At 44.4% G+C, this 72,089-nt stretch overlaps 1 protein-coding gene and 1 pseudogene across 1 annotated transcript; one reads left to right on the top strand and one right to left on the bottom strand.

The window, feature by feature from the left end:
* Nucleotides 1-14,980: 14,980 nt before the first annotated feature.
* LOC115152863 (delta-like protein D) lies at nt 14,981-23,068 on the bottom strand. The gene is made up of 11 exons (XM_029697748.1): nt 22,538-23,068; nt 22,123-22,413; nt 20,631-20,691; nt 20,276-20,533; nt 18,087-18,147; nt 17,837-17,967; nt 17,423-17,592; nt 17,004-17,220; nt 16,053-16,884; nt 15,816-15,942; nt 14,981-15,688 (listed from the first exon to the last, which is right to left on the bottom strand). The coding sequence occupies exons 1-11, from the start codon at nt 22,589-22,591 to the stop codon at nt 15,683-15,685; spliced, it is 2,208 nt and encodes a 735-aa protein (XP_029553608.1). The 5' UTR covers nt 22,592-23,068; the 3' UTR covers nt 14,981-15,682.
* A 4,575-nt stretch (nt 23,069-27,643) lies between these two features.
* LOC115153639 (constitutive coactivator of peroxisome proliferator-activated receptor gamma-like) lies at nt 27,644-53,970 on the top strand (annotated as a pseudogene).
* The last annotated feature ends 18,119 nt before the right edge of the window (nt 53,971-72,089 follow it).

The following is a 72,089-nucleotide window of genomic DNA, read 5'->3' on the forward strand; positions in this document are numbered from 1 at the left end:
GGTCAGAATATAAAAACTATATACCCCTGCCCCTTCTGGTCAGAATATAAAACCTATATACCCCTGCCCCTTCTGGTCAGAATATAAAACCTATATACCCCTGCCCCTTCTGGTCAGAATATAAAACCTATATACCCCTGCCCCTTCAGGTCAGAATATAAAACCTATATACCCCTGTCCCTTCAGGTCAGAATATAAAACCTATATACCCCTGCCCCTTCAGGTCAGAATATAAAACCTATATACCCCTGTCCCTTCAGGTCAGAATATAAAACCTATATACCCCTGCCCCTTCTGGTCAGAATATAAAACCTATATACCCCTGCCCCTTCTGGTCAGAATATAAAACCTATATACCCCTGCCCCTTCTGGTCAGAATATAAAACCTATATACCCCTGCCCCTTCTGGTCAGAATATAAAACCTATATACCCCTGCCCCTTCTGGTCAGAATATAAAACCTATATACCCCTGTCCCTTCTGGTCAGAATATAAAACCTATATACCCCTGCCCCTTCTGGTCAGAATATAAAACCTATACCTATATACCCCTGCCACTTAGGTCAGAATATAAAACCTATATACCCCTGCCCCTTCAGGTCAGAATATAAAACCTATATACCCCTGCCCCTTCAGGTCAGAATATAAACCTATATACCCCTGCCCCTTCTGGTCAGAATATAAAACCTATATACCCCTGCCCCTTCTGGTCAGAATATAAAACCTATATACCCCTGCCCCTTCTGGTCAGAATATAAAACCTATATACCCCTGCCCCTTCTGGTCAGAATATAAAACCTATATACCCCTGCCCCTTCTGGTCAGAATATAAAACCTATATACCCCTGCCCCTTCTGGTCAGAATATAAAACCTATATACCCCTGTCCCTTCAGGTCAGAATATAAAACCTATATACCCCTGCCCCTTCAGGTCAGAATATAAAACCTTTATACCCCTGTCCCTTCAGGTCAGAATATAAAACCTATATACCCCTGCCCCTTCAGGTCAGAATATAAAAACTATATACCCCTGCCACTTCTGGTCAGAATATAAAACCTATATACCCCTGCCCCTTCTGGTCAGAATATAAAACCTATATACCCCTGCCCCTTCAGGTCAGAATATAAAACCTATATACCCCTGCCCCTTCAGGTCAGAATATAAAACCTATATACCCCTGCCCCTTCTGGTCAGAATATATAACCTATATACCCCTGCCCCTTCAGGTCAGAATAGAAAACCTATATACCCCTGCCCCTTCTGGTCAGAATAGAAAACCTATATACCCCTGCCCCTTCTGGTCAGAATATAAAACCTATATACCCCTGCCCCTTCAGGTCAGAATATAAAACCTATATACCCCTGCCCCTTCTGGTCAGAATATAAAACCTATATACCCCTGCCCCTTCTGGTCAGAATATAAAACCTATATACCCCTGCCCCTTCTGGTCAGAATATAAAACCTATATACCCCTGCCCCTTCTGGTCAGAATATAAAACCTATATACCCCTGCCCCTTCAGGTCAGAATATAAAACCTATATACCCCTGCCCCTTCTGGTCAGAATATAAAACCTATATACCCCTGCCCCTTCAGGTCAGAATATAAAACCTATATAACCCTGCCCCTTCTGGTCAGAATATAAAACCTACATACCCCTGCCCCTTCTGGTCAGAATATAAAACCTATATACCCCTGCCCCTTCTGGTCAGAATATAAAACCTATATACCCCTGCCCCTTCTGGTCAGAATATAAAACCTATATACCCCTGTCCCTTCTGGTCAGAATATAAAACCTATATACCCCTAACCCTTCTGGTCAGAATATAAAACCTATATACCCCTGCCCCTTCTGGTCAGAATATAAAACCTATATACCCCTGCCCCTTCAGGTCAGAATATAAAACCTATATACCCCTGCCCCTTCTGGTCAGAATATAAAACCTATATACCCCTGTCCCTTCTGGTCAGAATATAAAACCTATATACCCCTGCCCCTTCAGGTCAGAATATAAAACCTATATACCCCTGCCCCTTCTGGTCAGAATATAAAACCTATATACCCCTGCCCCTTCTGGTCAGAATATAAAACCTATATACCCCTGCCCCTTCTGGTCAGAATATAAAACCTATATACCCCTGCCCCTTCTGGTCAGAATATAAAACCTATATACCCCTGTCCCTTCAGGTCAGAATATAAAACCTATATACCCCTGCCCCTTCTGGTCAGAATATAAAACCTATATACCCCTGTCCCTTCAGGTCAGAATATAAAACCTATATACCCCTGCCCCTTCAGGTCAGAATATAAAACCTATATACCCCTGTCCCTTCTGGTCAGAATATAAAACCTATATACCCCTGCCCCTTCTGGTCAGAATATAAAACCTAAATACCCCTGCCCCTTCAGGTCAGAATATAAAACCTATATACCCCTGCCCCTTCAGGTCAGAATATAAAACCAATATACCCCTGCCCCTTCTTGTCAGAATATAAAACCTATATACCCCTGCCCCTTCAGGTCAGAATATAAAACCTATATACCCCTGCCACTTCAGGTCAGAATATAAAACCTATATACCCCTGCCCCTTCTTGTCAGAATATAAAACCTATATACCCCTGCCCCTTCTGGTCAGAATATAAAACCTATATACCCCTGCCCCTTCTGGTCAGAATATAAAACCTATATACCCCTGTCCCTTCAGGTCAGAATATAAAACCTATATACCCCTGCCCCTTCTGGTCAGAATATAAAACCTATATACCCCTGCCCCTTCTGGTCAGAATATAAAACCTATTTACCCCTGCCCCTTCTGGTCAGAATATAAAACCTATATACCCCTGTCCCTTCTGGTCAGAATATAAAACCTATATACCCCTGCCCCTTCAGGTCAGAATATAAAACCTATATACCCCTGTCCCTTCAGGTCAGAATATAAAACCTATATACCCCTGCCCCTTCAGGTCAGAATATAAAACCTATATACCCCTGTCCCTTCTGGTCAGAATATAAAACCTATATACCCCTGCCCCTTCTGGTCAGAATATAAAACCTATATACCCCTGCCCCTTCAGGTCAGAATATAAAACCTATATACCCCTGTCCCTTCTGGTCAGAATATAAAACCTATATACCCCTGCCCCTTCAGGTCAGAATATAAAACCTATATACCCCTGCCCCTTCAGGTCAGAATATAAACCTATATACCCCTGCCCCTTCAGGTCAGAATATAAAACCTATATACCCCTGTCCCTTCTGGTCAGAATATAAAAACTATATACCCCTGCCCCTTCTTGTCAGAATATAAAACCTATATACCCCTGCCCCTTCTGGTCAGAATATAAAACCTAAATACCCCTGCCCCTTCTGGTCAGAATATAAAACCTATATACCCCTGTCCCTTCAGGTCAGAATATAAAACCTATATACCCCTGCCCCTTCTGGTTAGAATATAAAACCTATATACCCCTGCCCCTTCAGGTCAGAATATAAAACCTATATACCCCTGCCTCTTCTGGTCAGAATATAAAACCTATATACCCCTGCCCCTTCTGGTCAGAATATAAAACCTATATACCCCTGCCCCTTCTGGTCAGAATATAAAACCTATATACCCCTGTCCCTTCAGGTCAGAATATAAAACCTATATACCCCTGCCCCTTCAGTTCAGAATATAAAACCTATATACCCCTGCCCCTTCTGGTCAGAATATAAAACCTATATACCCCTGCCCCTTCTGGTCAGAATATAAAACCTATATACCCTGTCCCTTCTGGTCAGAATATAAAACCTATATACCCCTGCCCCTTCAGGTCAGAATATAAAACCTATATACCCCTGCCCCTTCTGGTCAGAATATAAAACCTATATACCCCTGCCCCTTCTGGTCAGAATATAAAACCTATATACCCCTGCCCCTTCAGGTCAGAATATAAAACCTATATACCCCTGCCCCTTCTGGTCAGAATATAAAACCTATATACTCCTGCCCCTTCTGGTCAGAATATAAAACCTATATACCCCTGCCCCTTCTGGTCAGAATATAAAACCTATATACCCCTGTCCCTTCAGGTCAGAATATAAAACCTATATACCCCTGCCCCTTCTGGTCAGAATATAAAACCTATATACCCCTGCCCCTTCTGGTCAGAATATAAAACCTATATACCCCTGCCCCTTCAGGTCAGAATATAAAACCTATATACCCCTGCCCCTTCAGGTCAGAATATAAAACCTATATACCCCTGCCCCTTCTGGTCAGAATATAAAACCTATATACCCCTGTCCCTTCTGGTCAGAATATAAAACCTATATACCCCTGTCCCTTCTGGTCAGAATATAAAACCTACATACCCCTGCCCCTTCAGGTCAGAATATAAAACCTATATACCCCTGCCCCTTCAGGTCAGAATATAAAACCTATATACCCCTGTCCCTTCTGGTCAGAATATAAAACCTATATACCCCTGCCCCTTCAGGTCAGAATATAAAACCTATATACCCCTGCCCCTTCAGGTCAGAATATAAAACCTATATACCCCTGCCCCTTCAGGTCAGAATATAAAACCTATATACCCCTGCCCCTTCTGGTCAGAATATAAAACCTATATACCCCTGCCCCTTCAGGTCAGAATATAAAACCTATATACCCCTGCCCCTTCAGGTCAGAATATAAAACCTATATACCCCTGCCCCTTCTGGTCAGAATATAAAACCTATATACCCCTGCCCTTTCAGGTCAGAATATAAAACCTATATACCCCTGCCCCTTCTGGTCAGAATATAAAACCTATATACCCCTGCCCCTTCTGGTCAGAATATAAAACCTATATACCCCTGTCCCTTCAGGTCAGAATATAAAACCTATATACCCCTGCCCCTTCAGTTCAGAATATAAAACCTATATACCCCTGCCCCTTCTGGTCAGAATATAAAACCTATATACCCCTGCCCCTTCTGGTCAGAATATAAAACCTATATACCCCTGTCCCTTCTGGTCAGAATATAAAACCTATATACCCCTGCCCCTTCTGGTCAGAATATAAAACCTATATACCCCTGCCCCTTCTGGTCAGAATATAAAACCTATATACCCCTGCCCCTTCAGGTCAGAATATAAAACCTATATACCCCTGCCCCTTCTGGTCAGAATATAAAACCTATATACTCCTGCCCCTTCTGGTCAGAATATAAAACCTATATACCCCTGTCCCTTCAGGTCAGAATATAAAACCTATATACCCCTGCCCCTTCAGGTCAGAATATAAAACCTATATACCCCTGCCCCTTCTGGTCAGAATATAAAACCTATATACCCCTGCCCCTTCAGGTCAGAATATAAAACCTATATACCCCTGCCCCTTCTGGTCAGAATATAAAACCTATATACCCCTGCCCCTTCTGGTCAGAATATAAAACCTATATACCCCTGCCCCTTCTGGTCAGAATATAAAACCTATATACCCCTGCCCCTTCTGGTCAGAATATAAAACCTATATACCCCTGTCCCTTCTGGTCAGAATATAAAACCTATATACCTCTACCCCTTCTGGTCAGAATATAAAACCTATATAGCCCTGCCCCTTCTGGTCAGAATATAAAACCTATATACCCCTGCCCCTTCTGGTCAGAATATAAAACCTATATACCCCTGCCCCTTCAGGTCAGAATATAAAACCTATATACCCCTGCCCCTTCTTGTCAGAATATAAAACCTATAAACCCCTGCCCCTTCTGGTCAGAATATAAAACCTATATACCCCTGCCCCTTCTGGTCAGAATATAAAACCTATATACCCCTGTCCCTTCAGGTCAGAATATAAAACCTATATACCCCTGCCCCTTCTGGTCAGAATATAAAACCTATATACCCCTGCCCCTTCAGGTCAGAATATAAAACCTATATACCCCTGTCCCTTCTGGTCAGAATATAAAACCTATATACCCCTGCCCCTTCAGGTCAGAATATAAAACCTATATACCCCTGCCCCTTCAGGTCAGAATATAAAACCTATATTCCCCTGCCCCTTCTGGTCAGAATATAAAACCTATATACCCCTGCCCCTTCTGGTCAGAATATAAAACCTATATACCCCTGCCCCTTCAGGTCAGAATATAAAACAAGTATACCCCTGCCCCTTCTGGTCAGAATATAAAACCTATTTACCCCTGTCCCTTCAGGTCAGAATATAAAACCTATATACCCCTGCCCCTTCAGGTCAGAATATAAAACCTATATACCCCTGCCCCTTCTGGTCAGAATATAAAACCTATATACCCCTGCCCCTTCAGGTCAGAATATAAAACCTATATACCCCTGCCCCTTCAGGTCAGAATATAAAACCTATATTCCCCTGCCCCTTCTGGTCAGAATATAAAACCTATATACCCCTGCCCCTTCTGGTCAGAATATAAAACCTATATACCCCTGCCCCTTCAGGTCAGAATATAAAACAAGTATACCCCTGCCCCTTCTGGTCAGAATATAAAACCTATATACCCCTGTCCCTTCAGGTCAGAATATAAAACCTATATACCCCTGCCCCTTCAGGTCAGAATATAAAACCTATATACCCCTGCCCCTTCTGGTCAGAATATAAAACCTATATACCCCTGCCCCTTCAGGTCAGAATATAAAACCTATATACCCCTGCCCCTTCTGGTCAGAATATAAAACCTATATACCCCTGCCCCTTCTGGTCAGAATATAAAACCTATATACCCCTGCCCCTTCTGGTCAGAATATAAAACCTATATACCCCTGTCCCTTCTGGTCAGAATATAAAACCTATATACCCCTGCCCCTTCAGGTCAGAATATAAAACCTATATACCCCTGCCCCTTCTGGTCAGAATATAAAACCTATATACCCCTGCCCCTTCTGGTCAGAATATAAAACCTATATACCCCTGCCCCTTCTGGTCAGAATATAAAACCTATATACCCCTGCCCCTTCAGGTCAGAATATAAAACAAGTATACCCCTGCCCCTTCTGGTCAGAATATAAAACCTATATACCCCTGTCCCTTCAGGTCAGAATATAAAACCTATATACCCCTGCCCCTTCAGGTCAGAATATAAAACCTATATACCCCTGCCCCTTCTGGTCAGAATATAAACCTATATACCCCTGCCCCTTCAGGTCAGAATATAAAACCTATATACCCCTGCCCCTTCTGGTCAGAATATAAAACCTATATACCCCTGCCCCTTCTGGTCAGAATATAAAACCTATATGCCCCTGCCCCTTCTGGTCAGAATATAAAACCTATATACCCCTGCCCCTTCTGGTCAGAATATAAAACCTATATACCCCTGCCCCTTCAGGTCAGAATATAAAACCTATATACCCCTGCCCCTTCTGGTCAGAATATAAAACCTATATACCCCTGCCCCTTCTGGTCAGAATATAAAACCTATATACCCCTGCCCCTTCTGGTCAGAATATAAAACCTATATACCCCTGCCCCTTCAGGTCAGAATATAAAACCTATATACCCCTGCCCCTTCAGGTCAGAATATAAAACCTATATACCCCTGCCCCTTCTGGTCAGAATATAAAACCTATATACCCCTGCCCCTTCTGGTCAGAATATAAAACCTATATACCCCTGCCCCTTCTGGTCAGAATATAAAACCTATATACCCCTGTCCCTTCAGGTCAGAATATAAAACCTATATACCCCTGCCCCTTCTGGTCAGAATATAAAACCTATATACCCCTGCCCCTTCAGGTCAGAATATAAAACCTATATACCCCTGTCCCTTCTGGTCAGAATATAAAACCTATATACCCCTGCCCCTTCAGGTCAGAATATAAAACCTATATACCCCTGCCCCTTCAGGTCAGAATATAAAACCTATATTCCCCTGCCCCTTCTGGTCAGAATATAAAACCTATATACCCCTGCCCCTTCTGGTCAGAATATAAAACCTATATACCCCTGCCCCTTCAGGTCAGAATATAAAACAAGTATACCCCTGCCCCTTCTGGTCAGAATATAAAACCTATTTACCCCTGTCCCTTCAGGTCAGAATATAAAACCTATATACCCCTGCCCCTTCAGGTCAGAATATAAAACCTATATACCCCTGCCCCTTCTGGTCAGAATATAAAACCTATATACCCCTGCCCCTTCAGGTCAGAATATAAAACCTATATACCCCTGCCCCTTCAGGTCAGAATATAAAACCTATATTCCCCTGCCCCTTCTGGTCAGAATATAAAACCTATATACCCCTGCCCCTTCTGGTCAGAATATAAAACCTATATACCCCTGCCCCTTCAGGTCAGAATATAAAACAAGTATACCCCTGCCCCTTCTGGTCAGAATATAAAACCTATATACCCCTGTCCCTTCAGGTCAGAATATAAAACCTATATACCCCTGCCCCTTCAGGTCAGAATATAAAACCTATATACCCCTGCCCCTTCTGGTCAGAATATAAAACCTATATACCCCTGCCCCTTCAGGTCAGAATATAAACCTATATACCCCTGCCCCTTCTGGTCAGAATATAAAACCTATATACCCCTGCCCCTTCAGGTCAGAATATTAAACCTATATACCCCTGCCCCTTCTGGTCAGAATATAAAACCTATATACCCCTGTCCCTTCTGGTCAGAATATAAAACCTATATACCCCTGCCCCTTCTGGTCAGAATATAAAACCTATATACCCCTGCCCCTTCTGGTCAGAATATAAAACCTATATGCCCCTGCCCCTTCTGGTCAGAATATAAAACCTATATACCCCTGCCCCTTCTGGTCAGAATATAAAACCTATATACCCCTGCCCCTTCAGGTCAGAATATAAAACCTATATACCCCTGCCCCTTCTGGTCAGAATATAAAACCTATATACCCCTGCCCCTTCTGGTCAGAATATAAAACCTATATACCCCTGCCCCTTCTGGTCAGAATATAAAACCTATATACCCCTGCCCCTTCAGGTCAGAATATAAAACCTATATACCCCTGCCCCTTCAGGTCAGAATATAAAACCTATATACCCCTGCCCCTTCTGGTCAGAATATAAAACCTATATACCCCTGCCCCTTCTGGTCAGAATATAAAACCTATATACCCCTGCCCCTTCTGGTCAGAATATAAAACCTATATACCCCTGCCCCTTCTGGTCAGAATATAAAACCTATATACCCCTGCCCCTTCTGGTCAGAATATAAAACCTATATACCCCTGCCCCTTCAGGTCAGAATATAAAACAAGTATACCCCTGCCCCTTCTGGTCAGAATATAAAACCTATATACCCCTGTCCCTTCAGGTCAGAATATAAAACCTATATACCCCTGCCCCTTCAGGTCAGAATATAAAACAAGTATACCCCTGCCCCTTCTGGTCAGAATATAAAACCTATATACCCCTGCCCCTTCAGGTCAGAATATAAAACCTATATTCCCCTGCCCCTTCTGGTCAGAATATAAAACCTATATACCCCTGCCCCTTCTGGTCAGAATATAAAACCTATATACCCCTGCCCCTTCAGGTCAGAATATAAAACAAGTATACCCCTGCCCCTTCTGGTCAGAATATAAAACCTATATACCCCTGTCCCTTCAGGTCAGAATATAAAACCTATATACCCCTGCCCCTTCAGGTCAGAATATAAAACCTATATACCCCTGCCCCTTCTGGTCAGAATATAAAACCTATATACCCCTGCCCCTTCAGGTCAGAATATAAAACCTATATACCCCTGCCCCTTCTGGTCAGAATATAAAACCTATATACCCCTGCCCCTTCAGGTCAGAATATTAAACCTATATACCCCTGCCCCTTCAGGTCAGAATATAAAACCTATATACCCCTGCCCCTTCAGGTCAGAATATAAAACCTATATACCCCTGTCCCTTCTGGTCAGAATATAAAACCTATATACCCCTGCCCCTTCTGGTCAGAATATAAAACCTATATACCCCTGCCCCTTCTGGTCAGAATATAAAACCTATATGCCCCTGCCCCTTCTGGTCAGAATATAAAACCTATATACCCCTGCCCCTTCTGGTCAGAATATAAAACCTATATACCCCTGCCCCTTCAGGTCAGAATATAAAACCTATATACCCCTGCCCCTTCTGGTCAGAATATAAAACCTATATACCCCTGCCCCTTCTGGTCAGAATATAAAACCTATATACCCCTGCCCCTTCTGGTCAGAATATAAAACCTATATACCCCTGCCCCTTCAGGTCAGAATATAAAACCTATATACCCCTGCCCCTTCAGGTCAGAATATAAAACCTATATACCCCTGCCCCTTCTGGTCAGAATATAAAACCTATATACCCCTGCCCCTTCTGGTCAGAATATAAAACCTATATACCCCTGCCCCTTCTGGTCAGAATATAAAACCTATATACCCCTGCCCCTTCTGGTCAGAATATAAAACCTATATACCCCTGCCCCTTCAGGTCAGAATATAAAACAAGTATACCCCTGCCCCTTCTGGTCAGAATATAAAACCTATATACCCCTGTCCCTTCAGGTCAGAATATAAAACCTATATACCCCTGCCCCTTCAGGTCAGAATATAAAACCTATATACCCCTGCCCCTTCTGGTCAGAATATAAAACCTATATACCCCTGTCCCTTCAGGTCAGAATATAAAACCTATATACCCCTGCCCCTTCTGGTCAGAATATAAAACCTATATACCCCTGCCCCTTCTGGTCAGAATATAAATCCTATATACCCCTGCCCCTTCTGGTCAGAATATAAAACCTATATACCCCTGCCCCTTCTGGTCAGAATATAAAACCTATATACCCCTGTCCCTTCTGGTCAGAATATAAAACCTATATACCCCTGCCCCTTCTGGTCAGAATATAAAACCTATATACCCCTGCCCCTTCAGGTCAGAATATAAAACCTATATACCCCTGCCCCTTCTGGTCAGAATATAAAACCTATATACCCCTGCCCCTTCAGGTCAGAATATTAAACCTATATACCCCTGCCCCTTCAGGTCAGAATATAAAACCTATATACCCCTGCCCCTTCAGGTCAGAATATAAAACCTATATACCCCTGTCCCTTCTGGTCAGAATATAAAACCTATATACCCCTGCCCCTTCTGGTCAGAATATAAAACCTATATACCCCTGCCCCTTCTGGTCAGAATATAAAACCTATATACCCCTGCCCCTTCTGGTCAGAATATAAAACCTATATACCCCTGCCCCTTCTGGTCAGAATATAAAACCTATATACCCCTGCCCCTTCAGGTCAGAATATAAAACCTATATACCCCTGCCCCTTCTGGTCAGAATATAAAACCTATATACCCCTGCCCCTTCTGGTCAGAATATAAAACCTATATACCCCTGCCCCTTCTGGTCAGAATATAAAACCTATATACCCCTGCCCCTTCAGGTCAGAATATAAAACCTATATACCCCTGCCCCTTCAGGTCAGAATATAAAACCTATATACCCCTGCCCCTTCTGGTCAGAATATAAAACCTATATACCCCTGCCCCTTCTGGTCAGAATATAAAACTTATATACCCCTGCCCCTTCTGGTCAGAATATAAAACCTATATACCCCTGCCCCTTCTGGTCAGAATATAAAACCTATATACCCCTGCCCCTTCTGGTCAGAATATAAAACCTATATACCCCTGCCCCTTCTGGTCAGAATATAAAACCTATATACCCCTGCCCCTTCTGGTCAGAATATAAAACCTATATACCCCTGCCCCTTCTGGTCAGAATATAAAACCTATATACCCCTGTCCCTTCTGGTCAGAATATAAAACCTATATACCCCTGCCCCTTCAGGTCAGAATATAAAACCTATATACCCCTGTCCCTTCTGGTCAGAATATAAAACCTATATACCCCTGCCCCTTCTGGTCAGAATATAAAACCTATATACCCCTGCCCCTTCAGGTCAGAATATAAAACCTATATACCCCTGTCCCTTCAGGTCAGAATATAAAACCTATATACCCCTGCCCCTTCTGGTCAGAATATAAAACCTATATACCCCTGCCCCTTCAGGTCAGAATATAAAACCTATATACCCCTGCCCCTTCAGGTCAGAATATAAAACCTATATACCCCTGCCCCTTCTGGTCAGAATATAAAACCTATATACCCCTGCCCCTTCTGGTCAGAATATAAAACCTATATACCCCTGCCCCTTCAGGTCAGAATATAAAACCTATATACCCCTGCCCCTTCAGGTCAGAATATAAAACCTATATACCCCTGCCCCTTCTGGTCAGAATATAAAACCTATATACCCCTGCCCCTTCTGGTCAGAATATAAAACCTATATACCCCTGCTGCAGTCAAATCTTTGTTCAGATGGCGAACTAGAGGAGCAAATGTTTTTCTAAAATAATTCATCTTTATAGTAAACACGGATAAATAGTTGTGTAAATAAGAACATAAAAAAGTTTTAACAATATATCAGCTAACTGATACATTTCTAAGGTATCATACTGTATCATTTTTACAGATGGATGCTATTTATTAAATAGAAAACGGAGCAAACATAAACATGATCTGCCTCAGTATTCTATGAACATAAACATGGCTACTCAGGATCAGCATTCTAAACTCAGCAAAAAAAGAAACGTCATTTCACTGTCAACTGCATTGATTTTCAGCAAACTTAACATGTGTAAATATTTGTATGAACATAACAAGATTCAACAACTGAGACATAAACTGAACAAGTTCCACAGACATGTGACTAACAGAAATGGAATAATGTTTCCCTGAACAAAGGGGGGGTCAAAATCAAAAGTAACAGTCTTAATCTGGTGTGGCCACCAGCTGCATTAAGTACTTCAGTGCATCTCCTCCTCATGGACTGCACCAGATTTGCCAGTTCTTGCTGTGAGATGTTACCCCACTCTAGCACCAAGGCACCTGCAAGTTCCCGGACATTTCTGGGGGGAATGGCCCTAGCCCTCACCCTCCGATCCAACAGGTCTCAGACGTGCTCAATGCTATTGAGATCCGGGCTCTTCGCTGGCCATGGCAGAACACTGACATTCCTGTCTTGCAGGAAATCACGCACAGAACGAGCAGTATGGCTGGTGGAATTGTCATGCTGAAGGGTCATGTCAGGATGAGCCTGCAGGAAGGGTACCACATGAGGGAAGAGGATGTCTTCCCTGTAACGCACAGCGTTGAAATTGCCTGCAATGACAACAAGCTCAGTCCGATGATGCTGTGACACACCGCCCCAGACCATGACGGACCCTCAACCTCCAAATCGATCCTGCTCCAGAGTACAGGCCTCGGTGTAAGCTCATTCCTTCAAAGATAAACGCGATTCCGACCATCTTCCCTGGTGAGACAAAACCACGACTCGTCAGTGAAGAGCACTTTTTGCCAGTCCTGTCTGGTCCAGTGACAGTGGGTTTGTGCCCATAGGCGACGTTGTTGCCGGTGATGTCTGGTGAGGACCTGCCTTACAACAGGCCTACAAGCCCTCAGTCCAGCCTCTCGCAGCCTATTGCGGACAGTCTGAGCACTGATGGAGGGATTGTGCATTCCTGGTGTAACTCGAGCAGTTGTTGTTGCCATCCTGTACCTGTCCTACAGGTGTGATGTTCGGATGTACCGATCCTGTGGAGGTGTTGTTACATGTGGTCTGCCACTGCGAGGACGATCAGCTGTCCGTCCTGTCTCCCTGTAGTGCTGTCTTAGGCGTCTCACAGTACGGACATTGCAATTTATTGCCCTGGCCACATTTGCAGTCCTCATGCCTCCTTGCAGCATGCCTAAGGCACGTTCACGCAGACGAGCAGGGACCCTGGGCATCTTTCTTTTGGTGTTTTTCAGAGTCAGTAGAAAGGCCTCTTTAGTGTCCTATGTTTTCATACCTTTGACCTTAATTACCTACCGTCTGTAAGCTGTTAGTATCTTAACGACTGTTCCGCAGGTGCATGTTCATTAATTGTTTATGCTTCATTGAACAAGTATGGGAAATGGTGTTTAAACCCTTTACAATGAAGATCTGTGAAGTGAATTTGATTTTTAAGAATTATCTTTGAAAAACAGGGTCCTGAAAAAGGGATGTTTCTTTTTTTGCTGAGTTTATGAACATAAACATGACAACTCTGGATCAGCATTCTATGAACATAAATATAACAACTCTGGATGCTTGGCTCTGTTGTGCTTCTACAGTGGTACAGTATAATGCATTTGCCTCATGCACCCCAACTCGAATGGGGTGTCTCTCCATCTGGACAGCTGCAGGTCAATATGTTATTCAGTGTAGTTTTCAGCTGTCCACTTCTTACTCAATGCTTCAAAGAGTGATTATGAATGAAGACAGTCATACAGTACATATGGTAATGATGTGTTTCCTGCTTTCATATATGTTTCTAACCATTTGTCGTGCTGGTTTTGGATTCTCATTGAGTTAGAACCAAATCAGTCTTTGATGAGTACGAAGTGCAAGTTGCTTGTAGGCTACGGCATTGTAGGCTATGACATTGTAGGCTATGACATTGTAGGCTATGACATTGTAGGCTACGACATTGTAGGCTACGACATTGTAGGCTATGACATTGTAGGCTACGACATTGTAGGCTACGACATTGTAGGCTACGACATTGTAGGCTACGACATTGTAGGCTACGACATTGTAGGCTATGACATTGACTAAGGTTTCAAAAAAGTTGGAAAACACTGACCAGATCATTTCCCAGGGGTGGTTTCTTTTTTTGTCAGAAGGCTCTTTCTTCCTAAAAATAAATTGCCATCAAGATGAGGGTAGTAATTTGTGATTACCGGTTGTGCCTTTGTGTCAGTTAGTGAGGTCCCTCAGGGAGACAGTTGCATCAGGCCAAGAATACTCACAGTTTACATTAAGACTACGTATAGAACTTAGGGTGAAACGTTGCATGCATTTATGTCAAAGAGAAATCACTCTAATATTCAATGTTTTGCGTGACATGTTATGTAGGTGGATAATCACAAAGACACTTATATGCTATTATTTCATACATTATTTATTTTTGAAAAATATTTAGTTGATTTTCTTAACGGGCAACAATTCCAATAGCTTCTGTACAATGCTTCTTAAATACATTTTTGTTGGAAAACAAAGTCACATTGACCTGAACTGCCTTATATACATTAGACATAAATTATATCAACAACAACAAAAATCTACAAATTCACAAACAAATGGAACACATAACACAATTAAATTAAAAGAATACATCTTTGAAAAAAACACAACAGTATGTTTACAAATTTAAAGGCAGTATTTTCCCATCTTAAAACTAATTCAGAAGACTGCCTCAAAGGCTTTACAAATATACACTGCAGTCAGTGCATACTCATTATACACAGTAATTAACTCAAATGTGTATGTTTAAATACATATTAAAAAGTAACCCTCCATAGTGCAATGAGGTACAACTGTCCTCACAGGCAGTGCAACAAGTCCATATTACGCACGTTCCTGGGAAACATAAGTTGTGAGAGCACGGACCAGTGTGGTCCAACATCCTTTATCTGCAGCCACTGTGCTTACTTCAGTTGAGAACCAGCTCATTCTGAATATCACTGTCAATGTCTTAGTCTCACAGCAGCAGTCACACGAAGGGAAACCTTCCCCCTGGGTTTGAGCAGCATTCACCGGAGTAAAACCTCCAGTAGAAGACGAGCTACAGCTCAGCTTGGTGTTAAACCTGGGGAAGACAAGAGGCAAAGATGCTTTAGTTTCAGAGTGTTTGGCTATACGCCAACCAGTGAAAACTAAATATGCAAACCGTAAAGCGATACATTCAGCAGTGAAAAAGAGGAAAATCAACTCACCTCAGTTGCAATGATACATTCATCTTTCTCGTCTGATATGACGTAGACTGACTGGTACTTTGTGTTGTTGCAAATCGATGCTTCGTTGCACATTGACTCCACTGGACGTTTATCTTCTGAGGCGTCACTGAGAACACAAGAAAAATAAATACATTAACATCAACATTCACTCTTCAGACAAGCATCACTACTCCCATATGTGGCACATCATTTATATCTAAATGTGTAGATATTCACCTCTTTAAACATTTTCTGTGTTTCTCTTCAAACTCACTGTCGGAACAAAAAGATTCAGAACAATCTGATTCGGAACACTTTGCTTCACTCTTTTCTTGGTCCTCTTTCGACACATCTTCTGGCTTCAGCTCATGCACCAGATTATAATCTGTTGACGAGCATCGGGACTTGTAGCCATTCTGCTCTCCTCCAGCATTGTCCGAGTGAAAGTCCACTTTCTTATTGGTGTTCTTGACCCCTGTCGTGCCGATCACGCTGACAGATAGGTCCTTGTCAGGCCGTTGACAGTTGTTGGCCAGGTTGTTCATGGTCTCACTCTCACTGTGGGTGTCTCCCTGCTGACTCCTCTGCTGCACCTTGACCCGGATGTAAACCACCAGCACGGCACAGGCCACCAGCAGCAGCAGCGCCAGGATAATCCCAGCACACGCTGCGGTCCAGGGGAATGTGCCTTGGTCCTCTTCATCAGAGTATCTCTTACCAGCTCCTTCCACCCCGGGCTGTCCCTGGGGGTGCTCCGGCAGGAGGAACTGGCAGTTATGGCCGCCGTAGCCTGGCACACAGGCGCACACGTAGCGGTTCTTCCTCTCGTGGCAGGTGGCTCCGTTGTGGCAGGGATTGTGCTCACATTTGCTGATGGTCGAGCTGCAGTTCTTGGCGGTGTATCCAGGTGGGCAGGTGCAGGTGTAATCGTTCATGCCATCCAAGCATGTGCCACCATTCTGGCAGGGGTAGTTGGCGCACTCGTCAATGTTGTCCTCGCAGTTGGCTCCGGAGAAGCCCTCAGGACACTGGCACATGTAGGAGTTCACAAGGTCCATACACTGGGCACCTGGAGACATTAAAAAGGCATGTTAAACCAACTGTTACAGTAATCATTCATGTCCTCAGACTTTGAATAGAAAGGTTAAACTGGTAAACACAGAACTGGAGAAGTTTGTTTCAGCTTACCGTTGGAGCATGGGTTGGAGGTGCAGTGGTCGATCTTCTTCTCACAGTTGAATCCGGCATAGCCGAGAGGACACTGGCAGTAGTATCCTCCCTCTGGGTTGTCAGCACAGCGTCCGCCGTTAAAGCAAGGCCCATCAGCACAGGTCATGGCACTGAGCTCACAGCTGTTGCCATAGAAGCCTGGGGGGCAGGCACATGTGTATGTGTTTTCTAAATCCTGTCAGAGGCGAGACAAAGCACTTGCTAAGCAAAAGTTACAACTCCTTAATGACTTGTTATTAATTTGTTATGCTACATTCACCATGAGGAATGCCTGCCAGCTCTAGCATAGCAGCACCACACACACTATGTGACACTACATCACTGAGAAATGCTTTCTAATGTAACTAATGAGGGGCAGCTCAGAAAAAAATACTTACAGTGCAGCTTCCCCCATTTTGGCAGGGGTTGTCGGAACATTCATTAACCTCAATCTCACAGCTGGCCCCAGTGAAGCCAGGTTTACAGGAGCAGGTGTAGCTACCCTGGCCAGTATTGGTACAAGTGGCTCCATTCACGCAGGGCTTGTGGTGTGTGCAGTAGTTGAGATCTGAAACAGACAATGGCACATGCGGATTAGTCTTCTGAGAGTTAATGTACAGTGATATCCAGGATGTTTTTATGACTTGTTTTAAGGCCAAGATGTGCCCTATTCTCTGAACCTGATTGGTATGGTGGCTTAGATAACATAGTGGGGATACTGTATGTCATCTCAACACAAGCACAGTCTAGATCTGGTGGAGAAGGACAGATGAGCACTAGTCAGTTGCATATGGGAGATAAACAGAACTCACCTTGGTTGCAGAAGAGGCCACCCCACCCCTCCAGGCAGCTACACTGCCACGGCTGCTGGCAGGTGCCATGAAGACATCCTGGGTAGCGGATGCAGTCATCACAGTAACGCCCACTGAAGCCAACTCTACACCTGTAACCACACACAATGCTCATGGTTAGATATCTGGCATATATGAAACTACACCAAGCGGTGATCCTGTTGACTGGTGTTTAACCCAGACAGAAGATGGACAAATCACTGGGACTTACTTGCATTCACCAGGCTTGTCACAGAACCCGTGCTCCTCGCCACAACCAGGAAGACAGATTGCTGCAATGAGATAGACCATCACAAGTGAATCACGGGAATCTAACTCATTGGAACATGTGTTTATTTACATTTAAGTCATTTAGCAGACGCTCTTATCCAGAGCGACTTACAAATTATACCAGCAGAGCTTATTTTCAGATAGGCCCTTTCAGTAAACACTGGTTCATTCATTTCAGTGGGCTGGTGGCCCCATTAGCCGTTACCTAGAGAATATGCTCCACTTGTCACCAGGGGGACTAACATTCTGCTTAACACAGTTGCTGCCTATACAAAGGCTTCTTTTTCGGCTAAATATGGGTCAGAAGGGGTTAGGGTTAACCATAACTATGGGTCAGAAGGGGTTAGGGTTAACCATAACTATGGGTCAGAAGGGGTTAGGGTTAACCATAACTATAGGTCAGAAGGGTTAGGGTTAACCATAACTATGGGTCAGAAGGGGTTAGGGTTAACCATAACTATGGGTCAGAAGGGGTTAGGGTTAACCATAACTATGGGTCAGAAGGGTTAGGGTTAACCATAACTATGGGTCAGAAGGGGTTAGGGTTAACCATAACTATGGGTCAGAAGGGGTTAGGGTTAACCATAACTATGGGTCAGAAGGGTTAGGGTTAACCATAACTATAGGTCAGAAGGGTTAGAGTTAACCATAACTATGGGTCAGAAGGGTTAGGGTTAACCATAACTATGGGTCAGAAGGGTTAGGGTTAACCATAACTATGGGTCAGAAGGGTTAGGGTTAACCATAACTATGGGTCAGAAGGGGTAGGGTTAACCATAACTATGGGTCAGAAGGGGTAGGGTTAACCATAACTATGGGTCAGAAGGGTTAGGGTTAACCATAACTATGGGTCAGAAGGGTCAGAAGGGTTAGGGTTAACCATAACTATGGGTCAGAAGGGTTAGGGTTAACCATAACTATGGGTCAGAAGGGTTAGGGTTAACCATAACTATGGGTCAGAAGGGTTAGGGTTAATCATAACTATGGGTCAGAAGGGTTAGGGTTAACCATAACTATGGGTCAGAAGGGTTAGGGTTAACCATAACTATGGGTCAGAAGGGTTAGGGTTAACCATAACTATGGGTCAGTAGTCCCTTTTTTCTTGCTGCTGATACAACCCCTCCCCTTAATGTCCCTGAGTCTGTGCAGATACAATGTGGACAGCTGGTGTACGTGGTGCCAGTGCAGGACAGCTGGTGTACGTGGCGCCAGTGCAGGACAGCTGGTGTACGTGGCGCCAGTGCAGGACAGCTGGTGTACGTGGCGCCAGTGCAGGACAGCTGGTGTACGTGGCGCCAGTGCAGGACAGCTGGTGTACGTGGCGCCAGTGCAGGACAGCTGGTGTACGTGGCGCCAGTGCAGGACAGCTGGTGTACGTGGCGGCAGTGCAGGACAGCTGGTGTACGTGGCGCCAGTGCAGGACAGCTGGTGTACGTGGCGCCAGTGCAGGACAGCTGGTGTACGTGGCGCCAGTGCAGGACAGCTGGTGTACGTGGCGCCAGTGCAGGACAGCTGGTGTACGTGGCGCCAGTGCAGGACAGCTGGTGTACGTGGCGCCAGTGCAAGACAGCTGGTGTACGTGGCGCCAGTGCAGGACAGCTGGTGTACGTGGCGCCAGTGCAGGACAGCTGGTGTACGTGGCGCCAGTGCAGGACAGCTGGTGTATGTGGTGCCAGTGCAGAACAGCTGGTGTATGTGGTGCCAGTGCAGGACAGCTGGTGTATGTGGTGCCAGTGCAGGACAGCTGGTGTATGTGGTGCCAGTGTAGGACAGCTGGTGTACGTTGTGCCAGTGCAGGACAGCTGGTCCATTGTCTACTCTCACTCAGCAGCTGCCTGCTTCCAACAATACCTCACTAAGCCAATCAACGCCAAGTGCACTGCCAAGTAGCCAATCAGGCATTACATTTAATCTATGGCTTGCGTGTGAATATTCGGCAAATTTCTCTTATTTAAATTTGCCTAAACAGTGCAACCCACATTTTGATAAGTGAAACGATTTGGTATTAACGCATGATTTATTCTGACTAATGACTGCAAATTAACCACATTCATACTTTTGTAAAAGAAAAACGGAACAACATAAGTTAGTATGGGCAAAGCAGAAGTAAGGAGGATGCAGTCTACTTACGTTCTGTGCAGTAGGTTCCCTTCCATCCTGAGTTGCAGATGATCTCGCCACGGTCCCCACAGGTGAAGTGACCGAAGGCATCATCTCGTGGACGGCAGAAAACAGAACAACCCTCCCCGTAGTAATGCTCATCACAAACAAATCGGTAGGAGTATTTCAGCTCTGTTCTTCCACTAGTTTGTAAATCAGAGGACCACTCATCGCCCACTGTCAGATGCTTCTGAGTGGTGAAGCGACTGATCAGACCTTCAGGGTTATCTGAAAATTGTGAATACAGGAATTAGTACATACATCCCTATAAATATTTACAATTAATCATTTTGTTTGGTGACCTGTTGCTCTGTATTGAATTTACCTGTTGAAAGATCGTCGCCAGAATCTGTGTGTAGGGCCTCAATGATGAGAGAGAATGTCCCCTGTTGAAAAAAAAGAACAATTATAATAATGAACAACTGTGCCAAAGGGTTAGAAGGTGCTGAGGCCCCACAGGCCATAAACATTGGGCTGTTAGGCCTGATAGAGGTGAACCACCGTTAGGCTTCTGTTAGGCCTGATAGAGGTGAGCCACCTAAGTTAGGCTTCTGTTAGGCCTGATAGAGGTGAACCACCGTTAGGCTTCTGTTAGGCCTGATAGAGGTGAGCCACCTAAGTTAGGCTTCTGTTAGGCCTGATAGAGGTGAGCCACCTAAGTTAGGCTTCTGTTAGGCCTGATAGAGGTGAGCCACCTAAGTTAGGCTTCTGTTAGGCCTGATAGAGGTGAGCCACCTAAGTTAGGCTTCTGTTAGGCCTGATAGAGGTGAGCCACCTAAGTTAGGCTTCTGTTAGGTCTGATAGAGGTGAGCCACCTTTAGGCTCCTGTTAGGCTTGATAGAGGTGAGCCACCTTTAGGCTCCTGTTAGGCTTGATAGAGGTGAGCCACCTTTAGGCTCCTGTTAGGCTTGATAGAGGTGAGCCACCTTTAGGCTCCTGTTAGGCTTGATAGAGGTGAGCCACCTTTAGGCTCCTGTTAGGTCTGATAGAGGTGAGCCACCTTTAGGCTCCTGTTAGGCCTGATAGAGGTGAGCCACCTTTAGGCTCCTGTTAGGCCTGATAGAGGTGAGCCACCTTTAGGCTCCTGTTAGGCCTGATAGAGGTGAGCCACCTTTAGGCTCCTGTTAGGCCTGATAGAGGTGAGCCACCTTTAGGCTCCTGTTAGGCCTGATAGAGGTGAGCCACCTTTAGGCTCCTGTTAGGCCTGATAGAGGTGAGCCACCTTTAGGCTCCTGTTAGGCTTGATAGAGGTGAGCCACCTTTAGGCTCCTGTTAGGCTTGATAGAGGTGAGCCACCTTTAGGCTCCTGTTAGGCCTGATAGAGGTGAGCCACCTTTAGGCTCCTGTTAGGCCTGATAGAGGTGAGCCACCTTTAGGCTCCTGTTAGGCCTGATAGAGGTGAGCCACCTTTAGGCTCCTGTTAGGCTTGATAGAGGTGAGCCACCTTTAGGCTCCTGTTAGGCTTGATAGAGGTGAGCCACCTTTAGGCTCCTGTTAGGCCTGATAGAGGTGAGCCACCTTTAGGCTCCTGTTAGGCCTGATAGAGGTGAGCCACTTTTAGGCTTCACACTTAATTCCACCACTTCCCCATTTACTCGAAGTTTCATGCAGAGATGCCAATTATACTCCAACTATGAAGATATGAAGTTTCCCACCCTGATAGCATTTGTTAAACGTGCCTTAGCATATCCCAGGACAGGAGGGGGACTACATTTCACTATGACCGTTAATGGCATTGTCAAAGCCCCATAAGTGGTGAACCTTGAGCATGCTGAACAAGATTGTATAATTTGACAAAGCTGTGCTTAAATACTCACCGGCCACGTGAATCCAAAAGAAAACGGAATAGGGTTAGCGAATGCTTCTGCAGTTGTTTCCGGCACTTGGAAGGAGTTTGATCCGAGGACAGGAGTCACCGCACCGCCATAGGTACAAGGGGGTTCCGGTGATACATTAACTTGATAATGCTTCAAGCAGATTCTAAAAAACGTTCTGCATTCACACTGCTGAATCCCAGAGGCACTTTTGCAGCAGTTTGTATTGCCTGTCACTCCTTTCTTGTTGAGAAACTCTTGCAACTTCAACTCGAAAACCCCTGAACAAAAACCCTGTAAAAACACAATTAAAACATGAAGGTTGTATTCTATTATGTTTTTGATATGTAGCCTACACATGACTAATGAATACACTTAAATTACAAATCAATTCAAAAGAGAGTCAAATTCGCAATACCTGGCCTATCAAGACACAAAGGATGACAGCTATCACACGCGACTGGCGTCCCATTGTGCTGAGGATATTCAATAAATAGTTCAATGTCCACGAGCCAGGGCAATTGACGTATATCCCAGCTCAGAAAATCATCGAGAAAGTTATTTTCCGTAATCAAAAGTCCCACTTAAAAATCCGTACGGTCTTCAGACGTCTTGAATGGAACTGGAGTTTATCTCGATGCTTCTCAGTGTGACTTCATGAACAAAGTTTACAATACAATGTAATCCTCAGCAGTGGTGCCGGTGACGAAAAATCCCAACGAAAAAATGGGGAATGAACTCGAAATTCCGTGCCAAGGTGTTAATACCGATCCAGTTATTAGATATTGCAGTTCAGCACAGCTTCTGACTTGAGGGCGCAAATGAGACAACCCAGTTTTAAGGCTGCTTGTGTTTTGTTTATTTCCCCTTGATTGACAATGATAAAAAAATGTAGTGATCCAAAACACTTCCCCAAGGCTTTCTCAGATCTTCGCCCTAAGTAACTATGCGTGTGTCTGAGGTCCCAGCCAGCCTGCCGCTAGTTATATACAGACTGCGCTGCTACGGTAATGAGATGCAAATGAGCTAGTCTACTCCCCAATCTGTCTCGAGCTGTCACAAAGGGACACTTTTCAAAACCTCCCTCTCAAAATATCGCCAAATGGTCATTGAGCTGTAAAATGTACAACCCTTCCCCATGGCACAAAACAAAACACTCTCATTTAGATTCCAACAAAATGTTCACCTGCAGAATCCTTTACATCCCTCTCTGATATCAACCTCAAATTACATCACATAACATATCCGCATTGTAGAACCCATGTAGGCAACGGTACGCTCCAAATAGGCCTACATCTTCCACGCTTAATGTAAGACTATTTTTCCTTCTTTAGCTTTTCAACATCACCCTTTTCTCCTAAACTTAACTTTTTATTTCATTTTTTAAAAATGTGTTAAAGTGTGCCCACATAAACTGTTTATTCACACAATAACAATTCATGTATTTAATCACAATATAAAACTAATGGTCAACATGAATTTACATTTCATCAAAATGGAAAATCAATAACTTATAAACAGGTTTTCACATAGCTCTTGGAAAATCTTGCCAAAAACCTAAGGATACTATCTTGATATAATTCAATGAAATCTACAAAAACATATACTTTTTTTTTTTAAATTATGAGTTTTGACAACTTTACACATCAACAGGTCAAGTGGATGCTTTTTTCTTGTCTTTTTTTTACAACTGTAATATTGTGTTGACTTTAGGCATATATGTATAGATTTAACATTTTACATTCTTGTATGCTGGGCAGTAAAAACTGAGCTAGTGTGTCGTTCGCATGGCTGTCATTAAGGCACTTTGTTATTGTGCGGGCCGAGGGAAAGAATACGTTTCTTCTTTGTTGCTCTCAGCTGTATGGTAATTCAGGCAGCAGCACCTGCTCTCTCCACAATGTACTAGGGAGAAAGAGCTCCCCTCGGCGCACGCTGCCGTCCCTACAACAATGTCCTCCGTTTAAAGAAAAACGCGTAGTTTGCTATTCCAGAAAAAAGTCAACAGGTTTTTGGTTATTTCAATATTAGCCAACAACAGAGATTTTTAAACTAGCCTATAACATTTGGTAAACTGTTCATTCTTTTTCATTGGTGAAACTTTTAGAAACATATTTGTGTCCTGTGAAAGAGGACATCATTTGTGCTGATGGTTCTAAGCTGATTACTCTGCCTCTCTGGTGACACTGAGACTGTGTGTGTGTGTGTGTGTGTGTGTGTGTGTGTGTGTGTGTGTGTGTGTGTGTGTGTGAGGGTGGGTCGGGTGGTCTTAATTAGGACGCTAATTGAAACGGAATTTCAATTTTTGGCGGGTGGCAGCAACGACATTTGAATGAGCGGCGTTCCAAAACAAGAAAAGCATTGATCCCATGCGCAATTACGCAACGTTTTCCCCCGTGTGTTTTAGTCTACTCTTGGGTTTACTAAGACATTGTGTGTAGCCGATGTAATGTCTGAGTGATGTTTTTATGTTTAGAATCATTATAATGGTCAAGATATGACACTTCCAAATAAAGATTTGGAATAGGTGCCTACCTTTCTACCCAAAGGAAATGGATGAGAGAGAACATTTCAACACTATGACTAATACCATTATGCATGTGTTCACATGGCCATATGGTTTCGAAGATCCGTGTTGTATTTAACCAGTTGATTCTTCAATACACCCAATGCAGTAATCCGAAGGATGTGGCTCTACGTTTTTACAGGTTTTTTCTCTGTACGTAATTCCGCGTGCTTGAGGTTTACGCGATCACCTCTTCTCCCAACCCTTCTGTCGTCATATAGGCAGGCCTACGCTGCACTATCAGGCGTTTCTTTTATTGACGTGGCATTCATTTATCGATTATGGCAGCAAAGCATAACTGAAAGGCATGGTGAAATCCTGCAGAATCATGATCACTACACGTATTATTTTCAAACAAAATGTATGCCTCGAGATTCTGTCTTGGATAAATCAAGCATAAAGCTTCTTCTTCGAACTCCCCCTTCATTCTGAAGGTGGACTTTGGGGAGACTGTTTAACTTAAGTGTTTCTATAGGGGGCTGTTGTACTTTAACTCCTGCCCACCAGTAGCTCCATTGAACAAAAGAGAGACTCGAGGTCTGACTATTCATCTTTTCTTTGCGCTTTAATTTTCATTGATTTTGAATACAAGGGGAAGCCCTTGGGGATTTTATCTGAAGGGCACGACACGCCTTTAGACGCGGACAGCCTCCCAAGCCAACCATCTGCTCCACACCAAATGGTGTTTTCCCCCCAACCTCAACTGCATGTCTCTGCGTTTCTCTACATATTGCACAATCTTCATCCAAATTGGCCTGGAAGCATGTTATTAGAGAGACTGCAACGGTATGATGCTGACCATATGGTTAGGGAAGCCAAAATTAAAGTTTTTCGGATAGATTGCTCGTGGGAACATAAACACTGTGAACATCACACCATAACGACCAGATAGATAGCAACTCAGGCGTATAGCCTACGTTACCATTCACAAAAATTCTACCTAATTTTAAGTAGCCTACCGCGGTATGCGCAATTGTTCATTTGGATCAATATTCAAAGTCATCAGTATTATGACCTGCTGTTATAACTGTGTTGAACAAATATGTTATTAGTTGTAAATAATAAATACATGTTTTGAACAACAGACACCAGTGAACATAATGTAAATGTCTAACTTTTTGCTTTGCCAAATAGACATGCAGGCCATCGTTTCCCTCAGTGAAAAAACTGGACTGGAGTTCAGACAGAGGACGGAGCTTGTTTAGCGCGCTGAATCTCCACGTAGGTTTATTTTAGGACAATGAGTCTCTCGTCGGCATCCTGTGTGATGCTCAAAAGTAATTGTGCTGTAATTGTGCTGATTACAATTCTAAAGAATCTGTCGCGTGGCTCGAATGCCTGCCTCCAGATGATGGATATCAGCAGTGCAGCCTCACCACATGACGACAGAAACTCGATAGCAAATCATCTGCTCGCTTTGGCCCAGCCCGTATTTTAATGACAATACCCGTGTGATTACCTGTGATCCTATGAACGAGACGAGATTCATTTGTCTTCAAGAAGTCCGATTACTCCGGCCAGCTGCTCTATGAGTGAACAAGGACCCATTTCAAAGAGGCCGTTCTTTGTGCCCTGTATGTTGTTGGGGTCATGGGGGGATATTGGAGTAACTTTGCGTGTGTGTGCGCGCGTGCGCGTATTTGTGTGCCTTCTTCAGGACGGGGTTTACTGCTGAGCCTCTCGAATTCTTTAGCAGAGTGGAAGGCAGTCGCGTGCTTTATGGAGAACATCTGCTTCTGTTTTGGGTGTCTTTTTCCTTGTGTGTCAAGCTTGGGTCCTAGAGGGGGTTGGAAAAAATCAATCCAAACGGCAATAACAAGAAGAAGGCAATATGCCTACATAACCTATAGGCATAATATCCTAAGAAAATCCCTGATTCATTGGATTAGACCTATAGCATAAGGTAGGCTGGAAAAGGTCTAATTCACTCCATTAAATTAGCAGGAAAGATTGTTGAGAATCATTTTGTAGGCTCCAGCCTTTTTTGATTCGGAGTAGCTGCTGATGTGAATTCTTTGGAACCCTCTTCCCAATAACTAAAGGTCTGAAGCGTCTGGCATGTGCAAGATTGCTTTAGCACAGATTGGCAGATTCTTTTTATGTAAGAGCTTTTAGTTTTTAGCAAACTTCATCCCTACCCCCATAAAACCATCTTCACTATTTCACCTTGGGGATGAGCTCCAGTGCTAGGATACCATCAGACCATCATTATGAGCCCCTCACCCCCAATTCCAGAGCAAGGCAATCTGAATTACGGCACAACGCCATCCCACTGAATGGAGGATTTAACGGGGCGGTGCCCCTTTAGAATGGCTCCCCAGGTCCCTGGGAGCATCTGCCCAGAGATGACCAGATGTAGGCACCTGTGGTGACAGCCTGCGTATGCTCCAACCTATTCACACTTTTCAAGTCACGGCCACAATAGAAGATAAAGCTTTGTGTGCACAGTATTATAACTCCTGGATGATCTATTTCTCAACAGCAGTAGGCTGAAATCTACTTTTTATTAGGCCTAGTTAACCAACTTCACTATTGAACTCTTTCTCCAACTTTATTTTCAAACGTTCAACAAATGATTAGGGTATGAAGTGTGACAACTTTTAGGATATTTAGCAGCCAACCTGAATCATAGCCTTGGCCCTAGGCTTAGTTCTTATTATTAAACAGTTCAAACATTCTGTTGCAATAGCTAGAATACTTCTCCCTGAAAAGCATGGCCAGAGAGTCACACTCAGTGCGCTTTGAAACTATTTTTCGGAATATTCTGTGAGCATTATACCTATTTAGTCAGTTATTAATTCACTTACATGACATACATTGACTGGTATGAGCCAGTGTATTGTATTGCTCCTAGCCACTACTTAAAACATATTTCATTTGCATTTGTATGAGTTGGTATAAAAGACTTGCAGTATTTCATGGAGAAATGTTGTCCAGAAACCTGTGGACCTCAGGGAGATGGCAATGCAGCATGTCAACAGCCACCAACAGGGCAGAAGCACCACTACTCCTACGCAGGTGGTGGATGCCATGGCCTGTCTGAGGGACTGGTATGGTGGCCAGTGGAAAGAGTTTATGCATTGCCTGGAGGAGTTTGTGGGTGCCTTCACAAATGCAGGTATCTGTCACAACGTCCACAGAAGGTGGCTCCTCTCCTCGGTCGGGCGGTGCTCGGCGGTCGTCGTCGCCGGCCTACTAGCTGCCACCGATCTGTGTTTCAGTGTCTGTTAGTTATGTCTGTTTTTGGTTGCACCTGTTTCGTGTTTGTCATTAGTGGGGAGGGTATTTAGTTCGTCTGTGTTTAGTTAGGATTCGTGCGGGATTGTTTTATGTTACGTGTGGTAGGGGTTGTAATTATTTAAGGTAGTTGCATTTTGCTACGTATCGTTTAGGCTTTAGGGTTGCTGGGCTCGTCATTTGACTTTTGTGCTTATATGTGGATTTTGCCCCTTGGCAGTATTAAATTAAGTTTGTTCAAACGGACCTCAGTCTCCTGCGCCTGACTCATCCTCCAAGTGTTCTAGCTGCCCGTGACAGTATCTGACTTGTGTTTTTCTTTGACGGTCACAAGTCAGTTGTGTGGAGGTGAGGATGGAGTCAGGCGCAGGACACAGAACTGAGTCAAAATAACGTCATTTACTCTGAAACAAGAATATACCAAAAATCCACGCAGGGATAATAACACTAAGACAGCCGACTAACACAAAACAAGAAACAATCACGCACAAGACATAATGAGAACCAGAGGGTTAAATAGGGAAATAATCATAACATAATGGGAACCAGGTGTGAACAATCAAGACATAACAAATGGAAAAAGAAACGTAGATCGGTGGCAGCTAGAAAGCCGGTGACGACGACCGCCGAACGCCTCCCGAACAAGGAGAGGCACCAACTTCGGCGGAAGTCGTGACATTGACTGGGCAGTGGAAGAAGGCAAACAGGCAGAGTTGGTGAAACGGCAATTGAGGGTCAACGAGAAGGTTGCCAGGGTGTTCCACCATTTAAAGTGCCATAATCAACAGCCTGGCCGGGAGCTGTTCTGCCTCCCCTCAGGGCTGGCCACCTTATCTCGCTTTGCCCTCAAGTCTCTAGGCCAGGAAACCTGGTGCTCTGCCCGCGAGGACGACTATGAGATCACCAGCTTTGCCCTCTGTCATAACTGTAGGGCATCCTGGGACAGGACACAAACTTCATAATCTTTGGCTCAGTCCCCTATCTGTCTGTGAGTCAGCTGAGTCTAGACACCATGACCACATGCTGATTTCCAGAGACTGTCCCACGCCCTCCAGCTCCCTCTGCTCGCGTGTCTCCTTTGTAACGATGTGGTGCCAGAGCAGTAGATGCAGCGGTCGCGTAGTGATGCCCTGGCAGCTTACAGGACATCCACATCCACCACAACGGTAGAAAATGTATGCTGTAGCAGATTTCATCAGTAACAACAATCTGTCCAGAGTGGGAACCCATGGTGTTAGCTCTCTGCCTCTAGAATGAGAGGTTTTGGACAAAGGAATACAGTACTATCTACTTCCCGGTCAAAAGCTACTATGGGACATTAGTGACACCTCTCCTCGTAGAGGTATCTGAAGAAGAGCTGCTTGAGTCCTTACAGCAGCGTTTCCCAAACTCGGTCCTCGGGACCCCAAGAGTTGCACGTTTCATTTTTTGCCCTAACACTTCACAGCTGATTCAAATTATCAAAGCTCGATGATTAGTTGATTATTTCAAGCAGCTGTGTGGTGCTAGGGCAAAAACCAAAATGTGCACCCCTGTCCCCCAGTTTGGGAAACCCTGCCTTACATCCTCCAGGGAAGAAACAGATGTAGATTGTTTCAGTTTAATAAACTAGTAACATAAAAAGCCCAAACAATATGATGGTTATGTTTGTTTTGAATCCTGTTTTTTCTTTACAGGCAGACAAAGAAAAGTACATGTGAGCAGAGTGTTTTACGGTGTACAATGTACTGTATGATGTTGTGCTGGAATGCAGTAATACACTTGAAGACAGGGAGGATGCTGAGATCACTCCACGGGCAATTGTGTTTCAACCTTGCAGAGAACGCCTCTACGGCATTCAGTTACCTACAAATCCATGTGTTGTATATTATTACGTGGTTATTACAAAATGACATACGGCATGTTGATTATTTCATGGTTATCACAAAATGACATATGGCATGATGAATATTACATGGTTATTAAAACATTGCATGGTTATTTGTTGCCAGTTTTACTACCAGGCACCATCTTAATGAAACAGGTTTCACTATGAAGTACACAGAAATACATTGTACATCTTTGGATATATTTCTTGCCATTTATCATGCATCTTTTCTCAGCAGTGGTGGACGGGCCCAAACAGTGAGGGAATGGCTTGTCTTTCCTGGAAACCCACTGAAGGAGCCCAAAGTAGTATCTCCCTTGCCGCTGGATGCCACTGGTATGCTGTGAATTAATTAGGCAACGTGGAATAGGTGATTTCATACTGATGCAAAGTGCTGCAGATGGATTTCACCTTGAAATAATATTTTCCTTGCCAAGGTGGAAAACCAGATTTTAAGGTTTTATGGTCTGTGAAGGACTCCGAAACGATATGCCTCCACATCTCCACTTTTTTGGCAGTATTTGAGTTGGATTCATTCTCAGTGGAACATGATCATCTGGAAGGCTCTCTGATGGCTGTGCTGTGCCTTGTGACCTACACTGCCATGCAGGTGAGGAAAATACTATGTTATAATGTAGAGTGGTTTTTTTGTCTGGTTATTTAGAAACAACTGTACTTCAGCATCTCGTCTCAGTAGAGTGTTATCATGATTGAACAACATAGAAGCAGTCTCCCCTCTGGGGTTTTACAATGTTGTCGTTGGTCTAGCTCTTATTATTGACCTGTATTATGACATGAGGGCTGGCATTATCACATACAGTAGGAAAGATGGCGCCGACGGAGAAGGGCGATATCTTATGAGTTCCATCCTAACTTAGCTACAGTGAGGGAAAAAAGTATTTGATCCCCTGCTGATTTTGTACGTTTGCCCACTGACAAAGAAATGATCAGTCTATAATTTTAATTGTAGGTTTATTTGAACAGTGAGAGACAGAATAACAACAAAAAAATCCAGAAAAATGCATGTCAAAAATGTTATCAAATGATTAGCATTTTAATGAGGGAAATAAGTATTTGACCCCTCTGCAAAACATGACTTAGTACTTGGTGGCAAAACCCTTGTTGGCAATCACAGAGGTCAGACGTTTCTTGTAGTTGGCAACCAGGTTTGCACACATCTCAGGAGAGATTTTGTCCCACTTCTCTTTGCAGATCTTCTCCAAGTCATTAAGGTTTCGAGGCTGACGTTTGGCACCTCGAACCTTCAGCTTCCTCCACAGATTTTCTATTGGATTAGGGTCTGGAGACGGGCTAGGCCACTCCAGGACCTTAATGTGCTTCTTCTTGAGCCACTCCTTTGTTGCCTTGGCCGTGTGTTTTGGGTCATTGTCATGCTGGAATACCCATCCATGACTCATTTTCAATGCCCTGGCTGAGGGAAGGAGGTTCTCACCCAAGATTTAACGGTGCATGGCCCCGTCCATCGTCCCTTTGATGCAGTGAAGTTGTCCTGTCCCCTTAGCAGAAAAACACCCCCAAAGCATAATGTTTCCACCTCCATGTTTGACTGTGGGGATGGTGTTCTTGGGGTCATAGGCAGCATTCCTCCTCCTCCAAACACGGCGAGTTGAGTTGATGCCAAAGAGCTCCATTTTGGTCTCATCTGACCACAACACTTTCACCCAGTTGTCCTCTGAAACATTCAGATGTTCATTGGCAAACTTCAGACGGGCATGTATATGTGCTTTCTTGAGCAGGGGGACCTTGCGGGCGCTGCAGGATTTCAGTCCTTCACGGCGTAGTGTGTTACCAATTGTTTTCTTGGTGACTATGGTCCCAGCTGCCTTGAGATTATTGACAAGATTCTCCCGTGTAGTTCTGGGCTGATTCCTCACCGTTCTCATGATCATTGCAACTCCACGAGGTGAGATCTTGCATGGAGCCCCAGGCCGAGGGAGATAGACAGTTCTTTTGTGTTTCTTCCATTTGCGAATAATCGCACCAACTGTTGTCACCTTCTCACCAGGCTGCTTGGTGATGGTCTTGTAGCCCATTCCAGCCTTGTGTAGGTCTACAATCTTGTCCCTGACATCCTTGGAGAGCTCTTTGGTCTTGGCCATGGTGGAGAGTTTGGAATCTGATTGATTGATTGCTTCTGTGGACAGATACCTTTTATACAGGTAACAAGCTGAGATTAGGGAGCACTCCCTTTAAGAGTGTGCTCCTAATCTCAGCTCGTTACCTGTATAAAAGACACCTGGGAGCCAGAAATCTTTCTGATTGAGAGGGGGTCAAATACTTATTTCCCCCATTAAAATGCAAATCAATTTATAACATTTTTGACATGCGTTTTTCTGGATTTTTTGTTGTTGTTATTCTGTCTCTCACTGTTCAAATAAACCTACCATTAAAATTATAGACTGATCATTTCTTTGTCAGTGGGCAAACGTACAAAATCAGCCGGGGATCAAATACTTTTTTCCCTCACTGTATATAGTGACTTGTATCATGTTTATCTTCATTTTTTTTACAGAAAGGTAATACAATTATCACATATGACCGCCATCCACTTCTGGACATCAGATCGACACTTACTTACCTTGAATTCCACTTCAAATGCGACTCAGCTGTTCCACTGTTCACTCAGGACCATATTCATTTGTTCCATGGCTACCAAAACACTGCAGGCGTATACGCGGGAGACGAGGTGTAAAATCCTGGTAAAATTGAAAGAGAAAACCGAATGAATGAAAACCTCCATTCTATTGGCAAATGTCCAGTCACTCGAGAATAAGATGGTTGAGCTTAGTTCGAGAGTCTCTTATCAGAGAGACTTGAAAAACTGCAATATATTATGTCTTATGTCTTTTCAATTTAAATTACTATACAAAATTCTTGCAACTAATAGAATGTTATATATATGGGGGATACAATCTTCCCAGCTCTGCAGATTCTGCTGTGAGGAGGCAGAGAGATTAGATCATTTATTTTGGTATTGTCCATATGTAGCTCGTTTTTGGTCACAGGTCCAGGAATGGCTGAAGAATTGCAACTTTTGCCTAGAACTAACGCTGCAGATAGCAATACTGGGTGATTTGAAAAGCCATAGTCAATCAATCAATAATGTAATCATTATTTTAGCAAAAATGTTTATTTTTATATTACAATCTGTAGAAGCTATGAGAATAGAAAGGTTCAATTGTTTTGTGAAGCATCACAGCACAGTTGAAAAATATATGGCAAATACAAATCCAAGACGGATGATGTTGAGAGATAGATGGGAGGGGTTGAATGGAGCTGAAGGGTGGGACTAATAACAAGATAACCAATGTAAACATACGGGGTCTGTAAAATGTATATAGGTTCAGAATTTTTGTGTTATAGCACAGTTACAAATAGAAATCAAACTGGATGGACATCAGAAATAGAGGAAGGACTAAAAACAAACAAAAAATAACTATTGTAAAATAGACTGTGTCTGTAAAATGTGTATAAGATGAATAAATTGAAGGTAAAAGCCGAAGTGTTTATTAGTTTACTCCAATTGGGGGATCGGTGGTAGGGTTTGCGGGGAATAATAATAAATGTATGTTCTTTAAAAAAGTATGTATGTCTACATAGGTATTGTCACGCCCTGACCGGGTGAACTCAGGTGTTTTGGGTCAGGGTGGTTTATGTTGGGTGGTTTTCCTGTGTTTGTTTTCTGTTTTGCGTTGGAGCCTTGTGTTGGCTCTATTGGGGAGTATTTCTATGTTGGTTTCTGTCTTCCCAATCAGAGACAGCTGTCGCTAGTTGTCTCTGATTGGGATCTCATTTAAGTTCATTTTCCCCCACGCTGTTCGTGGGGAATTGTATTTGCATTGCTATTCGTAGCCTGTGAAGCTGTTCGTTCGTGGTATCGTTTATTGTTTTGCTGGTTCACCATTCTAATAAAAATGATGATGAACCAAACCTCCGCTGCGCCTTGGTCCCTCTATAACGACGAACGTTACAGAATTCCCCACCGAACCAGGACCAAGCAGCGGGAGGAAAAGGAGCGCGAGAGATGGGCTCGCGAGGGAAAGGAGTTCTGGACCTGGGAGGAGATCATGTCGGGGAAAGGACCCTGGCGGACGGACTCCCAGGTCGAGGAGGAAAAGCCAGGCGGCGGTCGAGGAGGCCCGGAAAACAGCCCCAAGAAAATTTTGGGGGGGGGCTAATGGGGTGGTCCGGTAGGGCAGAGGAAGAGCCCAGACCACTGCTCTCGTGGGGGATGACGGCGGAGGAAGAGACGAGGATGAGGCAGTTGATTGAGGACCTGCAGAGGGAAGATCTGGAGGAGGAGCCCTGGTATGCGGAGTTGCGCGCTGTGTCGCCAGTGCGCCCGCACAGCCCAGTGCGTCCGGTGGACAGACCCAGCACATGCCGTGCTAAGATGGGAATCCAGCCGGGACGAGTGGCTAAACCAGCTCCACGCTACAGGTCACCTATACGTGTTCACAGTCCTGTCTGGCCCGTCCCTGCTCCCCGCACCAAGCCCACGGTGCGTGTCCACAGTCCTGTCCGGCCCGTCCCTGCTCCCCGCTCCAGGCCACGGGAAGCGGAGTTGCGCGATGTGTCGCCAGTGCGCCCGCACAGCCCGGTACGTCCGGTGGACATGCCCAACACATGCCGTGCTAGGATGGGCATCCAGCCAGGACGAGTGGCTAAACCGGCTCCACGCTTCAGGGCACCAGTACGTGTTCACAGTCCTGTCTGGCCCGTTCCTGCTCCCCGCACCAGGTTAGTGGTGCGTGTCCCCAGTCCTGTCCGGCCCGTCCCTGCTCCCCGCACCAGGTTAGTGGTGCGTGTCCCCAGTCCTGTCCGGCCCGTCCCTGCTCCCCGCACCAGGTTAGTGGTGCGTGTCCCCAGTCCTGTCCGGCCCGTCCCTGCTCCCCGCACCAGGTTAGTGGTGCGTGTCCCCAGTCCTGTCCGGCCCGTTCCTGCTCCCCGCACCAAGTCAGAGGTGCGTGTTCCCAGTCCTGTCCGGCCCGTTCCTGCTCCCCGCACCAGGTTAGTGGTGCGTGTCCCCAGTCCTGTCCGGCCCGTTCCTGCTCCCCGCACCAGGTTAGTGGTGCGTGTCCCCAGTCCTGTCCGGCCCGTCCCTGCTCCCCGCACCAAGTCAGTGGTGCGTGTCCCCAGTCCTGTCCGGCCCGTCCCTGCTCCCCGCACCAGGTTAGTGGTGCGTGTCCCCAGTCCTGTCCGGCCCGTCCCTGCTCCCCGCACCAGGTTAGTGGTGCGTGTCCCCAGTCCTGTCCGGCCCGTCCCTGCTCCCCGCACCAGGTTAGTGGTGCGTGTCCCCAGTCCTGTCCGGCCCGTCCCTGCTCCCCGCACCAGGTTAGTGGTGCGTGTCCCCAGTCCTGTCCGGCCCGTTCCTGCTCCCCGCACCAAGTCAGTGGTGCGTGTCCCCAGTCCTGTCCGGCCCGTCCCTGCTGCCCGCACCAAACCAGTGGTGCGTGTTCCCAGTCCGGCACGGCCCGGGTCCGGTCCACCGGTGCCCAATCCTGTTCCGGGCGACGGCTCCGCTCCAGAGCCTGGGCATGCCGCTCCACAGTGGTCCAGTCCGGGCCAGAGGGGTAGGGCTAAGGTGGAGGCGGGGGGGAGAACACGCCCGGGGCCAGAGCCTCCACCGAGGGTGAGGCGCCCACCCGGATTCCCCCCCCTAATAGACTTAAGTTTGGTGCGCCGGGAGTACGCACCGTTGAGGGGGGGGTACTGTCACGCCCTGACCGGGTGAACTCAGGTGTTTTGGGTCAGGGTGGTTTATGTTGGGTGGTTTTCCTGTGTTTGTTTTCTGTTTTGCGTTGGAGCCTTGTGTTGGCTCTATTGGGGAGTATTTCTATGTTGGTTTCTGTCTTCCCAATCAGAGACAGCTGTCGCTAGTTGTCTCTGATTGGGATCTCATTTAAGTTCATTTTCCCCCACGCTGTTCGTGGGGAATTGTATTTGCATTGCTATTCGTAGCCTGTGAAGCTGTTCGTTCGTGGTATCGTTTATTGTTTTGCTGGTTCACCATTCTAATAAAAATGATGATGAACCAAACCTCCGCTGCGCCTTGGTCCCTCTATAACGACGAACGTTACAGGTATGTGTATGTATATATATGTATGCATGCGTGTATGTATATATATGTATGCATGCGTGTATGGATATATATACACTGCTCAAAAAAATAAAGGGAACACTAAAATAACACATCCTAGATCTTAATGAATGAAATAATCTTATTAAATACTTGTTTCTTTACAAAGTTGAATGTGCTGACAACAAAATCACACAAAAATAATCAATGAAAATCCAATTTATCAACCCATGGAGGTCTGGATTTGGAGTCACACTCAAAATTAAAGTGGAAAACCACACTACAGGCTGATCCAACTTTGATGTAATGTCCTTAAAACAAGTCAAAATGAGGCTCAGTAGTGTGTGTGGCCTCCACGTGCCTGTTTGACCTCCCTACAACGCCTGGGCATGCTCCTGATGAGGTGGCAGATGGTCTCCTGAGGGATCTCCTCCCAGACCTGGACTAAAGCATCCGCCAACTCCTGGACAGTCTGTGGTGCAACGTGGCGTTGGTGGATGGAGCGAGACATGATGTCCCAGATGTGCTCAATTGGATTCAGGTCTGGGGAACGGGTGGGCCAGTCCATAGCATCAATGCCTTCCTCTTGCAGGAACTGCTGACACACTCCAGCCACATGAGGTCTAGCATTGTCTAAGAAATGCCACCCCACACCATGACTGACCCACCGCCAAACCGGTCATGCTGGAGGATGTTGCAGGCAGCAGAACGTTCTCCACGGCGTCTCCAGACTCTGTCACGTCTGTCACATGTGCTCAGTGTGAACCTGCTTTCATCTGTGAAGAGCACAGGGCGCCAGTGGCGAATTTGCCAATCTTGGTGTTCTCTGGCAAATGCCAAACGTCCTGCACGGTGTTGGGCTGTAAGCACAACCCCCACCTGTGGACGTCGGGCCCTCATACCACCCTCATGGAGTCTGTTTTTGACCGTTTGAGCAGACACATGCACATTTGTGGCCTGCTGGAGGTCATTTTGCGGGGCTCTGGCAGTGCTCCTCCTGCTCCCCCTTGCACAAAGGCGGAGGTAGCGGTCCTGCTGCTGAGATGTTGCCCTCCTACGGCCTCCTCCACGTCTCCTGATGTACTGGCCTGTCTCCTGGTAGCGCCTCCATGCTCTGGACACTACGCTGACAGACACAGCAAACCTTCTTGCCACAGCTCGCATTGATGTGCCATCCTGGATGAGCTGCACTACCTGAGCCACTTGTGTGGGTTGTAGACTCCGTCTCGTGCTACCACTAGAGTGAAAGCACCGCCAGCATTCAAAAGTGACCAAAACATCAGCCAGGAAGCATAGGAACTGAGAAGTGGTCTGTGGTCACCACCTGCAGAACCACTCCTTTATTGGGGGTGTCTTGCTAATTGCCTATAATTTCCACCTGTTGTCTATTCCATTTGCACAACAGCATGTGAAATTTATTGTCAATCAGTGTTGCTTCCTAAGTGGACAGTTTGATTTCACAGAAGTGTGATTGACTTGGAGTTACATTGTGTTTTTTAAGTGTTCCCTTTATTTTTTGAGCAGTGTATTTACCCCAAAAATATATGGGGGATTGGAAAGGATGCAGACAATTACATTGATGGAAGAAATATTCTTTCCGCAATATTAAGCTGATCCACCCCAATAAAAAATTTAATTAAATAAAAAAATATATATAAAAAAAATATATATATATATATTATGTCTTACTGAAACATGGCTGGATGATGATGCTATGCACATAGTTCTCGGTGGATTCTCCATGCAGCGGCAGGATCGTACTGTGGCTTCGGGGAAGTCAAAAGGACGTGGAGTGTCTTTTTTCATAAATAACAACTGGTGTGCTGCTTCAAGTGTGAAGGAAATCTCAAGCTTTTGCTCACCTTATATAGAATACCTCATGGTAAGCTGCAGACCATCTCATCTGTAATTATCACAGCTGTCTACATCCCTTCACAAGCCAACACCACTCTGGCACTTAACGAATCAGGCTATAAACAAACAACTAACCGCTCACCCAGAGGCAGTGTTTCTGGTGGGCAGAGACTTTAACGCGGAGTGACATAAAACCCGTCCTACCTCCATCCTGACATATTGCCTAGGCTGGTTGGTTGGGTCGAGAACAGGAACATCCGCCAAGTCATCCAGGAGCATCCTACGAGCTCCATTCACCAGGGAAGGGGAGACCCTTTCGGGGAGGGATTCCTGCGACACTTCCACCAGACCAGAGCGGCGTCCGGCTACTGGGGTAGAAGAAAAAGGAAAAACTAGGCGGCCATGGATTCCCCAGTAGCTTGTGTAGGTTCGCTACTTGTTTTCTAAGAGTAGCCACTTCGCCCCTATAGTCCTCTGCAAGCAAGCAGTTGCTACATTGAAAGTCAGAGCGGTCCACATTGTCCGGAATAAAGCAAAGTTAACAGAGCTCCTGCAGCGTTGAAAACGTTCAATAGCGACCTCCATTTGAGACTGCCAGCTAGGCTAGCTGGGTTTCCGTGTTTCTCTCTTTACATGGAATCTGCGGGAACCCGGGACAGATAGTAGAGTTCACAGTAACTGAGCCCAACTGTGCCGCGGGATCCAAAATTAAAATAAAAAGTATATAAAATCACACTGTCACAACTTTACAAAAACAATAAACTGATAAACCGAGGTCTCTCGTTCAGTGTTCCGATGCTCATTGTATGTTTATTTAAAAAAAAAATATTTCACCTTTATTTTACCAGGTAGGCCAGTTGAGAACAAGTTCTCATTTACAATTGCGACCTGGCCAAGATAAAGCAAAGCAGTGCGACACAAACAACACAGAGTTACACATGGAATAAACAAACGTACAGTCAATAACTCAATAGAAAAAAGTCTATATACAGTGTGTGCAAATAGCGTGAGGAGGTAAGGCAATAAATAGGCCATAGTAGCGAAGTAATTAAAATGTATCAAATTAACACTGGAGTGAATGATGTGCAGATGATGATGTGCAAATAGAAATACTGGTGTACAAAAGAGCAAAAAAATAAATAAAAACAATATGGGGTTGAGGTAGGTAGATTGGATGGGCTATTTACAGATGGGCTATGTACAGTTGCAGATGTGGCAGGGTTGCAGACAATAACGGAATACAAAGGGAAACCCAGCCATAAGTTGCTTAGCGAGGCAGAATTCCCAAATGATCTAAATGCTTTTTATTCTCATTCCAAGGAATATAGCACTATGCCTTGCATTAAACCTCCTGTTTTTCCAGATGACTGTGTGATCTTGGTCACCATGGCCAATGTGAGCTAAACCTTTAAACAAGTTAACAATCACATGGCTGGAGTAGACGGAATACCAGGACGCATACTCAAACATTTTCAATCTCTCCTTGTCCCAGTCTGTAATCCCAACATGTTTTAAGCTGACCACGATTGTCCCTGTTTCCAAGAGCTCCAAACTAACCTGCCAAAATGGCTATCGCCCTGTAGGGCTCACATCTGTAATTATGAAGTGCTTTGAAAAGCTGGTCATGGCTCACATTACATTTACGTCATTTAGCAGGCGCTCTTATCCAGAGCGACTTACAAATTGGTGCATTCACCTTATGATATCCAGTGGAACAACCACTTTACAATAGTACATCTATATCTTTTTTTTTGGGGGGGGGGGGGGGGTTAGAAGGATTACTTTATCCTATCCCAGGTATTCCTTAAAGAGGTGGGGTTTCAGGTGTCTCCGGAAGGTGGTGATTGACTCCGCTGTCCTGGCGTCGTGAGGGAGCTTGTTCCACCATTGGGGTGCCAGAGCAGCGAACAGTTTTGACTGGGCTGAGCGAGAACTGTGCTTCCGCAGAGGTAGGGAGGCGAGCAGGCCAGAGGTGGATGAACGCAGTGCCCTTCTTTGGGTGTAGGGACTGAAGAGACTCTGAAGGTACGGAGGTGCCGTTTCCCTCACAGCTCCGTAGGCAAGCACCATGGTCTTGTAGCAGATGCGAGCTTCAACTGGAATCAACACCATCGTCCTAGAGACCCACTCCAATTTGCCTATCGCCCCAACAGATCCACAGAGGACTCAATCTCAACTACATTTTACACTGAACTCTCCTACCTGGACAAGAGGGGAAATAACTATGTTAGAATGCTGTTCATAGACTACAGCTCAGAGTTCAACACCATAGTCCCCTCCAAGCTCAGGGACCCTGGGACTGAACACCCTCACTCTGCAACTAGATCCTGGACTTCCTGGCGGGGCCAGCCCAGGGTAGTGAGGGTAGGCAACAACACCTCTGCCACGCTGACCCTCAACACAGGGCCCCTCAGGGGTGTGTGCTTAGTCCCCCTGTTCACCCACGACTTTGTGGCCAAGCACGACCCTAACACCATCATCAATTTTGCTGACAACACCACAGTGGTAGGCCTGATCACCAATGCCGATGAGTCAGTCTAAAGGGAGGAGGTCAGAGACTTAGCAATGTGGTGCAAGGACAACAACCTCTCCCTCAAAGTCAGTAAGACCAAGGAGCTGATCGTGTGCTATAGGAGAAAGAGGGGAGAGCAAGTTTCCATCCACATCGACAGGGCTGTTGTGGAGCGGGTCGAGAGCTTAAGTTCCTTGGCAACCACATCATTAAGGACTTAACATGGTCCACACACCTGCACAGTCATCACCGCTTGGTATGGAAAATGCACCGCCCTTGATCGCAAAGCGCTACAGAGGGTGGTGCCAGTACCTCACTGGGGCCGAGCTCCCTGCCGTCCAGAAAATCTATATCAGGTGGTGTCAGAGGAAGGCCCGAAAAATTGCTTAAGACCACCCACCCAAGCCATAGACAGTTTACTCTACTGTCCGGCAAACAGGCATAACTTTTCACCCCCCCAAAGTCAATACTTTGTAGAGCCACCTTTTGCAGCAATTACAGCTGCAAGTCTCTTAGGGTATGTCTCTATAAGCTTGGCATATCTAGCCAATGGGATCTTTGCCCATTTTTCAAGGCAAAACTGCTCCAGCTCCAAGTTGGATGGGTTCCTGCTGGTGTACAGCAATCTTTAAGTCATACCACAGATTCTCAATTGGCCTGGGCTTTGACTAGGCCATTCCAAGACATTTAAATTTTTACCCTTAAACCACTCAAGTGTTGCTTTAGCAGTATGCTTAGGGTCATTGTCCTGCTGGAAAGTGAACCTCCGTCCCAGTCTCAAATCTCTGAAAGACTGAAACAGGTTTCCCTCAAGAATTCCCCTGCGTCATTCCTTCAATTCTGACCAGTATCCCAGTCACTGCCGATGAAAAACATCCCCACAGCATGATGCTGCCACCTCCATGCTTCACTGTGGGGATGGTGTTCTCGTGCAGAGAGGTGTTGGATTTGCGCCAGACACAACGTTTTCCTTGATGGCTAAAAAGCTACATTTTAGTCTCATCTGACCAGAGAACCTTCTTCAATATGTTTGGGGAGTCTCCCACATGCCTTTTGGTGAACACCAAATGTGTTTGCTTATATTTTTATTTAAGCAATGGCTTTTTTCTGGCAACACTTCCGTAAAGCCCAGGTCTGTGGAGTGTACGGCTTAAAGTGGTCCTATGGACAGATACTCCAATCTCCACTGTGGAGCTTTGCAGCTCCTTCAGGGTTATCTTTGGTATCTTTGTTGCCTCTCTGATTAATGCCTCCTTGCCTGGTCCGTGAGTTTTGGTGGGCGGCCCTCTCTTGGCAGGTTTGTTGTGGTGCCATATTCTTTCCATTTTTTAATAATGGATTTAATGGTGCTCCGTGGGATGTTCAAAGTTTCAGATATATTTTTTAACCCAACCCTGATCTGTACGTCTCCACAACTTTGTCCCTGACCTGTTTGGAGAGCTAATTGGTCTTCATGGTGCCGCTTTCTTGGTGATGCCCCTTGCTTTGTGGTGTTGCAGACTCTGGGGCCTTTCAGAACAGGTGTATATATACTGAGATCATGTGACAGATCATGTGACACTTAGATTGCACACAGATAGACTTTATTTAACTAATTATGTGACCTTTGAAGGTAATTGGTTGCACCAGATCATATTTAGGGGCTTCATAGCAAAGGGGCTGAATACATATGTATGCACCACTTTTCCATTTTATATTTTTTTGAATTCTTTGAAACAAGTCATTTTTTTCATTTCACTTCACCAATTTGGACTATTTTGTGTATGTCCATTACATGAAATCCAAATAAAAAATCTATTTAAATCACAGGTTGTAATGCAACAAAATAGGACAAACGCCAAGGGGGATGAATACTTTTGCAAGGCACTGTAAATAGCCAAACTGCTAAATAGCCAATTTATGGTACCCAAACTATCTGCACTGACTCTATCTTGCACTGACCCTACACACACTCACTGGACTTTATATACACACTCACTCACACACACTGTCACTCCCACACAAAACCCTCACACATTCACATATGCTACAAACATAGCACACACACGCATACCGACACAACACAAACACATACACATTACACACACACTTTTACACTCATCATTTTCTGCTGCTACTCTGTTCTTTATTTTAATCTTATTATTATCTTTCCTGATGCCTAGTCACTTTACACTGCCTTCATGTACATATCTACCTCAAATACCTTATTATTATCTAACCTGATGCCTAGTCACTTTACACTGCCTTCATGTACATATCTACCTCAAATACCTTATTATTATCTATCCTGATGCCTAGTCACTTTACCCTGCCTTCATGTACATATCTACCTCAAATACCTTATTAATATCTATCCTGATCCCTAGTCACTTTACCCTGCCTTCATGTACATATCTACCTCAAATACCTCGTACCTCATTGATATGGCACTGGTACTCCCTGTATATAGCTCCACATTGGTCTGGCACTGGTACTCCCTGTATATAGCTCCACATTGGTCTGGTACTGGTACTCCCTGTATATAGCTCCACATTGATCTGGTACTGGTACTCCCTGTATATAGCTCCACATTGATCTGGTACTGGTACTCCCTGTATATTGCTCCACATTGATCTGGTACTGGTACTCCCTGTATATTGCTCCACATTGATCTGGTACTGGTACTCCCTGCATATTGCTCCACATTGATCTGGTACTGGTATTCCCTGTATATAGCTCCACATTGATCTGCATTGTTGGTTAAGGGCTCGTAAGAAAGCATTTCACGGTAAAGTCTACACCAGTTGTATTCGGAGCATGTGACAAATAATATTTGGATTTGATTTGAGGTAATTTACCCCTGATGCTCTGACTGAAACTCAATAGCTCCTTTTCTCTGTGGTTCTCTCTAGACAATGAAGCTACAGAATATACACAAAAGTATGTGGACACCCCTTCAAATTAATGGATTCGGCTCTTTCAGCTATTTCCATTGCTGACAGGTGTATAACATCGAGCACACAGCCATGCACTCTCCATAGACAAACATTGGCCTTACTGAAGAGCTCAGTGACTTTGAACGTGGCACCATCATAGGATGCCACCTTTCTAACAAGTCAGTCCGTCAAATTTCTGCCCTGCTAGAGCTGCCCCGGTCAACTGTATGTGCTGTTATTGTGAAGTGGAAACGTCTAGGAGCAACAATGGCTCAGCCACGAAGTTAGGCCACACAAGCTAAAAGAATCGTCTGTCCTCGGTTGCAAGACTCAGGACTGAGTTCCAAACTGCCTCTGTAAGCAACGTCAGCACAATAACTGTTTGTCGGGAGCTTCATGAAATGGGTTGCCATGGCCGAGCAGCTAGACACAGCCTAAGATGTGCAATGCCAAGCATTGGCTGGAGTGGTGTAAAGCTCACCGCCATTGGAATCTGGAGCAGTGGAAACGCGTTCTCTGGAGGGATGAATCACACTTCACCATGTGGAAGTCCGAGGGACAAATCTGGGTTTGGCAGGTGATAGGAGAACGCTACCTGCCACAAATGCATAGTGCCAACTGTAAAGTTTGGTGGAGATGGGATAATGGTCGGGCTGATTTTCATTGTTCGATCTTGGCCCCTTAGTTCCAATGAAGGGTAATCTTAACGCTACTGCATACAATGATATTCTATACAATTCTGTGCTTCCAACTTTGTGGCAACAGTTTGGGGAGGGCCCTTTCTTTTTTAAGCATGACAATACCCCCGTGCACAAAGCGAGGTCCATACAGAAATAGTTTGTCGAGATCGGTCTGGAAGAACTTGACTGGCCTGAACAGAACCCTGATCTCAACCCCATCGAACACCTTTGGGATGAATTGGAACGCCGACTGCGAGCCAGGCCTGATCGCCCAACATCAGTGCCCAACCTTACTAATGCTCTGGTGGCTGAATGGAAGCAAATCCCTCCAGCAATGTTCCAACACCTAGTGGAATGCCTTCCCAGAAGAGTGGAGGCTGTTATAGCAGCAAAGGGGGACCAACTCCATATTAATGCCCATGATTTTGGAATGAGATGTTCAAGCAGGTGTCCACATACTTTTGGTAAGGTAGTTTGTCAGTGTCTGCGAAGGAACAATAGTTATGTCTACTGCTGCACTTAGGGTGCTCTATGCATAATGCACAGTTCATGTTTTCTCAGGGATTTCTCAATGTTGGACGTTCATTTTTTTATACGAGACCTTGTTTCCATTACCCTTAGATTGGAACACTTCTCATGCTTGTTTTTATGTGGGCCACCTCTCCTTGGAAGACATAGATGCATATCTCAGCCAAGTTATCTGCGTCAGTACATATCCTATGCAAGGGTGAGTGAGATACACTAGTGTATCTGACATAAACCCGTTATATGGGGTTTATAGAAGCTTCATAAAGTGGTTATATCATATTTGGGAAAGTGTCAGATATAACGACCTGTTACTTATGTAGTTGTACATTTTCTTATAAATTATTTGTGTAGCAAATGCTGACCTGTTGCGCCCACAACCACTGTGATTATTATTATTTGACCCTGCTGGTCATCTATGAACATTTGAACATCTTGGCCATGTTCTGTTATAATCTCCATCCGGCACAGCCAGAAGAGGACTGGCCACCCCTCATAGCCTGGTTCCTTTCTAGGTTTCTTCCTAGGTTCTGGCCTTTCTAGGGAGTTTTTCCTAGCCACCGTGCTTCTGCATTGCTTTAGGCTGGGTTTCTGTACAGCACTTTGTGACATCAGCTGATGTAAGAAGGGCTTTATAAATACATTTGATTGATTGATTGATTAACCTTCATTTTGTGGAAAAACTGAAGATAGTTGGAAAGCTTTTGGAAAGCTTTTCGGAACGCATCGTAGTCTTTCTGGTATAGGCACTGCATCTTTATCTTACTCATCCAAGTTTAACATTTTCTGGAGTGATGAATCACACTTCACCATATGGAAGTCCGACAGACAAATCTGGGTTTGGTGGATGACAGGAGAATGCTACCTCCCCAAATGCAACCACACCCAGGACAACAACAAGAGAACGGTGCTGGGAGAATAGTCAAGAAGCCATTTTTCCACAATATAGTAAGTCCCACAGATGAAACTCATTTGACTCTTTCTCAATATGCAAGAAGATGCAGCAGCAGAAACTGCTGAGAGGGGATAATTTTGGGGCGCATTGCAACATTCCTGCTCAAACTGCTCTAACTGTGGTCTGAACCTGAGAGTGATGCTCTGGCGACGGACTCCAAGCTGTCCCCGACATTGACCACAGTGGCTATTTGCACCTCCCCACCCTACTTTAAACCCTACTACGCCTGCTATTTCTGCCCCAGCCGCCCAGAGTGGCCGGCGGTTTTCCTGGGCCCGGGTTGATAGCGGCTCCCTACGGTAGATATAATGGATGATAGCAGCGACAAATTAGAGCCTGGTGGGAGACATCTAGAAAGCCACATCCTGATTTACGGTGCTTCCATAGCATCCTCCCAGCGTCCCCCCTAAAGCTCGCGTCAGTCAGTTTCTCTGGTCTTGCCAAATCACTGCATGTTTTTGTTGTGTTGTTTGTTTTAGAGTAGATCAGCTTTAATATTTCAGATTGTGGCTTCTAATAATGTATTTGTTTGCGTCATTTCCAATCCCCCATATATATTTTTTGTAAATATATATATATATATTATTTTAAATAGATATTTATATATATATTATATATATTTTCCTTTATTATTTTCCCCTAACCCTACCACCCCTCCCCTAATTGGAGTAAACTAATGCACAACAACACTTAGGCTTCCACTTCCAACTTATACATACTATAGACATTTTATGGACACAGTATATTTGACATTAGTTATCTTTTTTTTGTCCCATCCTTCTGCTACCCTCAACCCCTTACATCTATCTCTGAAGACCATCCAGTTTTTATTTATTTTTGCCATATATTTTTCAACTGTGCTGTGATGTTTCACAAAGTTCTGAACCTATATATAGTTTACGGACAATCTATATTTTACATTAGTTATCTTGTTTTTTGTGTGTTATTTTTAGTTCCACCCTTCAGCTCTCCTCAACCCCTCCCATCTATCTCTGAACACCATCCAGTTTTGATTTCTATTTGCCATATATTTTTCAACTGTGCTGTGATGTTTCACAAAAGTTCTGAACCTTTCTATTCTCATAGTTTCTACAGATTGTAAATTAAAGATAAACATTTTTGCTAAGAGTATTATTATATTACTGATCGATTGACTATGACTTTCAAATCACCCAGCACTGCTATTTTCAGAGTTAGCTCCAGCTAAATGTTGCAATTCTTCAGCCATTCCTGAACCTGTGACCAAAAACAGGCTACATATGGACAGTACCAAAACAAATAATCAAATGATTCTGTCTCTTCGCAGCAAAATCTGCAGAGATGGGAAGGTTGTATCCTCCTTATATATAACATTCTATTGGTTGCAAGAATTTTGTATAATAATTAAAATGGAAAAATTCTAAGTTTTGAATCTGGCGTTGTTTTGCGTATCAGTTCATAAACCATGTGCCATGGAATTGGTACATTGAAAATCTCTTCCCAACTATTTTGCAATATATATGGCACAGCTGTCAATTTGTTGGTCTTTAAATTAAACTGATATACTATTTTATTTATCACAATTTTCTTTAATAGACCAGTTATGGTCTTTAATGCAGGCTGATAGACAAGTTCCTTACTTTCTCCCCCTTCCACTTGCCTCTTCCATTTTTGCGGTAATGCTGCAATAAGTTGGTTGTAATTTTGGATAGAGCAGACAATTTCATATATTTTTGTTGGCTGCATGTGTGACATAACGCCACCAGTCATATTTATAATACATTTTCCAAAGATTATACCGTTGTTGTTTTTTATACATATTTTTTTACCAATTAGTATATTTGAGTTTAACCATAATATTTGTTGTAATATTTGTCCAGTCTTTTCTGGTGGATTAATAGCTAACAATTGCAACCACATTTCTATGGCATGTTTTAAAAATAGCAATATTTTGGAGATTATTTAATTTTCAAATAACTGAAAGTGAGAGGTTATCATCTGAAAAAAGGCCATTCTTGAACACGAGGTGAGACATTCTTACTAATCTGCTAGAGAACCAGTTCAGATTTAAGTATAGCTTTGGTATGACTTAAGCATTTAGTGTGAGGTCCAGTGCTTTAATATATTATAATTTCTGCCCTCCGAATTCATATTCATTATATAAATAGGCCCGTAAAAGAAATTCTGGCTTGCCGTTCCAAATAAAAAAAAATCTTGCTCATATCATTTAAAAAACAAGTGATTATGTGAAGGCAGGGCCATAAGCAAATACTGTATGTAAACTGGGATATGACAACATTTTTAATCAGGATGATTTTTCCACAAATAGAGAGGTATTTTCCTTTCCATGGTAGCAAGATCTTATCTATTTTTGCTAACTTTCTATTCAAATGTATTGTAATGAGATCATTTCTTTCTTTCGGAGTATGAATACCGAGTATCTCCACTTCACCGTCAGACCATTTTATTGGTAAACTACACAGTAATGTAAAATATATTTTTACTGATACGTAATGTAGTACATTTATCATAATTTGGTTGTAATCCAGAGAGGTTAGAAAAAGTTATCTAGACCCTCGATGAGGCTGTGGAGGGATCCAAATTGTGGATTTAAAAGAAAACAACATGAATCATCAGCGTACAATGTCACCTTTATTTTTAAGCCCTGGATTTCTAGCCCCTTGATATTATTGTTGGATCTGATTTTAATAGCTAACATTTCGATGGCCACAATAAATAGATATGCCGATAGTGGACAGCCTTGTTTTACTCCTCTTGACAGTTTGATACTTTCTGAGAAGTAGACATTCTTTACTATTTTATACCTAGGGTAACTATACATAATTTTATCCCTGTAACGACCGTCGTCTGTGGAAGTAGGGGACCAAGGCGCAGCGTGGTTAGTGCTCATCATGAATCTATTAAAAGATCGAACACTTTAAACACAAAAAGCAAGAAACCGACAGCCAAACAGTTCTGTCAGGTGCAAAACACTAAACAGAAAATATCTACCCACAAACCCCAAAGGAAAAACAGGCTGCCTATGTATGACTCCCAATCAGCAACAACGATCTACAGCTGTTCCTGATTGAGAGCCACACACGGCCAAACCAAAGAAACAAACCAACATAGAAAAATAAACATAGAACGCCCACCCATGTAACACCCTGGCCTAACCAAAATAGAGAACCAAAAACTCCTCTCTATGGCCAGGGCATTACAATCCCATTGTATAAATTCTCCAAAATGTAAATATTCCAGGCATTTATACATATTTCAAAGTCAGCTATGTATACCAGGCCTGGTTTAGTTGGTAAACCAGGCGAGGCAATCATTTGAGAAACCAAGGCTGTCGAGTCTGCCAATAAGAATGTGGTGATTGACAGAGTCGAAAGCCTTGGCCAGGTCGATGAATACGGCTGCACAGTAATGTCTCTTATCGATGGCGGTTATGATGTCGTTTAGGACCTTGAGCGTGGCTGAGGTGCACCCATGACCAGCTCTGAAACCAGATTGCATAGCGGAGAAGGTACGGTGGGATTCGAAATGGTTGGTAATCTGTTTGTTAACTTGGCTTTCGAAGACCTTAGAAAGACAGGGTAGGATAGATATAGGTCTGTAGCAGTTTGGGTCTAGAGTGTCACCCCCTTTGAAGAGGGGGATGACCGCGGCAGCTTTCCAATCTTTGGGAATCTCAGACGATACGAAAGAGAGGTTGAACAGGCTAGTAATAGGGGTTGCAACAATTTCGGCAGATAATTTTAGAAAAAGAGGGTCCAGATTGTCTAGCCCGGCTGATTTGTATGGGTCCAGATTTTGCAGCTCTTTCAGAACATCAGCTATCTGGATTTGGGTGAAGGAGAAATGGTGGGCTTTGGCGGGTTGCTGTGGAGGGTGCCGGGCAGTTGACCGGGGTAGCCAGGGGGAAAGCATGTCCAGCCGTAGAGAAATGCTTATTGAAATTCTCAATTATAGTGGATTTATCGGTGGTAACAGTGTTTCCTAGCCTCAGAGCAGTGGGCAGCTGGGAGGAGGTGCTCTTATTCTCCATGGACTTTACAGTGTCCCAGAAGTTTTTTGAGTTAGTACTACAGGATGCAAATTTCTGTTTGAAAAAGCTAGCCTTAGCTTTTCTAACTGCCTGTTTATATTTGTTCCTAACTTCCCTGAAAAGTTGCATATCACGGGGGCTATTCGATGCTAATGCAGAACGCCACAGGATGTTTTTGTGCTGGTCAAGGGCAGACACTTCTGGAGTGAACCAAGGACTATATCTATTCCTAGTTAATTTTTTTTGAGTGGGATGGTGAGGAAGGCACTTTTAAAGAATAGCCAGGCATCATCTACTGACGGGATGAGGTCAATGTCATTCCAGGATACCCCGGCCAGGTCAATTAGAAAGGCCTGCTCGCAGAAGTGCGTTTGACAGTGATGAGGGGGTGGTCGTTTGGTCGCAGACCCATTATGGATGCAGGCAATGAGGCAGTGATCGCTGAGATCTTGATTGAAAACAGCAGAGGTGTATTTGGAGGGCGAGTTAGTTAGGATGACATCTATGAGGGTGCCTGTGCTTACGGATTTGGGGTTGTACCTGGTAGGTTCATTGATCATTTGTGTGAGATTGAGGGCATCAAGCTTAGATTGTAGGATGGCTGGGGTGTTAAGCATGTCCCAGTTTAGGTCACCTAGTAGCACGAGCTCAGAAGATAGATGGGGGGCAATCAATTCACATATGGTATCGAGGGCACAGCTAGGGGCAGAGGGAGGTCTATAGCAAGCGGCAACAGTGAGAGACTTGTTTCTGGAAAGGTGAATTTTTAGAAGTAGAATCTCGAATTGTTTGGGTACAGACTTGGATAGTAATACAGAACTCTGCAGGCTATCTTTGCATTAGATTGCAACACCGCCCCCTTTGGCAGTTCTATCTTGGCGGAAAATGTTATAGTTAGCGATGGAGATTTCAGGGTTTTTGGTGGTTTTCCTAAGCCAGGTTTCAGACACGGCTAAGACATCCGGGTTGGCAGAGAGTGCTAAAGCAGTGAGTAAAACAAACTTAGGGAGTAGGCTTCTAATGTTAACGTGCATGAAACCAAGGCTTTTACGGTTACAGAAGTCAACAAATGAGAGCACCTGGGGAGTGGGAGTGGAGCTAGGCACTGCAGGACCTGGATTAACCTCCACATCACCAGAGGAACAGAGGAGAAGTAGGATAAGGGTACGGCTAAAGGCTATACAAACTGGCCGTCTAGCACGTTCGGAACAGAGAGTAAAAGGAGCAGGTTTCTGGGCACGATAGCATAGATTCAAGGCATAGTGTACAGACAAAGGTAAGGTAGGATGTGAGTACATTGGAGGTAAACCTAGGCATTGAGTAATGATGAGAGAGATATAGTCTCAAGAGACGTTTAAACCAGGTGATGTCATCGCCTATGTAGGAGGTGGAACAACATGGTTGGTTAAGGCATATTGAGCAGGGCTAGAGGCTCTACAGTGAAATAAGACAGTAATCACTAACCAGGACAGTAATGGACGAGGAATATTGATATTAGAGAGAGGCATGCGTAGCCAAGTGAACATATGGGTCCAGAGAGTGGTTGGGCTGACTGGGGACACGGCGATTCAGACAGTTAGCAGGCCAATGCTAACAAGCTAACAGTTAGTAGGCCGGGCTAAACAAGCTAGCAGTTAGCAGACTGGGGCTGGCAAGCTAGCAGTTAGCAGACCGGGTTAGCAACCAAGCAGTTGGCAGACCGGGGCTAGCAGTTAGCAGACCGGGGCAGGCAAGCTAGCAGTTAGCAGATCGGGGCAAGCTAGCAGTTAACAGACCGGGGCTAGCAAGTTAGCCTTTGGGGGACGTTGTGATGGGGGTAAGTCTGTTTTTGCCTCTTTGTGCGGTGACATCGATAGACCAGTCGTGGAATTCGTAGGGTTCCAAGTAGCTCTAGGTAGCTAGTAGGCAGCGGTTAGCAGAATGGGCCTTCAGCGGACGTCGCGCCTGAGGGGCCTGTTGGAATCCTCGGGCAGATTATGTCGGTATTCAAGTCGTAGAGGATCGGCGGGGTTCCGTGCCCCGTACCGGCAGTAGAAGGGGTCCGGATATTGTAGCCCAGAAGTGGGTTTCAGTGGTAGCACAGGAACCCTGGCTGGGCTAGCTTCAGGCTAATTGGTGGTTGCTCCAGGATGGAAACGCTAGCCAGGAATAGTCACCCGGGATTGCGGTTAGCTAGTTGCGAAGATCCAGATGAAAATGTTCAGAGTTTGCGGTAGGAATCCGGGGATATGGGGAAAAAAATTATAATAATAGGTCCGTTATGCTCTGGTTTGAGTCACGTTGTTCGAACTGGCGAGAGCTTTCCGAGCTAAAGGTTAGCTGATGACCGCTAGCAATGGTTTGCTGACTGATAGCTGGTAGGTAGTTAGCTGGCTAGCTTCAGTTGACGGATTCCAGATCCGAAGTAAATAGAAATACTTTAGGAAAAAAAACAGATCCACGCCACATTGGGTGAGGCGGGTTACAGGAGAGTATTTAGAAGTTGAGGTTTAGGAAAATATTTTATAAAGATATGCGAAGAAAAAGATGTAAAAAGATATATACAAGGGACACGACAAGACAAAGACATACAAGACTGCTACGCCATCTTGGATTGACAGAATTGTCAATTGGATTAATAAGAATTGTATGTGTTGGGGAGATTTCTGTTTAGTGAGTGCACAGTAGCAGCAGGTGTTGAATGGGTGGGCAGGAGGAGGTTATTATGAAAGTCTGTGTGTGCAAGTGTGTGTGTAAGTGTGTGTGTGTGTGTGAGAGAGAGAGAGAGAGAGAGAGAGAGAGAGAGAGAGGCCGGGCAGGCGGACGGGGTGGTGACAGCCTGCTGCTGGACAGATTAGAGTGTGTGTAGACTTGTGTCTGCCTCCTACTCCAGGGCTCCACACGCACCTGTTGCCCCACGCCATTGTTGCATCCCATCAGGAAGGATATTGTCACATCTGCCTGAAATCTCAGAAAGCCAGGGGAGGGGAGGGGTAGAGAGAGGAGAAGGGGGAGACAGATGGCAGGAGACTCTCCAGGGGCAGCCTGATGCTTTTTTTTCTCTCTCTCTCGCCCCCCCCTAATCTCTCTCCCCCTGCAGTGCTTTCTCATACTGGGGGAATGTCCATTAAGCCTAGGGCTGGGGATCAGGGAATGCCACTGCATCAGGGAGCTGCTGGGAGCCAGCATACAGCCATCCACACACACAAATAAACCCTTTTATTCCTTGGCAAGGACTACAGATTAGACCAGTCCTAGTTCCTACTAGTGTTGTGAGTAGGGTTGCAAAATTCATGGAACTTTCAATAAATTCCCTGGTTTTCCAGAAATCCTGGTTGGAGGGTACTGGATTTCCTGCTTATTCATTCCTGATTTTGGGAACCCTCCAACCAGGATTTTATTGAATGTTACCGGAATTTTGGAACCCTAGTCATGAGCCACTGATCATCTAAGCTTGTTGAGCAGAATGGGAATTGTGGTGCTGTTTCAAAGAGACCTGTTTCTCACTGGTAAGATCCTCTGTTGTGTAATGGACGGGGAGACGGTTGTCCAAAACACAGAGGGGTGCCCCCAGGGGTATCAACTGTCTCAGGCATCTGGTTGGATGAGATTTTAATGTTTATGCTTTGGTGAAGCTACTGTGGGGACAGCTGCACCCCTGTACTTAAAGACGTGGGCCTTCCTAACGTATACCTTCTTCATTCAGGGTGGCTCCATGGCTGGAGATTAGCATTCTGGTTTCGAGAAAAATACACCAAATTATGGAAAGGAGGCCTGACTAAGTTTAGAAAAATGAAAATTGTAACTGGTATGCTAATTGGCCAGGGATCCCACACACAAGCATGTGTTTCCTACTTTGAACTGCCACTTTCAACCAATGAACAGGACAAGTGTAGCCACACATTGTCAAATTACTACTTGTGCATGCTCAGAGATACTCCGTTTTGAAGAAGCCCCAAAGTAGTTGCTTCCCTTGCTTGCCTGTATGTGTGTTTAAATGTGGGATGAGTGCTTTGTTTAGGGGCGGTGTGCCTGGAAGGCGCCTGCTGCTGACTGCAGCCTCTTTAGCTTGCTCTCTCTTCTCTCTTTGCTTTAGCTGAAGCTGTGTTTGAGTGGGGAGTAGGTGGCAGGCATGTCTCTGGGCCCATGTGTTTGACAGGGCCTAATCAGCCCTATTTTATCTCCTATGGGCTGATGGCCCAGGTGAGACCTGAGGGTAAATACAGGGACATCTGCCTGTTGGCTAGCTAGCTACCACTCCTGTCCTGCTGCGACCCCTGGCTCTCCTCTCTCTGTGCTGCTGCAGATCAACTCTCTGGGACAGAGTTTATTTACTGTAACTAGCCTAGTTCCATGCTGTATGTGCTATAGCATACTCTTCTATTGTCACCATGCCATAGAGTTAGGACCATACATTACAGAACATTCCCATAGAAATATGGTGTCGAACAGATATAATTGTATGTCATGTAGAATAGAGAATCATGTCAGCTCTGTTCATTCCATTTCTATCTTCTCTGCAGGTCTTTTATGTGGAGCCCCGAGCGGTTCAGCTGGGCTCTCTGTTTGTTCGAGGGCTGACCCACTTGGCGGCTGCCAAGAGCGCTTGCGGCTGCCCCTTCCCCATGTAGCAGCTGGTGCCCTGAAACACCTTTGACGGCCTGCTCTTCCACTCAGAGTACCTGCTGGCTCATTCAGGGAGGCCACAGGAAGAGCTGCTGGAGGGCAATGTGAGTAAGTGGAAACACTTGTAGTAGAATTGATTATAGCTATTAGCTACTGTAACTGATGGTAGGATTGATTATAGCTATTAGCTACTGTAACAGGGCTCCCGAGTGGCGCAGCGGTCTAAGGCACTGCATCTCAGTGCTAGAGGTGACACTAAAGACCCTGGTTTGATTCCAGGCTGTATCACAACTGGCCGTAATTGGGAGTCCCATTGGGTGACGCACAATTGGCCCGGCGTCGTCTGGGTTAGGGTTTGGCCGAGGTAGAATTTGTTCTTAACTAACTTGCCTAGTTAAATAAAAAATGTTTTTTTTAAAAGGTGGTAGTAGGGTTGATTATAGCTATTAACTACTGTAACAGTGGTAGTAAAATTGATTATAGCTATTAGCTACTGTAGTAGTGGTAGTAAGATTTATTATAGCTATTAGCTACTGTAACAGTGGGAGTAAAATTGATTATAGCTATTAGCTACTGTAGTAGTGGTAGTAAGATTTATTATAGCTATTAGCTACTGTAACAGTGGTAGTAAGATTGATTATAGCTATTAGCTACTGTAATGGCGGTAGTAGGATTTATTATAGCTATTAGCTACTGTAATAGTGGTAGTTGGATTTATTATAGCTATTAGCTACTGTAGTAGTGGTAGTAGGATTTATTATAGCTATTAGCTACTGTAATAGTGGTAGTAGGCTTGATTATAGCTATTAGCTACTGTAATAGTGGTAGTAGGATTGATTATAGCTATTAGCTACTGAAACAGTGGTAGTAAGATTGATTATAGCTATTAGCTACTGTAACAATGGTAGTAAGATTGATTATAGCTATTAGCTACTGTAGTAGTCGTAGTAAGATTGATTATAGCTATTAGCTACTGTAACAGTGGTAGTAAGATTGATTATAGCTATTAGCTACTGTAGTAGTGGTAGTAGGATTTATTATAGCTATTAGCTACTGTAGTAGTGGTAGTAAGATTGATTATAGCTATTAGCTACTGTAACAGTGGTAGTAGGATTGATTATAGCTATTAGCTACTGTAATAGTGGTAGTAGGATTGATTATAGCTATTAGCTACTGTAACAGTGGTAGTAGGATTTATTATAGCTATTAGCTACTGTAATAGTGGTAGTAGGATTGATTTATAGCTATTAGCTACTGTAACAGCGGTAGTAGGATTTATTATAGCTATTAGCTACTGTAATAGTGGTAGTAAGATTGATTATAGCTATTAGCTACTGTAATAGCGGTAGTAGGATTTATTATAGCTATTAGCTACTGTAATAGTGGTAGTAAGATTGATTATAGCTATTAGCTACTGTAATAGCGGTAGTAGGATTTATTATAGCTATTAGCTACTGTAATAGTGGTAGTAGGATTGATTTATAGCTATTAGCTACTGTATCTGTGGTGGCTGGCTCCTCTAACTTGAGTCAGTCTTTCCCCAATTAGATTTTCAAGATGAGGCCCTAAAAGCAACATCCAGGCATTGTGGCTCCAAAGTGTCTATCTGAAATAAATAGAAGTTAATATATTGCAGGGGAAACCCTACCTTGGGTGTACACTCTCTTACTGTAACTTGGCTCATCCTCTTGTCTAGACCCCCTGGGTGTTCCTGTTCCATTCCCTCAGAGAGCTGGTCTTGGGAACCTGCAGCTGGCATGGCCAGACCATCTAGTCCAGACCATCTAGTCCAGACCATCTAGTCCAGACCATCCAGTCCAGACCATCTAGCCCAGTCCAGACCATCTAGTCCAGTCCAGACCATCTAGTCCAGACCATCTAGTCCAGACCATCTAATCCAGACCATCTAGTCCAGACCATCTAGTCCAGACCATCCAGACCATCTAGTCCAGACCATCTAGTTCAGACCATCTAGTCCAGACCATCTAGTCCAGACCATCCAGTCCAGACCATCTAGTCCAGATCATCTAGACCAGACCATCTAGTCCAGACCATCCAGACCATCTAGTCCAGAGGATCCAGTCCAGATCATCTAGTCCAGACGATCCAGTCTAGACGATCCAGTCTAGACGATCCAGTCCAGACCATCTAGTCCAGACCATCTAGGCCAGACCATCTAGGCCAGACCATCTAGGCCAGACCATCTAGGCCAGATCATCTAGTCCAGACGATCCAGTCTAGACTATCTAGTCCAGACCATCCAGTCCAGACCATCTAGTCCAGACCATCTAGTCCAGACCATCTAGGCCAGACCATCTAGGCCAGACCATCTAGTCCAGTACAGACCATCTAGTCCAGTCCAGACCATCCAGTCCAGGCCATCCAGTCCAGGCCATCTAGTCCAGACCATCTAGTCCAGACCATCTAGTCCAGACCATCCAGGCCAGACCATCTAGTCCAGAGGATCCAGTCTAGACTATCTAGTCCAGATCATCTAGACCACACCATCTAGGCCAGACCATCCAGTCCAGACCATCTAGTCCAGAGGATCCAGTCTAGACCATCTAGTCCAGATCATCTAGTCCAGACCATCTTGTCCAGATCATCTAGTCCAGACCATCTTGTCCAGCCCATCCAGTCCAGCCCATCCAGTCCAGACCATCCAGTCCAGACCATCCAGTCCAGTCCAGACCATCCAGTCCAGACCATCCAGTCCAGACCATCCAGTCCAGACCATCTAGTCCAGACCATCTAGGCCAGACCATCCCATCCAGACCATCTAGTCCAGAACATCTAGACCAGACCATCTAGTCCAGACCACCTAGTCCTGTACAGACCATCCAGGCCAGACCATCCAGGCCAGACCATCCAGTCCAGACCATCTAGTTCAGACCATCTAGTCCAGACCATCCAGACCAGACCATCTAGTCCAGAGGATCCAGTCTAGACCATCTAGACCAGACCATCTAGACCAGACCATCTAGACCAGACCATCTAGACCAGACTATCTAGTCCAGACCATCTAGTCCAGACGATCTAGTCTAGTCCAGACCATCTAGTCTAGTCCAGACCATCTAGTCTAGGCCAGACCATCTAGTCTAGGCCAGACCATCTAGTCTAGGCCAGACCATCCAGGCCAGACCATCCAGGCCAGACCATCTAGGCCAGACCATCCAGGCCAGACCATCCAGGCCAGACCACGGACAGCACAGCCCATTGAGACACATTCATCTCACTAATGAAGCATGTTGAGGTCCCAGTGTCGGTGAACATGGCACACATACTGTATTTACACAAACACAGAGTCTATTAGTGAGATGAAACAGAGTCCATACGTTCAATGTATTTACTAAATATATTTGTATCTGCCTATACTATTTGTTTAGGCTAGTGTTAAAAAGGCCATGGCAACAAATACTTAACAAAGGAGTCTTCATAGTATCCTACCCGAAGTTATGTGATTCCTGAGGCAAAGACATTGCTGCTCTTTGCCACGCTCAAAGAGAGACAGCCTATTATTATTATCCATATGTTCTGAATAAAGGAAATAATGATGATTGAGAGAGAATGTGTACTGTACCATGCGGGACTGTTGGTGCCCCTTGAGGGGGAACAATACCCAGTAGTCTCTACAGTCTATAATATGATCCATCTGGGCCCCAATCCATTGAAAAAGTCCAGTGGTAGATACTTTTGGCTCCTCAAGATACTTTGTCATAACAAGAATAATTCTGGGTTTATTTTTATAGGACGTGATCTATATTAAGTAACATAACAAGACAACCAAATTATAACGTCCCAGAACTAGTCTGTTACAAAGGCCTCAACCCCACTGCTTTCAACTTGTATCCTGCTTCCTGTGGTTCTCTATAGAGATTAAAAGAACACGGAAGGCAACATTTTCTCCATCTGTTTGTTCTCTTGACGTTGAACAACACGTCAAACATGACCTACATTTTGTAGAGCTTTTGCTGGTTTTGCTACTATGATATGATTTGTAATGTCTGCTCTTCGTCCACACACAGTATTTGAATTAGTGTATGATAGCCTATTTCTGTGGACCACAGTTCGAAAGTATCAAATAGTTCTGTAGACAAAATCTATCATAACTCAAAATAACTGTTGAAGTATAGATGGGAATGGGAACTTGTCCAAAACCGACATGGTTAGTAAATATACCAGTTAGTAAATATACCACAGTTAGTATATATACCATAGTTAGTAAATATACCATAGGTAGTAAATATACCACGGTTAGTAAATATACCACGGTTAGTAAATATACCACAGTTAGTAAATATACCACAGTTAGTAAATATACCACAGTTAGTAAATATACCACAGTTAGTAAATATACCATAGTTAATAAATATATCATGGTTAGTATGGTCAAAATGTTTGTTTCACCTTAGAGGAACTCAATATTTTAGCAGCATAACACAATTATGTAGAACAGGTTTACTATAGTATATTTACTAACTGTGGTATAATTGTATTATGCTGCTAAAATATTGAGTTCCTCTGAGGTGAAACAAACATTTTGACCCAAATAACATAATGAGGCCCCTAATAACATAATAAGGCCCCTAATAACATAATGAGGCCCATTAAAACACAATGGTGCCCCTAAAACATAATGAGGCCCCTAATAATATAATGAGGCCCATAATAACATAATGAGGCCCATAATAACATAAACATTTTTTTTATTTTTTTTAACATTTTAGTCATTTAGCAGACGCTCTTATCCAGAGCGATTTACAGTAGTGAATGCATACATTTCATTTCATGCATTGTTTTTGTACTGGCCCCCCGTGGGAATCGAACCCACAACCCCGGCGTTGCACACACCACACTGTCGTTGCAAACACCATGCTCTACCAACTGAGCCACAGGGAAGACATAATAACGTAATGAGACCCCTAATAACATAATGAGGCCTCTAATAATTTAATGAGGCCCATAACACCATAAAGAGGTCCATAATAACATAATGAGGCCCCTAATAACATAATGAGGCCCCTAATAACATAATGAAGCCCTTAATAACATAATGAGGCCCCTAATAACATATTGAGGCCCCTAATAACATAACGAGGCCCCTAACAACATAATGAGGCCCCTGATAACATATTGAGGGCCCTCTAATCATTAGTGAAAACAAGACAAAAACAGAACTACCAGAGTGTGTGTGTGTGTGTGTGTGTGTGTGTGTGTGTGTGTGTGTCTACCTGCATGCCTGTGTGAGGCAGATGTTGACAACTGACTTTTCTTTTTTTGTCTCCTTGTCATTGTTTACTCTAAGTCTCTGTCTGTTATGCAAGAGTTGTCATGAGTTTATAGATCGAATACGCTGCAAATAAAAAATGTAGACATAAAAAGGTATGTCTTTAATTTACGTCTTAGACTCAACCAGTAATGGTTACCCTAGGGTTGTGGGGAGATGGTGGTGGCGCTTTGCGGAGCACAGAATTGCATGGTTTGTGTTTGGAGTGATTCTTAATGTTTCATCTCCACAGTGAAATATTTATTCCAAGAGTCTGGACCTCATAATTATAAAAAAGCATAAAAATATTTTGTGGTATTGTCCTCAGGGAAGCACGGGGAAGGAAAGAGGCGCCCCATGAGGACAGCATGGTCTACCTCCTCAACACTACAGACCCCAGACCAGATCCCCGTCAGGACAACATGGTACCCCTCCTCAACACTACAGACCCCAGACCAGATCCCCGTCAGGACAACATGGTACCCCTCCTCAACACTATAGACCCCAGACCAGATGCCCGTCAGGACAGCATGGTCCCCCTCCTCAACACTACAGACCCCAGACCAGATCCCCGTCAGGACAACATGGTACCCCTCCTCAACACTATAGACCCCAGACCAGATGCCCGTCAGGACAGCATGGTCCCCCTCCTCAACACTACAGACCCAAGACCAGATCCCCGTCAGGACAACATGGTACCCCTCCTCAACACTACAGACCCCAGACCAGATCCCCGTCAGGACAGCATGGTCCCCCTCCTCAACACTACAGACCCCAGACCAGATCCCCGTCAGGACAGCATGATCCCCCTCCTAAACACTACAGACCCCAGAGCAGAGATCCCAGAGGACAGGTACATGGTAGGCTACAGACAGACCACTAGCTGCTGGTTGCTGTCTGGACCTTTAGCTGTGGTTGCTGTCTGGACCACTAGCTGCTTGTTGCTGTCTGGACCACTACCTGCTGGATGCTGTCTCGACCAGGGCAGAGTGCCATTGAGGTTTATTCCAACCAGCTAGCAAAAAAGCCGTAGCAACATAATTCCATTCTGTTGTTGGTATGACTTTCAACCAGCTGACCAAAACCTTAACTGTTTTTTAAAACTTGCATGCAAGCATGATTTTCATGATAGTCCTATCATTCTTAATTAATCATATTTTCTATTTTTCACAGAGCATAACAGACAAAGATTAAGATATCCAAACAGACAGAGACACCACCTGGCCCCTAGGTGAGACACCACCTGGCCCCTAGGTGAGACACCACCTGGCCCCCAGGTGAGATACCACCTGGCCACCATTTGAGATACCACCTGGCCCCTAGGTGAGACAACACCTGGCCCCTAGGTGAGACACCACCTGGCCCCTAGGTGAGATACAACCTGGCCCCTAGGTCAGACACCACCTGGCCCCTAGGTGAGACACCACCTGGCCCCTAGGTGAGACACTACCTGTCCCCTAGGTGAGACACCACCTGGCCCCCAGGTGAGACACCACCTGGCCACCAGGTGAGATATGAGCTGGCCCCTAGGTGAGACACCACCTGGCCACCAGGTGAGATATGACCTGGTCCCTAGGTGAGACACCACCTGGCCCCCAGGTGAGATACCACCTGGCCACCATTTAAGATACCACCTGGCCCCTAGGTGAGACACCACTTGGCCCCGCAGGTGAGGTACCCCCTAGCCCCTAGGTGAGATACCACCTGGCCCCTAGGTGAGATACCACCTGGCCTCTAGGTGAGACAATACCTGGTCCCTAGGTGAGACACCACCTGGCTCCTAGGTGAGATACAACCTGGCCCCTAGGTCAGACACCACCTGGCCCCTAGGTGTGTGTCAACATTTCTTATACTGTTACATGAGCAAGCTGCATTCATTCATTCAGAATTGCCTTGAAAACAATTATGATTTATTTCCCGCACTGTTTTTATTGTAGGTGGCAGAATCCACATCCTGATTTCACCTGACTGTCAGTGTTGAAGGGACAGCGGAGGGCCTCAGCTCCGGTGAAATGTGTTACATCCATCATGCTTTGTCTCGACCCTCTTACAGAATTGTCCTGTTGTTGTTGACCAGCCCAGCCCAACACACTCAGGGGATACGTCTAAGACTAGACTGACTTGTTTTACCATAACTTCACTATCAGTTGGATTGGAGAAATATAGCTCCTGTAAAGTAACAATATGAGACATTGGTTTCAATAGGATTGCAATAGGAGAGGATATTGGTCACACGAATAGGAAGAAGGGCTCTTGTTGAGTAGGTCCTCTTTTTGGAGGTTGGAGGTGAGGGATTGTAAGAGGTGAAAGAGGACTTGAGGGAGCAGATACATTTCCCTTGGCTAAAGTTACTCTGAATCGGAGCAAACTCCAAATATACGTGAGAGTTGGCTTGACTTTGTTGACGTATTTCTTCAAAGTGTCACTTTAAAATATAAAAAAGATCCTATGTAATTTACTATGTCATTATCATAATTATTATTCATGCAGATGTGATTGAGTATGTCATCATTTTGAAAAAAGTCATAAACTCTGAACAAGGGGAACATCGAACGCCATGGAAATCACCTGCCATGCTCCACTACCTTTATCAGTGTTATGGAAATCACCTGCCATGCTCCACTATCTTTATCAGTGTTATGGAAATCACCTGCCATGCTCCACTACCTTTATCAGTGTTATGGAAATCACCTGCCATGCTCCACTATCTTTATCAGTGTTATGGAAATCACCTGCCATGCTCCACTATCTTTATCAGTGTTATGGAAACCAACTGCCATGCTCCACTACCTTTATCAGTGTTATGGAAACCAACTGCCATGCTCCACTACCTTTATCAGTGTTATGGAAATCACTAACCATGCTCCACTATCTTTATCAGTGTTATGGAAATCACCTGCCATGCTCCACTATCTTTATCAGTGTTATGGAAACCAACTGACATGCTCCACTACCTTTATCAGTGTTATGGAAACCAACTGCCATGCTCCACTACCTTTATCAGTGTTATGGAAACCAACTGCCATGCTCCACTACCTTTATCAGTGTTATGGAAACCAACTGCCATGCTCCACTACCTTTATCAGTGTTATGGAAACCAACTGCCATGCTCCACTACCTTTATCAGTGTTATGGAAACCAACTGCCATGCTCCACTACCTTTATCAGTGTTATGGAAACCAACTGCCATGCTCCACTACCTTTATCAGTGTTATGGAAACCAACTGCCATGCTCCACTATCTTTATCAGTGTTATGGAAACCACCTACCATGCTCCACTACCTTTATCAGTGTTATGGAAATCACTAACCATGCTCCACTATCTTTATCAGTGTTATGGAAATCACTAACCATGCTCCACTATCTTTATCAGTGTTATGGAAACCAACTGCCATGCTCCACTACCATTATCAGTGCTATGGAAATCACCTGCCATGCTCCACTATCTTTATCAGTGTTATGGAAACCACCTGCCATGCTCCACTGCCATTATCAGTGTTATGGAAACCAACTGCCATGCTCCACTGACATTATCAGTGTTATGGAAACCACCTACCATGCTCCACTGCCATTATCAGTGCTATGGAAACCAACTGCCATGCTCCACTGACATTATCAGTGTTATGGAAACCACCTGCCATGCTCCACTGCCATTATCAGTGCTATGGAAACCACCTGCCATGCTCCACTGACATTATCAGTGTTATGGAAACCACCTACCATGCTTCACTGCCATTATCAGTGTTATGGAAACCAACTGCCATGCTTCGCTTCCATTATCAGTGTTATGGAAACCACCTGCCATGCTCCACTGACATTATCAGTGTTATGGAAACCACCTGCCATGCTCCACTGCCATTATCAGTGCTATGGAAACCACCTGCCATGCTCCACTGACATTATCAGTGTTATGGAAACCACCTACCATGCTTCACTGCCATTATCAGTGTTATGGAAACCACCTACCATGCTTCACTGCCATTATCAGTGTTTAGAATGCTGCCACATTCCCATAGAGAAGGCAGCTAAGCAGCGAGCATCGCTTGCATCTACGGGGCTGCCCGTGGGGAGAGAATGTTTGGGTCCATCTGAGGTGGGGGATGACATGCATGGGGTGCCAAGCAGGGCCCCTTATTCTTAACAATACACGACAGTTCCTGGCCCTCTCCCCAACGCACAGATGTATCAATAATGTGCTGACAAAGTTCACAGAGGTCAAAGAATAAAAACATAATTAGGGACATACTAATCATTGAAATAGTTAACAGTTAAGCTTTTCTCCCTTTGCCTTGATAATCCTAATGGGTTTAATTAGAGCATATGGGTAATAAACTCAGCAAAAAAAGAAACATCCTTTCACTGTCAACTGTGTTTATTTTCAGCAATCTTAACATTGTTACGCACGCCTCTAGAAAGAGGGAACGCAACACCCTGCTACAACTTAACTCTCCGTGGTGTGAAAGAGGTATGGAAGTGTAGGTGTGAGCAAGGATGACACAAAGGCAGAGAATACCGTTTACTGAGAATTTATTCCTTCACGCGGTAAGTTTGGGGAAAAGGGGCTGGACGGAACCAAAGCAAAGAAAGTAAATATCAAAGCCCCCTCTCCTACCTTACCTGCCTACCCACTACTTACCTAACTAGCACCACCTGGTGCACTAACCAAAATACAGGGGATAGTCCGCCCAGGTCTTTCCTAGTGTGCATAGAAAATAAATTACTACGGGTATATGTATGCCCGCGGGACTCTTGCCTAAGCACTCCCTAGGTGCCTTCACCTTCCCCCCTGGGAACAAAGGAAACAGAATAACAAACGTCTTCACAACAACCTGAGAAAAAACAATTAACTCAGGACATTTAAAGAAGCTCTCTCTGAGCAACAAACTAACACAGAACATTATAAGGTTTCTCAGCAACAACAAACTAAGTACATACCAAATGTTCTTTCTGAGAAACAACCAACATACACACATATATATATATATATATATATATATATATATACATATATATATATATATATATATCTGCCATCAACCTCCTCTCTCTCAGCAAATATCTCTGTGTCTCTCCCTTTTCTCCTGAGCAACAGCACACTGGCTTATATTGGGGTTGTTAATTGAGACAGCTGCGTCCTGACGAGGGGGCGGGGTCAACTCTCCAATCAGCAATGGGGCCGACCAATCAGCTGCTTGGAGAACTTCAGGAAGCCATTACCTGAAACACACTCACAAATATACAAACTACAACACAGAAACTGGGGAACGTAACAACATGTGTAAGTATTTGTTTGAACATAAGATTCAACAACTGAGACATAAACTGAACAAGTTCCACAGACATGTGGCTAACAGAAATTGAATAATGTGTCCCTGAACAAAGGGGGGGGGGTTAAAATCAAAAGTAACAGTCAGTATCTGGTGTGGCCACCAGCTGCATTAAGTACTGCAGTGCATCTCCTCCTCATGGACTGCACCAGATTTGTCAGTTCTTGCTGTGAGATGTTACCCCACTCTTCCACCAAGGCACCTGCAAGTTCCCAGACATTTCTGGGGGGAATGGCCCTAGCCCTCACCCTCCGATCCAACAGGTCCCAGATGTGCTCAATGGGATTGAGATCCGGGCTCTTCGCTGGCCATGGCAGAACACTGACATTTCTGTCTTGCAGGAAATCACACACAGAACGGGCAGTATGGCTGGAGGCATTGTCATGCTGGAGGGTCATGTCAGGATGAGCCTGTAGGAAGGGTACCACATGAGGGAGGAGGATCTCCTCCCTGTAACGCACAGCGTTGATATTGCCTGCATGACAACAAGCTCAGTTCGATGATGCTGACACACCGCCCCAGACCATGACGGACCCTCCACCTCCAAATCGATCCCGCTCCAGAGTACAGGGCTTGGTGTAACGCTCATTCCTTTGACGATAAACGCAAATCCGACTATCACCCCTGGTGAGACAAAACCGCGACTCGTCAGTGAAGAGCATTTTTTTCCAGTCCTGTCTGATCCAGCGACGGTGGGTTTGTGTCCATAGGCGACGTTGTTGCCGGTGATGTCTGGTGAGGACCTGCCTTACAACAGGCCTACAAGCCCTCAGTCCAGCCTCTCTCAGCCTATTTGCTGACAATCTGAGCACTGATGGAGGGATTGCGCGTTCCTGGTGTAACTCGGGCAGTTGTTGTTGCCTTCCTGTACCTGTCCCACAGGTGTGATGTTCGGATGTTCCGATCATGTGCAGGTGTTGTTACACATGGTCTGCCACTGCGAGGACGGTCAGCTGTCCGCCCTGTCTCCCTGTAGCTCTGTCTTAGGCGTCTCACAGTACGGACATTGCAATTTATTGCCCTGGCCACATTTGCAGTCTTCATGCCTCCTTGCAGCATGCCTAAGGCACGTCCATGCAGATGAGTAGGGACCCTGGGCATCTTTCTTTTGGTGTTTTTCAGAGTCAGTAGAAAGGCCTCTTTAGTGTCCTAAGTTTTCATAACAGTGACCTTAATTGCCTGCCGTCTGTAAGCTGTTAGTGTCTTAACCACCGTTCCACAGGTGCATGTTCATTAATTGTTTATGGTTCATTGAACAAGCATGGGAAACAGTGTTTAAACCCTTTACAATGAAGATCTGTGAAGTTATTTGGATTTTTACAGATTATCTTTGAAAGACAGGGTCCTGAAAAGGGATGTTTCTTTTTTTTTGTTTATGTTCCAAAGTTTTGTCTCTAAGTACGCATGTACAGCTCAGTGACAATACAGGCTGCTCTTCTCTTTCTGTCTGAGGTGCATGCCAACATGGCCAGTGATGAATATTCAGCCCAGGCCATATTAGTCCCTGATGATCTCTTGTCTTTCAGCCCTTGTGGTTTGGAACCAATCCAAACACACGTCATACAATTGTCTGTCAGCCCATTGAAACATGGAAAGCTTTCCAGACAGAAAAGGGAATGGGTAGTTGTTGGTTTTAATTAGGCTAGTTGTGAATAAGAGAAATCTGTTAATGATAATGATGTGAATGATAAAACAAATCATGGCGATTAGAGGAATGTCAAATGTTGCCTGACTGGAGTCATAGACTCCATAAGGTTCTTTATTTAACTCTGTAGCCCTTTACACTCGTAACCGGATACGGGTTGAAAATGGCAGATTTGGACACTGATAAATGCCTACATCAGAACGCAGTAGTTGTATAGTAAAAAAAAAAAGTAGATATTTTTTACCTTTATCTAACTAGGCAAGCCAGTTAAGAGCAAATTCTTATTTTACAATGACGGCCTACCCCGGCCAAACCCTACCCGGACGACGCTGGGCCAATTGTGCACCGCCCTATAGGACTCCCAATCACGGCTGGTTGTGATACAGCCCGGGATAAAACCAGGGTCTGTAGTGACACCTCTAGCACTGAGATGCAGTGACTTAGACTGCTGCACCACTCGGGAGCCCATGCAATAGATGACATCAGAGCTCAGTGGCTGTACAGTAACATGCTATAATGACATCAGAGCTCAGTGGCTGTACAGTAACATGCTATAATGACTTCAGAGCTCAGTGGCTATACAGTAACATGCTATAATGACATCAGAGCTCAGTGGCTGTACAGTAACATGCTATAATGATGTCAGAGCTCAGTGGCTGTACAGTAACATGCTATAATGACATCAGAGCTCAGTGGCTGTACAGTAACATGCTATAATGACATCAGAGCTCAGTGGCTGTACAGTAACATGCTATAATGACATCAGAGCTCAGTTGCTGTACAGTAACATGCTATAATGACGTCAGAGCTCAGTGGCTGTACAGTAACATGCTATTCATGAGTTCAGAGCTCAGTGGCTGTACAGTAACATGCTATTCATGAGTTCAGAGCTCAGTGGCTGTACAGTAACATGCTATAATGACGTCAGAGCTCAGCGGATGTACAGTAACATGCTTTAATGACGTCAGAACTCAGTGGATGTACAGTAACATGCTATAATGACGTCAGAACTCAGTGGATGTACAGTAACATGCTATAATGATGTCAGAGCTCAGTGGATGTACAGTAACATGCTATAATGACGTCAGAGCTCAGTGTCTGTACAGTAACATGCTATAATGACGTCAGAACTCAGTGGATGTACAGTAACATGCTATAATGACGTCAGAACTCAGTGGATGTACAGTAACATGCTATAATGACGTCAGAACTCAGTGGCTGTACAGTAACATGCTATAATGACATCAGAGCTCAGTGGATGTACAGTAACATGCTATAATGATGTCAGAGCTCAGTGGATGTACAGTAACTTATGCTTGTGTTTCTAGCTGCAACAGTGCAGTAATACCTAATGCTTGTGTTTGTAGCTGCAACAGTGCAGTAATACCTAATGCTTGTGTTTGTAGCTGCAACAGTGCAGTAATACCTAATGCTTGTGTTTGTAGCTGCAACAGTGCAGTAATACCTAATGCCTGTGTTTGTAGCTGCAACAGTGCAGTAATACCTAATGCCTGTGTTTGTAGCTGCAACAGTGCTGTAATACCTAATGCTTGTGTTTCTAGCTGCAACAGTGCAGTAATACCTAATGCTTGTGTTTCTAGCTGCAACAGTGCAGTAATACCTAATGCTTGTGTTTCTAGCTGCAACAGTGCAGTAATACCTAGCAATACAATACATACTTAATCCAGAAAGAAAGAAAGATATTAGGAAATATCAGAACGAGACGGAATATAAATATATATAGATATAATAGACAGTATGGACAGTATATGAATAGAAAAGGTATGTACAGCAGTAGTTATATAGGATGGTGTGTATAGACAGTATGGACAGTATATGAATAGAAAAGGTGTGTATAGCAGCAGTAATATCCATATCATAAAACTCATGTCATATAACCTAGAGTGTCAACGTTTATGATCACCATGTTTGATGTACAGTTACAAGATTACCTGGTGTCATACCCTGGGTTGTTTTGAACAGAATTAGCCTATGTTTGTCTGTTGTGAAGGGAATTTACTGCAGCAGAAGCACCTCAATGCACTCATGACCGCTTTCTATGCGCACCGAATTTATAAACTGTTTCCTTGAATTGCATTGTGAAAGCATAACACTGTTGTGTCGTATATTATAACTTATCTAGTCATGTTGACAATAGAACAGACTTTCAAATGATACCCATCTGACCCAGATTGCAATTTATAATGGACCGTTTTTCGATTGCGTAAACAACATCAGTAATTGTGTGATGGCGGGGATGCAGGGCTGTGTTTCAAACAAAACAACCACAAGTGTGCTTGCTCTAGTTCCTCAACGGCACAGCCAGGAGAGCTAAAAAAAAGCACCTTATAGTTGAAGACTCTCTGAGTCATAAAAGTGCATTGAAATTATTTCTGAATTGTGCACATTGGAGGTGTGGCCACTTGGAGACACCAGTTAGTCTTCTCATCCCGAGTGGCGCAGCGGTCTAAGGCACTTCATCTCAGTGCTAGAGGCGTCACTACAGACCCTGGTTTGATTCCAGGCTGTATCACAACTGGCCGTGATTGGGAATCCCATAGGGAAGCGCACAATTTGCCCAGCATCGTCTGGGTTTGGACGGGGTAGGCCGTCATTGTAAATAAGAATTTGTTCTTAACTGACTTGCCTAGTTAAATAAAGGTAAAATCATTCAAACCCTTGTAATTTTTCGGTCTTATGTTGCACCTACCCCACATTTTCCAGGAATATTCTTATGTTACTGAATGTATTTCGTTATCAACAAATGCGGCGAATAGTACAATAAATGTAAAATGCACATCAAATCAACAGTGTAATGTTTAGATTCAGTCTTGTGTCAGGTGAACGAATGTGCCCTCACCTTTAGTATAATAATTTTCCCATAATCTCCAAACGGTTCACTTTTAATTGCTATTATCTTTATGAATATGCTTTCCATATTTGTTCTGTAAGAAACATTTCAATTTAGCCGTATCCATATACAGTGAGGGAAAAAAGTTGTTGATCCCCTGCTGATTTTGTATGTTTGCCAACTGACAAAGAAATGATCAGTCTATAATTTTAATGGTAGGTTTATTTGAACAGTGAGAGACAGAATAACAACAAAATAATTCAGAAAAACGCATGTCAAAAATGTTATCAAGTGATTTGCATTTTAATGAGGGAAATAAGTATTTGACCCCTCTGCAAAACATTTTTTTTTTTTTCACCTTTATTTAACCAGGTAGGCAAGTTGAGAACAAGTTCTCATTTACAATTGCGACCTGGCCAAGATAAAGCAAAGCAGTTCGACAACATACAACAACACAGAGTTACACATGGAGTAAACAACATACAGTCAATAATACAGTAGAGAAAAATAGAAAAAAAAAGACTATATACGCAAAACCCTTGTTGGCAATCACAGAGGTCAGACGTTTCTTGTAGTTGGCAACCAGGTTTGCACACATCTCAGGAGGGATTTTGTCCCACTCCTCTTTGCAGATCTTCTCCAAGTCATTAAGGTTTCGAGGCTGACGTTTGGCAACTCGAACCTTCAGCTCCCTCCACAGATTTTCTATTGGATTAAGGTCTGGAGACTAGCTAGGCCACTCCAGGACCTTAATGTGCTTCTTCTTGAGCCACTCCTTTGTTGCCTTGGCCGTGTGTTTTGGGTCATTGTCATGCTGGAATACCCATCCATGACCCATTTTCAATGCCCTGGCTGAGGGAAGGAGGTTCTCACCCAAGATTTGACGGTACATGGCCCCGTCCATCGTCCCTTTGATGCGGTGAAGTTGTCCTGTCCCCTTAGCAGAAAATCACCCCCAAAGCATAATGTTTCCACCTCCATGTTTGACGGTGGGGATGGTGTTCTTGGGGTCATAGGCAGCATTCCTCCTCCTCCAAACACGGCGAGTTGAGTTGATGGCAAAGAGCTCCATTTTGGTCTCATCTGACCACAAGACTTTCACCCAGTTGTCCTCTGAATCATTCAGTTGTTCATTGGCAAACTTCAGACGGGCATGTATATGTGCTTTCTTGAGCAGTGGGACCTTGCGGGCGCTACAGGATTTCAGTCCTTCACGGCATAGTGTGTTACCAATTGTTTTCTTGGTGACTATTGTCCCAGCTGCCTTGAGATCATTGACCAAGATCCTCTCGTGTAGTTCTGGGCTGATTCCTCACCGTTCTCATGATCATTGCAACTCCACGAGGTGAGATCTTGCATGGAGCCCCAGGCCGAGGGAGATGGACAGTTATTTTGTGTTTCTTCCATTTGCAAATAATCGCACCAACTGTTGTCACCTTCTCACCAAGCTGCTTGGCGATGGTCTTGTAGCCCATTCCAGCCTTATGTAGGTCTACAATATTGTCCCTGACATCCTTGGAGAGCTCTTTGGTCTTGGCCATGGTGGAGAGTTTGGAATCTGATTGATTGATTGCTTCTGTGGACAGATGTCTTTTATACAGGTAACAAGCTGAGATTAGGAGTACTCCCTTTAAGAGTGTGCTCCTAATCTCAGCTCGTTACCTGTATAAAAGACACCTGGGAGCCAGAAATCTTTCTGATTGTTAGGGGGTCAAATACTTATTTCCCTCATTAAAATGCAAATCAATTTATAACATTTTTGACATTTGTTTTTCTGGATTTTTTTGTTGTTATTCTGTCTCTCACTGTTCAAATAAACCTACCATTAAAATTATAGACTGATAATTTCTTTGTCAGTGGGCAAACGTACAAAATCAGCAGGTGATCAAATACTTTTTCCCCTCACTGTAGCCCAGTTTAAAAGGTTAAGTATTCTGTGAAAGTAAATTGTCACCTTTTTAGAATAGGGGCTAGGTCTGATTATCTAGCACATGCAAGGTCTTCATCAATGTGTGGTAACACCTCATCTTGTTCCTATTGCATCAGGTGTATGTGGTTCCTCTTGTCATCTGTATCCATCTAAAGAGGAGGACTGATGCTTGTACTTTGTCAGTGAAGTTGTACAGTATAGCATTCTTCCAACGGGACGTCGTAGAAAAATGGACCATAGCGGAAATAGGATATGGAGAAAGTTCCATTGCTCAAGTGGTCAAACCACAGCTCTTTCCGTTTATCTGCAGAAAATGGAACACATGCTGGAATGAAAAACAAAGATACATAAACAGATGACTTGACCTTGGCGGCAGAGAAACATATAGATTGAGCAGGAAAGAGATCCCGTTGATTTCTACAGAAAGAAGAGATGAGAAAGGGCCAGGTTGTTGATACAGTGATGATGATGTCATGGGTTTGTGTATGATACTGAGATAGATGGGCTTTTAGACAATATACAATGAAAGTCCTGTGAAGTCACCATGAAGGGAAACTATGCTGGTTAGAGCACTACTGCACTAGCCTCCCACTGGGCACAGACATCAGTTCAACGTTTAGTTTTGATTTACATTTGGTTGAGTTGTCAACTAATGTGAATTCAACATGAAATCAACAAACTAAGATTAACTTTGGTACCAAGGTCTTTAAATCTGGCCGGCATACACAATGCTAAATGAAGCATATATGTGGTATGTAAGTTGAAAAGCAGCCTAGATAGAAGCAAGGGAGCTGCAGCAGCAACACCTCTCTTTTGAGTTTCACAGTCCCCAATTAGCCATTTAATTGTGGAATGGCTTCGTGTGCCCTAATGGTAAATATAGTCTCTCTGCCTCAGAGTCGTTGTGGTTGTTGTCAAGGCCAAGTGGGCAAGAACTGGAGGTGCTGCGAGGGGGCTACGGTGGCTGACTGTGCGACAGGGGCGGGTCGCACCCATCCTCATGACCATAACAGGGAGCAAGTCGTCTGTTGTGTGGCAGGCCGAGGGAGAAGCAGGGGGAGGGGAAGAGCGGAGGGTCTCTGCCACAGGAACCAGATGACTTGGC

The sequence above is a fragment of the Salmo trutta genome, chromosome 18 (assembly GCF_901001165.1).
Source record: "Salmo trutta chromosome 18, fSalTru1.1, whole genome shotgun sequence".
Taxonomy (NCBI): domain Eukaryota; kingdom Metazoa; phylum Chordata; class Actinopteri; order Salmoniformes; family Salmonidae; genus Salmo; species Salmo trutta.

Coding starts and splice junctions, on each gene's coding strand:
- LOC115152863 (XM_029697748.1), bottom strand. CDS start 22,591: ATGGGACGCCAGTCGCGTGTGATAGCTGTCATCCTTTGTGTCTTGATA. Junction 17,968..18,086: donor GACAAGCCTGGTGAATGCAA/GTAAGTCCCAGT, acceptor GTGTGGTTACAG/GTGTAGAGTTGGCTTCAGTG. Junction 17,593..17,836: donor TGGCCTCTTCTGCAACCAAG/GTGAGTTCTGTT, acceptor TGTCTGTTTCAG/ATCTCAACTACTGCACACAC.